At 41.1% G+C, this 65217-nt stretch overlaps 1 protein-coding gene across 1 annotated transcript; it reads left to right on the forward strand.

The window, feature by feature from the left end:
- The first annotated feature begins 29804 nt into the window (after positions 1 to 29804).
- Positions 29805 to 57809, forward strand: LOC141620378 (uncharacterized). Its single transcript, XM_074437265.1, has 4 exons — positions 29805 to 29843; positions 33556 to 33786; positions 33874 to 34073; positions 57701 to 57809. Exons 1-4 carry the CDS (start codon positions 29805 to 29807, stop codon positions 57807 to 57809), a joined length of 579 nt encoding a protein of 192 aa, XP_074293366.1.
- The last annotated feature ends 7408 nt before the right edge of the window (positions 57810 to 65217 follow it).

A 65217-nucleotide genomic window follows, 5' to 3' on the forward strand; every position in this document is an offset into this window, starting at 1 on the left:
AGGTAACAAATCACCTTGTGACCTTCTAGACATGCAAAATATCAAACAACTTGAAAACAATTAGAACAAACCTTGAGGAGTTTTACTTCCCCAAGGCAAAGAAAGACACAACTAATAACAATGTAAGAAAATCTAAATCAAGTAAACACCGTCCCCGTCAACGGCGCCATTTTTGATCGGTCCGTTTCGTATTCACAATTAAATAAATGTGGTCGTTGGGTCACGTCCGAATCAAAACACAATTTATAGCTTCACAAACAACTCTACAATTAGTAAAGAGGCAAGTAAAGGTCGGATCCCAAGGGACGGGAATTGAGATGAGATTTCTATTGAAACTAGTGGTATCTTAGGGGTGTCAGAATTTGGGTTGATGTAGAAGGTCACTAAACTAAAATAGCAATGGTAATAAAAAAGCAAGATGGATTAAAAGGGTTGTAAACAATTGATAAAAAGCACTAGGGTGTCATGGGGTCATAGGAGAATCATGGGAATTGATCATACAAACATGTTCTCAAATTATAAGCAAGCAATTATTGTTGTGATGGATTGAGTTGGGTTATATCTTACAATCCTAGGAAAGTTTGGGTCCCGGAGCCGAATCGATTAGATTGTACAACACCTACAAGTCGACTTAATCTTCCCTACTCAACAACATGCATGGTCTAATGAGACTCGAGTTGGTTTATGTCTTACAAGTCTCATTGAAAAGATAGGTGATGGGTAAAAATGCAAGGATTCATAGGCTCGCATTTCATCAAACATAACATGTGCATGAGTTGAGATCAAAACAAGCAAGCAAATAAATCATGAAAGCATATTAATTTAAGCATGAATCATTCCCCATGTTGGTTTCCCCTAATCACCCATTAACCCTAGCTAAGAGACTACTCACTCATTATCATGTTGATCATGCTAGCAAGGTTGTCAATCATACCAACAAAATGAAACATGATGAACAAATGAAAGTAATTAACAATAATTAAAAAGGGATTAAGAGGATTATACCTACTAATGATTCCAATAATAAAGCAAAGATAAAAGAAGTACTTGATGCTTGATTGAGAGGTTGTCAATCTCCCAATAATAACCCAAATAATCTTCAATTACCCAAAATAAAGGATGAACAAAAGAGAGATTAAGGAAATAAAACTTGTATTAAAACTTGATTAATTGTTGATTACAAAACTAAAGAGAGATTTGATTGGTATTAACTACTCTAATAATTGATAAGAAGAACATGCTCTTCTAATTAGACTAATGCGGTATTTATAGTGGAAATTAGGGGGATGCATTAGGGTTAACTAAGGGCTAAACTAGTAATTACACTTTTTAGATTGAGCAGGGAGGAGCCGGTATTTTTCGAAGGAAGGGCTTCTTTCTTTGTAGCTTGGAGAAGACGAAATTGTGCTGTACAGGAATCCGTGCGTTTTGGAGTCGGGACGGGCGGATTCAGGCGGTGGAAAACGGGCGGCTTCAGTTGAATCCGGGCGGATTCTAGTGGTGGCAAACCCGAGCGTCTTGGGATGAAACCGCACGGATTGTGCATGTGGAGGACGGCCGGATTGTAGACAATCCGCACGGATTGTGCCTCAGCAACATTTCTTCTTCTTTTCTTCCCTTTTCTTCATAGAATCCTTGGGGATTTTCTTCGGGACTCAAGGATCCTTTCTCAACATTGCTCATCTACTATAATATGTACAAAGGCCTTCTAATCTTGTTTCTCCTTGATGCTTGGTCATTGAATTCGATCAATTTAGTCTCGTTTTGCCATGAAAATGCAAGATTCTTACTCCTTTCCTACCAAGGGATCAAAATCTCAAAGAATATGCAAAACAAAGAACTAAAGATAATAAATGACCCAAATATGCACTAAAAAGCATGGGAACAAGGCTAATTCAAGGGCTAAATATGCGCTAATTATGGTCACATCAAAGAGTGAAGACGAACCCGGACTGAGATTTTGAATCATCTCGATCCGTTTGGAAGCTAGCATCTGCGTAACCGATTGCGCATAGCTTAGTATCTCCTCCATAAGTCAATACCCTATCCTTAGTCCTCCGTAGGTACTTAAGGATATTTTTATGACTATCCGATGTGTTTCACCTGGATTCTTTTGGTACCGACTCGTCATACTCAATGCATATGCCACGTCTGGACGTGTGTATATCATGGCATACATGATTGATCCTATTGCAGATGCATAAGGAACACGACTCATGCGCTCAATCCCTTCAGGCGTCGTGGGTGACTGAGACTTGCTCAACTGCATCCCAGACGTCATTGGAAGGTTCCCCTTCTTGGAGTTGGTCATCTTTGAACCTTTCAAGAATCTTATCCAAATAAGACTCCTGACTCAGTGATAACGTCCGTCGTGATCTATCTCGGTAGATACGGATTCCCAATATGCGTTGTGCCTCACCCAGATCTTTCATCTGGAAATGGTTCTTCAACCATCCTTTAACCGAAGATAAGAGAGGAATGTCACTCCCAATCAAGAGTATGTCATCGACATACAATATCAAGAAAACAATCTTGCTCCCACTCGACTTGATATACAAGCATGGTTCCTCGACCGATCGAGTGAAACCATACTCTTTTATCACCTGGTCGAAACGATGATTCCAACTCCGAGAAGCTTGCTTAAGTCCATAAATGGAACGCTTAAACGTGCACACTTTCTTAGGATTCTCAGGATCTATGAAACCTTCGGGTTGCACCATGTACAACTCCTCCTCCAAATAACCGTTTAAGAAGGTGGTTTTCACATCCATTTGCCAAATCTCATAGTCATGAAAAGCGGCAATCGCTAAGATTATCCGAATGGAACGTAGCATGACTACAGGTGCAAAAATTTCATCATAATGCAATCCGTGCACTTGGGTGAAACCTTTTGTCACTAGTCGTGCCTTATAGGTATCTGGTTGCGCGTCTACAGAATGCTTTATTTTGTAAAGCCATTTGCACTGTAGAGGTTTTACCTTATTAGGTAAATCAACAAGATCCCATACGTCATTCTCATACATGGAGTCCATCTCGGATTGCATGGCTTCAAGCCAAAGCTTTGAGTCGGAACAGGCCATAGCACCTTTATAGGTAGCGGGTTCATTACTCTCTAGGAGTTAAACGTCATTCTCTTCGACCATACCAATGTATCTGTCTGGAGGATTAGAGACTCTACCCGACCTCCTAGGTTCCTCAGGAATATTAACCATATCATTAGTTGGAGGAACAACTTCCTCCATCTGTTCCTCGGTTGTTGGTTCTGGAATCTCCGACAGCTCGAAGGTTCTATTACTTGTCTTGTTCTCGAGAAATTCTTTCTCTAAGAACGTCGCACTAGCCGCAACATAAACTCGATGTTCGGTAGGCGAATAGAAGTAATGACCAAACATTCCTTTTGGATAACCAATAAAGTATGTCTTGACCGATCGCGGGCCGAGCTTATCCTCGTGTCTCCACTTGACATAACCCTCGCAGCCCCAAACCCGAATAAAGGACAAGTTAGGGACCGTTCCCTTCCACATTTCATATGGAGTCTTGGCGACAGCTTTAGTCGGACTTCGGTTAAGTATAAGAGCAGCTTACAAAAGAGCAAAACCCCATAATGAATCAAGTACTACCGTGTGACTCATCATGGATCGGACCATATCAAGTAATGTTCGATTTCTCCGTTCGGACACACCATTCAATTGAGGTGTTCCAGGTGGAGTTAACTGCAAAACGATTCAATAAAGGCATGGAGACTGCACCTGGAGAAGACGTTTATATCGTTGAAGACGATCTTTAGAAGTATTTGCTTAAAAAGGTAACTAGGTGTTTTCCTTTAATTGTGTTTATGCCAATTGATGCAATTAATGTGATTTAATGATTGATTTGTATGATTAGTACATGTTTTGATTGTTTATTATCATGTTAATTATGTTTTCGCATGTTCGTATATGATTTAATGTTTTAATTATGTCACGTATATTGTTTACACGTTTAATATGGGTGTCATTAGCGCAATTAGGGTTTGCGAATCGAACCCTAGTGGCGGCATGATAGGCGGCCAAGAGTTCTTTAGTTATAGCTAAAGCTAGTATAACCTTGATGATGATTCAAGTGTTATAGCTAAAGTTAATACAACTTTGGGTTGTTACTCAAGTTATGGCTGTTTGAGGTATAACCTTGGAAATATGAATTCAAGGTTATAACTGAACCTACTATAACATTGAAGTGCGAGTCAAGGTTATAGCTGTAACTAATGTAACCCTGGGATTATGGCTCAAGGTTATGGTTAATGCTAGTATAACTTTGAGTTTTGTGTTAAGGTTATGGTTGAGGTAGTATAACTTCAAGTTATATATACTGAAGTTATAGTAGAGGTTACTATAACCTTGCATCCAGAGTTCATATTATGGTTAAGGTTACTATAACATTGATAGTTAATACTTGTCTCATATGTTGTATTGTGTTCAACGTATGTGTCCTTATGGGTATGAGTCATTGATTACTTTTGTTCATATGATAAGTAGGGTAGTCAGTTATATAATCCTATGAGATGAGTCATGACGTTGTTCATGCATGTTGGTGCAGTCAGTTATACTATGCATTTGTTGGTTGGCTGGTGTATAGATGACGATAGTATCAGTTATATACTATCACTACTACAGATACAGATACAGGCTATAACAACGGGTAAAAACCGTTATAAAAACAAAAATCGGACGTTGTTAAAGCGGCCGTTGTAAAAGGTATTTACAACGGTTAGGTTATTTACTTAAACCGTTGTCGAAAGTATTCACCACGATTAAAAGCCGTTGTTGTTGCGTGTAAGCCGTTGTGGAAAGTGTTTCAAAAATTTGGTGGGAATAATATAACAACGGTTGTCATATGTATAACCGTTGTTGTAACTTTTCCTCCAAAATTGTAAAGACTTTTAACAACGGGTATATGCTACATACCCGTTGTTGAAATTTGTATTAACAACGGTTCTTTGTTTAAAACCCGTTGTTGTAACTTTCCCTCCAAAATTGTGAAGACTTTTAACAACGGTTCTTCGTTTAAAACCTGTTGTTGAATATTATGCTCGGTATTTGTGAAAGGTATTCACAACGGTTTTTTTAGTAACAGTTGTGAAAGGTATTCACAACGGTTTTTTTTAGTAACCGTTTTTATTACGAACTCCTAATGTTTTTAAAAATTAAATTTGTTTCATGCCATTCAAAAACCTCGCATATATCAAAGACACCATATACCAAACACCAAAGCATAAATCACACTTTTGGGTTCATCGAACTCAATAGATTCAATTCAACCACAATGACATCATATATATATATATATATATATATATATATATATATATATATATATATATATATATATATATATATATATATATATATATATATATATATATATATATATATACACACACACTTACAAGGAGTTAAATTTACATGAACTAATCATTCCCTAACTTCAACAAAAAATTTACTAATAAGTGATCTAAACTCGAGTATCATGCATTTCTATGTTCTAAGACGTATTTGCCCAACATGTCCCTTACCTCGTCTATATCTAAACTTTTGTCTTCTTTGAATCTCTTGTGACGGGTTGATTACATCTGCGGAAAAAACAAAGACAAGACATTATTGTAACAACATCAAATACTGCATAGCAACATCATGGTATAGCAGCAAGCAAGACAACATCAGCTCTAATTTAAAAAAAGTAATAAACACATTATTAAATACTAACCTTTTCTGGAATAAGGATATTGTAATACTACGGTTTTATGAGTCTCTGGGTACTGTATCGAGTGGGCCTTACTCTGTCGAGTAAGGGTGTTTACGATTTAAAATAGTTTCGACTGTTGGGTACTCGATCGAGTAGCCTTGGTACTCGATCGAGTAGCGGCACTCGATCGAGTACGTCGATTACTCGTCGAGTAGCCCGATTTACGGGTAATGTTTTGTCGGGTTTTGTTAATAATGCGAATTAATATATAAACACTTCCGTCACTTTCATAATACGCTTTTACAAACCTAATCACTTTCAAAAGAAATTTCAATCTACGTACTTCGCATTCATCGCATTATTGACAAATCCCGGAGCTTGGAAGGTCGAAATTCATCTTTCTTTGCATCTTTGTGATCCTTGCGTCGAGGGTAAGATCTACGTACCGAATTTGTTATATTTTATTAAGTTTCGTTAAACCCTAATTTTTGGAATTGGGGAGTTGTGTTAGTTTTATGTGGTTAGTGATTTATGTGATGTTATGTTAGGAGGAGGATTCGTAGAGGAGGCTTTTTGATAACAGCTGTTGAGATCGTCTGAATGTGTTGCTATCCAGGTAGGGCTTCCCTACTCAGTATTTGTCCCATAATGTGTTGGTGGTGATTTGTGTTTGTTGATTGTTATCATACGAGTATTGTGACGGTTGTTGGTTTTGATTGCTGTTTAGTAGTTGTGATTGTTTGTATCTGTCTGTGTTCCTCGGGGCGCATCCCTGGCTGAGTGGAGTCACTTGCGGGAGTGGCTTCACGTCCATTATTCGCCTTCTGTGGAACCCGCCACAGAAGGGATGTGCACATTAATGGATTTGGGTTTATCGCTCGACGGAGATGAGCGGGGATTAGGTGGGAACGGCTGCGGTCCCCCACTGGCAGCGTGGATTGACTGTTGCGATGGGCACTGGGGGGGCTACACACTTTAGTGTGTAGTCGATTGTGGAGTTGGTGATGGAGTTCGGAGTATATCCGTGACGATTGAGTTGTGTTGTTTGTTGTGTTGTTGGATTATATAAATTGTGATTGATTAATCGACCCGTTTATTGTTTTAAAAGCGTGGTGATCCATTCGGGGTGGTGAGCGGTTATTGAGCGGTATGAGATTGCGCGTATGGGATAGTAGGATGAGTCATCACGTGGCGATTAGAAGTCTTCATTTGTGTCGACGATGTCTTATAGCTTTGATAGTTTTATCAGTAGATCGTCTGAGAACCTTGTATTTCAGTTTGACAGTTTTGGTTTGAGACATGTAATCACTTAAATTATATTTACTTTTAAAGTACGTTTCTTTATTGTCTTATGATTATTATTGCCTCGGGTAACCGAGATGGTAGCACTTCCATGCCTTGAGTGGTCCTGGTAAGGCACTTGGAGTATGGGGGTGTTACAAAATGATATCAGAGCGACGATCCTGAAACCTGTAACCAATGAATCCAATGAACATAGGGAGTCAAATAAAATGAACCCGGGGTAGAAATTGTAGGAGCTAATGCAAAGACTTGGGAGACGTCCTAAAGTTGCGAACTCGCCCTACAATTTTGAACCGGTCACCATGGGATATGTGTCGGGATCGTTATGTGCTTATTGTGTGCTTTGTGTATCTATGTAGTAGTATGTTGTATGAATTTATGGATGCATGCATGTGGAGGATGGGGGATCTGAATTGAAAGATGATGATGACGTGAATTGTATGTTGGTTGATTGTAAAGCATGAAAGTATAATGATTGATACATGTAATTTGGCATGTTATAATTATGTAAGGAAAAGTGTTTTGTTTATATATATATATAAAGCGATGCGTAAGTATTTATGTGGTTGTTGTCGTTTTGAGTAAGAGTACAGAAAGTTGGGACTGTGAATTGAACATGTGTTGGGTGAATAGGTTGAACGAATATGGTGAATAAATATGTGGCATGATGGATGAATTAGTGGAAAAAGATGAATAATTATTGTATGATAATATGATTTATGATTAAGCATGTTACATAATGGAAGTTATTTTATAATGTTGTTATGCTAGTAACATGTGAATAGGGGACTTGATGTCATGTATTTGTGATTTTGTTTACGAAAAGTGATAGAATAAAAGCATGTGGGTAAGTCATGATTGGCAAGTTAAATAAATTATGTGCATGATGAATGTTGTTGCTTTGCTTTCGAAAATAGTAACATGTGATTGGGACTACTGGTTTTATGAGTATTGGGTTGTTTTTGTTTACCTTGTTGTCGTTTAAGTTGTTTGGAAGTAAAATCAAGTAGTTGTGTTTTTCGATTATAAAGAGGTTGTCTTTAAACTGTTATAACTTAAGATATATAAATGATTTTGATGTGATTCTAATTGGAGGTGATAGCTTGTTCTTTTACGATTCTAACTATAGGTCACACGCCCAAAACGACCAAGAAATGAGTGAGTTATGACGTTTCTAAAACCGGACGATCTTAAGAAATGCATAGACTCGATCGAGTGGCCCTTACTCGATCGAGTGCACCTTGGTACTCGATCGAGTACCCCTTACTCGATCGAGTAGCCCTGGTAATTTTTATATACGTGTCCCTGACTTTCACCTACTTGATCGAGTAAGTCACTTACTCGATCGAGTGGCCTATACTCGATCTAGTGACCCCTGTTTTGGGTCATATGCTTGTCTTTCGACTTCGTTGCATATTATGTTTAATTCAAAGGTGTTATTTTGCTTCTTTATGCATTGTTTTATATGTATGTTGATCCTGATGCGTAAGTTACCCAATCTTATGATGTAAGGAGTGGCTTTGTGGTGAGTATGAGTTCGGTGGGAGGACATGAGTTATATGTGGTTGTGATAGATAGTGGAAAAAGAAAAGGAAGATCGTTATGGCTTAATTGAGACATAGAGCATGTTTTCTGAGATGAGATCAGTGATATGATTGTGTGTTGAGTAACGTAAAAGCAAGTGAATATGGGAAAGGGATGATGTGAGTCTAAGGAACGTGAGAATAAAAAGATTAAAAGTAAGGATGTGGATAGTGGCAGCTTGAGATGTGTAAAGAATTATGGAAGGAGATGGTTAGGAGTCGTGTGGGTTAAGGATATATGTAGTGAAAGTTCATTTTAAAGGGGTTGAGAAGAGTGGTATACAATGAACTTTATGGAGACATGTCGCGAGGTAGATTTGTACACAGTGAGTGAGTTTGGGAGATTTGGTTTATTAAGAGATGAAACTACTGTGTGATTTCCTTGGGCAATTAACGGTATGAAATGAATTCTGATTTCTAGAGAGGTACAAAGGAGATGAAATTGTTTGAACAATGAACGTTGATTTTATGGATAGATTAGTGGCAAGTGTGAGTGATAGCATAATAAGAGAAGATCCATGGTAAGAAAGAGTGAGATGATATCGATATAAAATAATGGGATTTGAGTTTTGGAGCGATGAGAAGGTAATTGAAGCACTAAAGAGTTAGGTAGAAGTAATAAGGAGTTGAGCTATTAAATGGTATTGTTGAGTATAAAGAGAAAAGAAGGATAAAAGTAAGTTGAGAAAAATGTTCACCGGAATTATGTGACATAAAAGTAAGGAATCGTCGAGATGTATGATACTATCAAGAGTAAGTAAGTTAATGGTTATACAGAAGTTTCAGGACAACATGATTAATCATGAGTTTCGAGGAATTAAGGGAGTATGAAGTTGGTGGAGTATTTGCACGATACGAGATTTTTTTGGTGGAGAGTTAAATGATGATACAATTAAGGATAGTATTGGGAAGAATGTTGAGGTAATTTTGTTGATGGATTCGATGTTCGTTGTTTGGGATGTTAACCAAAGATAGGAAAGAAATCGTGATGTTTAGAGATGAGTGTAAGAGGTTTGATGTCCGGATAGTGATAATGTTATGGTTTGTGACTAGTGGTTAAGGGTGATGGTATATTAGAAAGGTAGCAATTCTAAAGGGGTTGATTTTGTAGAGACCAGATTGATATGTATGGTTGTGAGAGAGTATAAGATGTGGTTATATGAGGCGGTTGTTAGTAGTTGAGTATTAATGGTACGGTTACAATTGGCAGGGGGCACTACTACAAATACAGGCAACTACAACGGCCCTTTAACAACGCTTATTCACGAAAATCATCAAAACACGTTGTAGAATTGATGCCGCGAATTTTACCAAACTTAATTACAATGTTTCCGTGTTGTTTACCGTTGTTATTGGTTTAACAACGGGTCATACTTGAAAAACCGGTGTTAATATAAAAACTAATAACAACGGTTGAATCTGTAATACATTTTAACCGTTGTTAATAATTTGGCGCAAAATTAGTGAAAAGTAATCACAACGGTTATATTAGAACCCGTTTTTAATACTTTTTAACAACGGTTGAAGACTCAATAACCGTTGTTATTAATGTTATGAAAATCTTAAGAACAACAGATTGCTTTATTCTGCTATACGCTACAAAACACAAACACAAGCTAATACTGCTACTATATCATCCTCCATTCCTCCCTGATCGTCTCTCTGTCTTCATCTCCGTCCTTTCGTTGTCACCGTCTTCTCTCCCTCATCGTGTTTATCAATCAGGTATATATATGTTTCTTAGCAACGCTTATAGATATAGGATTTTTTGGGTTATTATCTAATTTGTTGATAATTTAGCTTAATTGCTTTCCTGAATTTCGTTTATTTGTTTGCCTATTATTGTATTTTCTGAATTAGTTGCCTATTATTACGAATGTAGAATAATGACTCGAACTTGGATGATTGATGCAAATATGAGTGACCGCAACTACAAGGATGGTTTAGCTGAATTTTATGAATTCGTTTCGAACAATTTGAAAGGTTCTTCTAGTATTGCATGTCCTTGTGAAAGATGTGGTAACATTAGCTATATGGCTTTTCCGGACGTTAAAATACACCTAGAAAAGTGGAGATTTAGTCGATCCTATACACGTTGGATTTTTCATGGGGAATCATTAAAGGAAGAGAATAACTCTGAAGAAGATGATATTGAGGTACATGAAAGGTTAACTGATGATCCTGAGTTTCTCGAGTTTTTTGAGTTGGAAGAGTTGGAAGTAGAGAAGTTGAATGTTGGGTCTATAGATAATGAAGAGAATGATGATGAGTCGATTGCTTTTGAAGATGTAGGTGATGACACTAGTAATTGGGATGACCTTAACAACATGTATGAGAAGTTGTGTGAGTCTGAAGCACCTCTGTATCCCGGTTATAAGTTCACAAAAATGTCTATTTGTGGTGAAGTTGTATAATATCAAGGGGGCAAATGGGGTGAGTGACACGTGTTTCACTAGTTTTTTAGCCTTGATAAAGGAGTTGCTTCCTGATGGTAATGTTCTACCTGTTAAGACATATGAGGCGAAAAAACTAATAAGAGGAGTGGGTATGAAATATGAGAAAATACATGCATGTCCAAATGATTGCATATTGTATCGGAAATTATATCAAAACTTAACCAATTGCCCTAAATGTTTGGAGTGGCGTTATAAGGATAAGGAAGGGATCCCGGCTAAGGTGTTGTGGTATTTTCCATTGATATACCAAGAGTCATAAGGATTTATGCGAATCCCGATGATTCAAAAATGTTAACTTGGCATGAAACAGGAAGAATAAATGATGGAAAGCTAAGACACCCGGCAGATGGTATGCAATGGAAATCGTTCGACGCTAAGTATTCCGAGTTCGACAATGAACCTAGAAACTTACGTCTAGCGCTGTCCACTGATGGAATGAACCCACACGGAAACATGAGTAGCCAACATAGTACTTGGCCAGTAGTGTTGGCTATTTATAACTTACCTCCATATGTGTGCATGAAAAGAAAGTATTTGATGTTGTCGTTGTTAATTTCCGGCCCTAAACAACCTGGAAATGATATAGATGTATATTTGGAACCTCTTCTAGATGATTTACGATTGTTGTGGGATAGTGGGATAGAAGTATTTGATGCATATAAGAACGAAACTTTCAATTTGAGGGCGATGTTATTGTGTACAATATCTGACTATCCGGCTTATGGCGACCTTTCTGGGCACACAGTTCATGGGAAAGAGGCTTGTCCATTGTGTGGGGAGGATATCAAGTCTGAATACTTGAAGTCTTCTCGTAAGTATGTGTATATGGGAAATAGGAGGTTCTTGTATCATGACCATTGTTATCGCAAGATGCAGAAAGCATTCAATGGAAGACAAGAACTTCGTCAACCTCCTAGAATTTTGAGTGGGCATGAAGTTTATCAGAAAGTAAAGCATATTGAGATAGATTATGGGAAGAAGAGCGGCTCTAAATTGTCTATTCGTGGGTATAAGAAAAGATCCATATTTTTTGATAAACTTCCATATTGGCACGACCTATAGGTCGTGCATTGCCTCGATTTCATGCACATTGAGAAAAATGTCGTGATAATATTATCAATACCCTTCTGAATGTTCCTGGTAAAACAAAGGATAACGCCGCAGCTAGGGAAGATATGAAAATGATGGGTATTAGGCTAGAGTTGGCACCACGGAAGAGAGGTAATCGTACATTTTCACCGCCCAGACTTATACCCTTTCACGGAATGAGAAAAAGAGTTCTGTGCATGCTTGAATGGAATTAAAGTGCCACATGGTTATTCGTCGAACATCAAAAGCCTAGTGTCGATGCAAGACCTAAAACTCACCGGGTTAAAGTCACATGATTGTCACACTTTGATGCAATAATTACTACCTGTGGCTATTCGTTCCATTTTACCTGAAAAGGTAAGATATTCTATAACTAGATTCTGTCTCTTCTTCCAGTCCATATGCGAGAAAGTCATCGATCCCGATGACGCGGATTCATTGCAAGACCTCGTTGTAACCTCTCTTTGTCAGTTGGAAATGTATTTTCCACCCTCTTTCTTCACTATCATGATTCATCTGACCATTCACTTGGTTAGGGAGATTTTGTACCCTGAGCCCGTGTACTTGAGATACCAGTATCCTTTCGAAAGATTGATGAAAGTCTACAAGGACTATACATCTAATCGGTATCGTCCGAAAGGTTGTATTGCTGAACGCGCTATTTTAGACGAAGCTCTTTCATATTGTTACGCTCATCTCTCCCCTGAGGAGTTGATTGGTGTTCCTAAGAATCGTCATAGTGACTGGATGACCGGAAAAGGTATTAGGGGCCGGGTTGAAAAAATTGTGACACGTTAAAAGTTGCATTTAGCACACACGTATGTGCTAAACAATGAAGATGAGGTGCAACCTTATATTCAACAACACAAAGATGAGCTCAAATACGATCACCTAAACAAGACCGAGAAGTGGATTGCGAACGAGCATACGAAGACGTTTGCAGAGTGGTTTAGGAATATTGTCTTAGAGTGTACGGATCAAACTGGTGATGACATCTCTCCTAGGTTACTACGTCTTGGTTTAGGTCCAAATGCCAGGGTCACCTTTTACAGCAGTTTTGCCATTAATGGATATACTTTTTACACCCGCGAGTAAGATGAGTTGAGCACAATGCAAAATAGTGGTGTGAGTTCTGAATTTGAGGCAATGCACTTTGCTACTTCAAAAGATAAAAAGCCTATTTGGGGAAAATGCCTTTATTATGGTGTTATTCAAGAAATATTGGTACTAGATTACATTGATTTCACAATGCCTTTGTTTCGATGTAACTGGGTTGATAACAACCTCCATTGTGTCAGAAAGGATAAGATGGGATTTACGTTGGTCAATCTGGGTAAGGTTGGCAATAATAAGGATGATCCTTTCATAATGGCATCCCAAGCTAAACAAGTGTTCTATGTCACCGATCCTATGGATAAGAAGTGGTCTCGTTGTCTTGTCTATAAGGAGTAGAAGGAGTAGTCCATCCGATAATGGTGATGATCAGGATGTCGTTTTTGAGGGAATGGATCACTCTACCACTTTATCTTATTTCGACGATGTTGACACTGATCATGAGGACACTGAAAGCATCTATATGCGTGATGACCATGGTGAAGGTATTTGGGTTAACGAAGAAACTATGACATCCAAGAAATGTCCCCGATCCTGAGATAGTTCATCAGGACACAGTGATATGGACGACCAACATTTTGAGGCATTTTCAGACAAATAATTTGATGGTTTAATTTATTGGTAAATCAATAATGGTCATTGTTAAATAAAAATTCCCAAATTTGCATGGCATGGTAAATCCTGTAGCTTAGATATGCAAAAGTATGCATGCATCTTTGGTGTTGTATTATTTTCTTGATCTTATTATTAGATGTGGATCTTTGGTGTTGAAATTGAATAATGTTGAAGTATATGGTGCTTTCATTTGTTAAGTATGTATTGTTACAGTTTGACTGTAATGGAATTACGATAATTTTTAAAAAAAAAAAGGTTCAACAATAACAACGGTTATATTTAAATTACCCGTTGTTAATACTTTCAACAACGGTTATAGTTACATTACCCGTTGTTATTACAATCAACAACGGTTATAGTTACATTACCCGTTGTTATTACTTTCAACAACGGTTGTAGTACCCCTACCCGTTGTCATTGATTTTTTTGACATATTTCATTTTGGCGCAAATTTGGCGAAATATATTACAACGGGTATATTTTAACCGTTGTAATAAAGTTTTGACAACGGTTGACTTTTATTGACCCGTTGTTATTAACATATAACAACGGTTTTGCTTTGAGCACCCGTTGTCAATAGTTTGTCTTAATAAAAAACCAATTTACAAACACATACAGCATACCACACAAACACACACAACACCAATTCAACCGTTGGTATCCTGAGTTTATTCTTCTCTCTTCCTCGCTTTCTACATTCTCGTTGCCGGCCGTCGCCGATTTTCCGACGCCCAGATTCCGTTGACTTCCCTTAGCATCCTGCTCGTTCTCTTTATCATCATCATCATCAGGTATGTTCACTTTAATTTTGTGTTTCGTCATTAGGGTTTTAAGACGATCATCTTTTTTCTTTTTCATGCATCTGTTTGTTTTTCGTCTTCTTTGTTATCTTTATCATCCCGCATCATCTACTTCACTCCTCTTATTAGGGTTTAGGATTTTAGAAGCTCAATCTGTTGTTTTAAATTTTCATTCCTATTAGGGTTTAGGGTTTTAAATAATACTCTGCATGTACGTTGTTAAGTTGTTCATTTCCTATATCATTCATATTTGGGTTTTAGGATTATCATGGGTGAAAAACGGAAAAGAAGTCAAAAGAATAATAAGCCTGGGGATAATAAGCCTGGTGAGAGGGGTGCTACGAAGTGCCCGAAAGCCCTTGCAACTATAGCCGCTAAAGACCCGGAAATAACATGGAGCTCGAAGGGTTTCCCTACTAGTCCAAATGCGGGTTATTTATCCAGTTGGATTGGATGTTGCACAAGACAGTTTGTGCCTATCTATTTAGATGATGCTAGAAATTTGAATCCAAAATTGGCGGAGTTATACTTGGCTCGTGTAAAGGAAGCCTTTATTATACCCGATGAATGCCATGATAAGTATTTAATGCATAAGGCAGGGGATGTCCTAAGGCAGTGAAAGTGTGACGTTGCTAGGGATTGGTTGTATGTGGACAAGGCAACGGGGGAGATGCGTAAGAGCCCACCGGCAAACAAGTGTCCCACCATCAGTCAGGAACAATGGGATCTTTTCAAAGAGATGAGAACTACTGAGAAGTTTCAGGTTAAATATCCTCGCCTTTTAACGATTTACCTATCATTTTTTTAATTAATGAGTCCTTTATATAATCTTTTTATTATCTCATCTACTTGCGCTTTTATATAATTATTTGAAGGCCGTTAGCGGAAGAAATCGTGCTAACATTTCATGCAAGAAGGGGAAATGGTATGGTTCTCGAGGCGATTCTGAGAAAGATAGAAGAGAACCTCGTAAGTAGCATGCATTATTCCCCTGTAAGACTTTATTTTTTTAATCACACTTGGACTTGCATTGATACACATTTACATGTATAAATGTTACCATGTTAATGTGTAGGTGGCAAAGGGAGTGACCAAGTTGGATCGGCATGTAACTTATAAAGAAGGGCACACGCCTAAAGGATCCCGGTCGCGTGACAAATATGATGAGGAAGTGTTGGCCAACATAGTAAGCATTATTTTATTAAGACAAGTGCATTACTAACTTTATTATTTTAGTCACAAATATAATTTGAAGTTTATTTAATATATTATAGGACAACGTATTGAAAGAGGTAGAAGAAGGGAAATTCACTCCCAGTAGTCGTAATGACGTTCTTGGTAGAGCGATCGGCCGACCCGAACATCCAGGTCGTTTGAGGGGCGTCCCGTTACAGGTTGGAGTAACGAAATATTATGGGACAACTGCCCCGATAAAGAAGAAAAGGAAGACTAAGTCTGAGAAGGCTGACATGGTACCATTTATTCTATTATTTTCATTTAAGTTCAATTCACATGTTATTGTTGGGATAAAAATTGCCGACACATTATATTCTTGGCACGCACTTCGATTAATGGCATCCGTACTACTAAAGTTGAATGCTGGAGGCAAGCTTTCCGAAGAAGAAGTGGAGATGATGGAGGATGTCATTTATAAAGGGGGTAATAAGGTACAACAGATTGGTCAAGAGGCCGCTACTACCTTGGCAATACATGAGAAGGATGTATCGGTCAACGAGATTCAGAAAGATCAGGTACCTAATGCTTCTGAAGTTGTAACAACTAAAGCCGATCAGGTACCTAATACTTCCTTTCTTTTCTTTTCTTTTTTTTTTGGGTAAGATCAGAGGGTGTGTTCCCTGCCAGCTCTAATGCTATAACTTCTGACATCGTGCAATTGGTTAATTTTATTAGGTAAATAATGGGTCTGAAAAGGAGATGCAACTTAAGAAGACTACTGATAGAAAACAAAGATACATCCCCTTTAAGTCGTTCCTGTTTTGTAAGGTATGCATGAAGTGTTTAATTAGTTAAATTTATATGAATTCTATTAAATTTTGGGATATAATAATGTATGTGTATATTCTTCAGGCCGTAAACAAGAGGCCAGTTATTCTTGCTGACCCTAAATTCGAAAATCCATATGTGCGTGTTGGCCGGGGTCTCGTAGAAATGCACACCAAATCAGCAGCGTAAACTGTAGTAGTTCATGGCGAAAAACTTTTGCCGAATCATAGAAAAGTAGAGATAACTACAGTATTTCCAGGCCATGAAAACTTTCAACTGCCTGTCCCAGTTCGTGACGACATTACCATTCTGGGAGATGCGGTTGGAAGTTTCATCCAATGGCCTGAAACTCACATCTACTTGGCTCGGTCGTCTCCGCCTCGAGTCAAAGCGATTGGGGTTAGAAGAAATACCTTTATATATATGTTACATTTTTAATTGTTGAATATTTTTATATGTTAAATTTATATGTTATTTTTTTTGTAGGGAACAAAAAAGCCGGCTTTGGCGGATAATCCTAAGTCCACAGACATGCCAACTACCTGGTCGAGATAACAACTTGATGAGGTAATTAATTAACTTCTCCATTTTTATGAAAACCTCCCTTTAATTTTTTTTTGTTTCTGTATTTCTAAAAAGCATGGAAATTTTTTGTATGTAGGGGAATGAAAAGCGGCTAAGGCGGATAAGCCTAAGTCCCCGGACATGCCAACTACCTCGTCCAGACAACAACTTGATGAGGTATTTAATTAACTTCTCCATTTTTTTTAAAAACCTCGCTCCCTTATATTTTGTCTGTATTTCTAAAAAGCATGCATGGTAATTTTGTGTATGGGACAAAAAAGACTGATAAGCCTAAGTCCCCAAATCATACTGCTACTACTACCTCATCATTGAAAGAGCGGGTTGATGAGGTATTTAGTTAAGTACGCTTTTATTTTTATTACTCCAACTAGGATATGTTACCTTTGGATTTTTTATTATTTTAATTATCTACATGTGTAGGCTGGTGGTAGTAGCACACAATCAAAGAATCATTATTTCCCCGACCTGAAAGAAGTTAGGAGTTTAAACTCCTCACAATATTCTGGGAAGGATTACATGCAAAAATTAAGAACAGTGACGATGAGGAAACTGCATGAGGAGGCTGGCCGTCGCATAGCCAACGAGCAATTGATAGTTATTCCGCTCGAGGAGGATATTCTAGGGGTTGAGCGCGAAGCACTTATGTCATGGGATATGCTAGCCATTTGGGTTAGCCTGGTCCAGATTGATGTCCAACACCTATTTGTTTGGATGAAGTAAGTTTCTTAATAAATAATTTCATATTCTAATATTCTGACTACTAGATAGTGTTTTAAATACCGGAATTAATACCATAATAATGTAGGATATTGAAATTGAGAGTGATCCCCAAGAAGAAGATTCCATCTGATCAATACGAATTCCTGTGCCCCTATGTTTTATCTTTATTTATTCCGGAATTCTCGTTCGAAGATCGGGTAGATTATATTCTCAGCAATTGGCGACAACCAAGAAACTGATTTTTGCCCCTTATAATGAAAAAGGGTAATAAACAAATTAATATTACGTTTCCCCCTACAATTGCATTTTCATAACTAATATATGTACTTGTTAATAATGATGATGTCTCTTGATGTAGGACTCATTGGGTGCTTGCAGCCATCATGCCGACAAAGAAGAAAGTTTTTTGGTTGGACTCTTTACATAATCAACCAAGCGAGACTTTTAAGCGCTTGATTAATAAGTAAGTTTATAATACTGATTTATTTATAATAACATTAAGTTTCAATTTTTATTTATAGCAAAAAGCTCATTTTTGCCCCTAAAAAATGAGTTTCTGCCTCCTTTTTTTTTTTTTTAAAAAAAAGGGGCCTTTGAGAAGAGAAGAGCTAACGATCAGGATCAACCCACGAAAGATTCTGATGATGGCCCTGATTTTATTACGATAATAGGGGTACGTGCTCAAATACATTACACTAAGTGCAAAAATCTGTGTTTAATACTAATACAATACCTAAAGTTCAAGATTCTGATGTGAGCCTTCTCTCCTCTGTTTGTTTTTATGTAATAATAGGCCCCTCGCCAGCCAGATAGCATACAATGTGGATACTACGTTTGTCGGTTCATGTTGGAGATTATTGGCGAAGATATATCCTTATTCCAGAAAAGGTTAGTAATTTAATAATGTGTTTATTACTTTTTTTAAATTAGAGTTGATGTTGTCTTGCTTGTTTGCTATACCTGACGATCTTTGCTATGCAAAAGATTTGATGTTGTTACAATAATGTCTTGTCTTTGTTTTTTCCGCAGTATGTAATCAACCCGTCACAAGAGATTCAGCAGTATTCAAGTGTAGATATAGACGAGGTAAGGGACATGTTGGGCAAATACGTCTTAGAAAATAGAAATGCATGATACTCAGAGTTTAGATCAGCTTATTAGTAAATTTTTTGTTGAAGTTAGGGAATGATTAGTTCATGTAAATTTAACTCCTTGTAAGTATATATATATATATATATATGTATATATATATATATATATATATATATATATATATATGTATATATATATATATATGTATATATATATATATGTATATATATATATATATGTATATATATATATATATGTATATATATATATATATATATATATATATATATATATATATGTATATATATATATATGATCTTTCTTTGTTGTGGTTGAATTGAATCTATTGAGTTCGATGAACCAAGTGTGATTTATCTTTGGTCTTTGGTATATGGTGTCTTTGATATATGCGGTTTTTGAATGGCATGAAACAAATTTAATTTTTAAAAACATTAGGAGTTCGTAATAAAAACGGTTACTAAAAAAAAAACCGTTGTGAAGACCTTTCACAACGGTTACTAAAAAAAACCGTTGTGAATACCTTTCACAAATACCGCGCATAATATTCAACAACATGTTTTAAACGAAGAACCGTTGTTAAAAGTCTTCACAATTTTGGAGGGAAAGTTACAACAACGGGTTTTAATCTAAGAACCGTTGTTACTACAAATTTCAACAACGGGTATGTAGCATATACCCGTTGTTAAAAGTCTTCACAATTTTGGAGGGAATGTTACAACAACGGTTATACATATGACAACCGTTGTTATATTATTCCCACCAAATTTTTGAAACACTTTCCACAACGGCTTACACGCAACAACAACGGCTTTTAACCGTGGTGAATACTTTCGACAACAGTTTAAGTAAATAACCTAACCGTTGTAAATACCTTTTACAACGGCCGCTTTAACAACGTCCGATTTTTGTTTTTATAACGGTTTTTACCCGTTGTTATAGCCTGTATCTGTAGTAGTGGGGTGATGGATATGCGAATGGGAGAATATGTTATGAGGGGTATACGAGTTAAGCTCGGGCGAGAGGTAACTTTTATCAGGTGGTAACTTACGTGATCAGGATTGAGTAGGTGGACGTGATTACGGGTCTATGATATGTGTAAATGTTTGTGTGTGGTTCTGACCTCACAAGAAGTGGTATGGTGTGATAATTATAAAGTTGTTATATGATTGTTTTGTAATTTATGTTGGGTATGGTATACTAATGGAATGAGGTTCAAAAGGTAATAATTTAATTGATCTGACATGGATAGTTAAAATTGTATGTGTATTGATGATACATGTTTATTCCGTGAAATGGTAAGGACGATGTTCATGAGATTCTTGTCAGTTTATTCCGTATAATATGTTGTGTTATAATCTAGTAAAACGGTTTTGAGCGAGTTTTCTTGTTCAAAATGTCATACTGAGTCAGTGTTTATGGGAATTATATGTGATTGTGATGTTTATCGATGTGGTTGTTGTGCCTCGAGTGGTGATCCGGGCATGGTACTTCATGTTGTGATGCGGGTATTTTCGCACTACGGTGCGACTGTTGGCGGCGGTGTTACGATGCCGTCACCGGTTGTGGTGGAGTAGGCGGGATGATTATGATTCGAGTTTCGAAAGTACATACCAGTTATACATAGATTGTTGTTTTGTTTGATGTTGCTCCCTGCGAGTTTCAGTTTGTGCAGATAGACAGTTGTCTTGTTTATTGATGTTTTCTTTACCAGGTTAAGTTTGGGAATGAGGGTAGAGTATGATATGAAATAGAGTTGTATATGTTTTCGTTGTTGTCATGGTATAGTGATATTCTGTTGATGGGATACGGTTGTGAGAGGTTGTTACAACAATTTTAATCTTGTTCTAGATAAGGCTTTAGTGGACATGGTAATGGCAAGTGATTCGTAAAACATGTGTGGTAATGACCTGAAAGATGCAGGTGGTTCATAATCCTTTGTTGAGACAGTGAGTGTAGGGTGTTGGGGGAATTAGTGTCATGTTAAGTTATGTATGAGTTTTGCGGTAATGAAGGAAAGAACTTGAGGATCTAGTGTGAGTGTACGTAACGAGTGTGGATCGTGAGTTATGCTTTTGGGAGATAGGTGCTTTACATAGAGAGGTATGTTGTTTTGCAGTAATAATGGAGAGTTAGTATGGTGTTTTTGCTACGAGTTTTATGGTGTAGGTTAGGTGGTGTGCCGAATGAGTTGAGGTATGAGAAATATTTAAGTAAGAGAGCCTTGGATATATGCATGGCGAGTGTTTAGATTATAGGTGGTTGTCTTTGACATGCGGTGGTGATGAGGATAATGAGACAATATAGCTAGGATTTAGTATTAGTGAGTTACGAGGACCTAACATTTATCTTAAGAGGAGTAGGATGCGATAAAAGAGATTTTGATGGTTGTACATATGGTAGTATATTTGGAAGTAGAGTGTTGGTGTAGCATAAAGGACGGATATTTGTTTTGATTGATTTTATTAAAGGTTGTGAGTAAACTTCGAGGACGAAGTTCCTTTTAAGGGTGGTAGAATGTAACATTCCGTTTGATGCTATGAGTATCTTGATATTGGATTATCTAGTGGATGATATGTTACGGAGCTAGCAGCGTTTGTGTTGGTTGCGTATGGAGTTAGTGTTGAGAGAGATATAATGTAGTTGATACGATATCGTGAGACATGTTGTGGAGGTAGGCGTGGTTGGTGGAGTTGGTGTTAAGAGTTCATGTTTCATAGGATGAGGTTTTGTTTTGAGTTCTTAGTTGCGTTGTTGTGGCTTGGTCGAGTTGGTAGGTTTGTTTTTATGTATGGGTTGAACTTCGGGGACGAAGTTCTTTATAAGGAGGGAAGACTGTAATACTACGGTTTTATGAGTCTCTAGGTACTCTATCGAGTGGGCCTTACTCTGTCGAGTAAGGGTGTTTTACGATTTAAAATAGTTTCTGACCTGTTGGGTACTCGATCGAGTAGCCTTGGTACTCGATCGAGTAGGCGGCACTCGATCGAGTACGTCAGTTACTCGATCGAGTAGCCCGGTTTACGGGTAATGTTTTGTAGGGTTTTGTTAATAATGCGAATTAATATATAAACACTTCCGTCACTTTCATAATACGCTTTTACAAACCTAATCACTTTCAAAAGAAATTTCAATCTACGTACTTCGCATTCATCGCATTATTGACAAATCCCGGAGCTTGGAAGGTCGGAATTCATCTTTCTTTACATCTTTGTGATCCTTGCGTCGAGGGTAAGATCTACGTACCGAATTTGTTATATTTTATTAAGTTTCGTTAAACCCTAATTTTGGGAATTGGGGACTTGTGTTAGTTTTATGTGGTTAGTGATTTATGTGATGTTATGTTTGGAGGAGGATTCGTAGAGGAGGCTTTTTGATAACAAATTGTTGAGATCGTCGATCGTGTTGCTTTCGGTAGGGTTTCCTACTCGCATTAGTCCCATAATGTGTTGGTGGTGATTTGTGTTTGTTGATTGTTATCATACGAGTATTGTGACGGTTGTTGGTTTTGATTGCTGTTTAGTAGTTGTGATTGTTTGTATCTGTCTGTGTTCTTCGGGGCGCGTCCCTGGCTGAGTGGAGTCACTTGCGGGAGTGGCTTCACGCCCATAAGTCGCCTCTCGTGGAACCCGCCACGAAGGGATGTGCACATTAATGGATTTGTGTTTATCGCTCGACGGAGATGAGCGGGGATTAGGTGGGAACGGCCGCGGTCCCCCACTGGCGGCGTGGAGTGACCTGTTGCGATGGGCACTCGCGAGGGCTACACACTTTAGTGTGTAGTCAGTATTGTGGAGTTGGTGATGGAGTTCGGAGTATATCTGTGACAATTGAGCTGTGTTGTTTGTTGTGTTGTTGGATTATATAAATTGTGTGATTAGTACTGACCCCGTTTATTGTTTTAAAAACTGTGGTGATCCATTCGGGGGTGGTGAGCAGTTATTGAGCATGTATGAGATTACGCGTATGGGATAGCTGGGATGAGTCATCACGTGGCAGTTAGAAGTCTTCCGCTGTGTCAGACGATGTGTTATAGCTTTGATAGTTTTATCAGTAGATCGTCTGAGAACCTTGTATTTCAGTTTGACAGTTTTGGTTTGAGACATGTAATCACTTAAATTATATTGACTTTTAAAGTACGTTTCTTTATTGTCTTATGATTATCATTGCCTCGGGTAACCGAGATGGTAGCACTTCCATGCCTTGAGTAGTCCTGGTATGGCACTTGGAGTATGGGGGTGTTACAGATATATCTTCGCGTAATAATCTCCAACATGAACCGACAAACGTAGTATCCACATTGTATGTTATCCGGCTGGCGAGGGACCTATTATTACATAAAAACAAATAGACGAGAGAAGGCTCACATCAGAATCTTGAACTTTAGGTATTGTATTAGTATTAAACACAGATTTTTGCACTTAAGGTATTGTATTTGAGCACGTACCCCTGTTATCGTAATAAAAGTAGGGCCATCATCAGAATCTTGTGTGGGTTGATCCTGCTCGTTAGCTCTTTTCTTCTCAAAGGCCCGTTTTTTTTTTTAAAAAAAAAGAGGCAGAAAATCATTTTTTTAGGGGCAAAAATGAGGTTTTTGCTATAAATAAAAATTGAAAATGTTATTATAAATAAATCAGTATTATAAACTTACTTAGTAATCAAGCGCTTAAAAGTCTCGCTTGGTGGATTATGTATAGAGTCCAACCAAAATACTTTCTTCTTCGTCGGCATGATGGCTGCTAGCACCCAATGAGTCCTACATCAAGAGACACATCATCATTATTAACAAGTACATATATTAGTTATGAAAATGCAATTGTAGGGGGAAACGTAATATTAATTTGTTTATTACCCTTTTTCATTATAAGGGGCAAAAAAGCGACTTCTTAGTTGTCGCCAATTCTTTGAGCAATATAATCTACCCGATCTTCGAACGAATAAATCGAGATAAACATAGATAAAATATAGGGGCACAGAACTGTATTGATCGGATGGAATCTTCTTCTCGGGGATCACTCTCAATTTCAATATCCTACATTATTACGGTTAAAATTTTCGTTATTTAAAACACTATCTAGTAGTCAGAATATTAGAATATGAAATTATTTATTAAGAAACTTACTTCATCCAAACAAATAAGTGTTGGACATCAATCTCGTCTAGGCCAGCCCAAATGGCTAGCATATCCCATGACATAAGTGCTTCGCGCTCAACCCCTAGAATATGCTCCTCGAGCGGAATAATTATCAATTGCTCATATTCTATGCGACCGCAAGCCTCCTCATGCAGTTTCCTCATCGTCACCGTTCTTACTTTTTGCATGTAATCCTTCCCATAATATTTTGTGGAGTTTAAACTCCTAACATCTTTCAGTTCGGGGAAATAATGATTCTTTGATTTTGTGCTACTACCACCAGCCTACACATGTAGATAATTAAAATAATAAAAAATCCAAAGGTAACATATCCTAGCTTGCTAGTTGGAGTAATAAAAATAAAAGCGTACTTAACTAAATACCTCATCAACCTGCTCTTTCAATGATGAGGTAGTAGTAGCAGGTATGACTGGGGACTTAGGCTTATCAGTCTTTTTTGTCCCCTACATAAAATTTCCATGCTTTTTAGAAATACAGACAAAATATAAATAAAGGGAGCGAGGTTTTAAAAAAAATGGAGAAGTTAATTAAATATCTCATCAAGTTGTTGTCTGGACGAGGTCGTTGGCATGTCCGGGGACTTAGGCTTATCCGCCTTAGTCGGCTTTTTTGTTCCCTACATACAAAACATTTCCATGCTTTTTAGAAATACAGAAATAAAAAAAATTAAAGGGAGGTTTTCATAAAAATGGAGAAGTTAATTAAATACCTCATCAAGTTGTTGTCTCGACGAGGTAGTTGGCATGTCTGTGGACTTAGGCTTATCCGCCAAAGCCGGCATTTTTGTTCCCCACAAAAAAAAAATCATATAAATTTAACATATAAAAACATTTAACAATTAAAAATTTAACATATATATAAACGTATTTCTTCTAATCCCAACTGCTTTCGGCTGAGGCGGAGACGACCGAGCCAAGAAGATATGAGAATCAGGCCATTGGATGAAACTTCCAACCGCATCTCCCAGAATGGTAATGTCGTCACGAATCGGGACAGCGGTTGAAAGTTTTCATGGCCTGGAAAGACTATAGTTATCTCTACTTTTCTATGATTCGGCAAAAGTTTTTCGCCATGAACAACCACTACAGTTTCCGCTGCTGATTTGGTGTGCATTTCTACGAGACCCCGACCAACACGCACATATGGACTTTCGAATTTAGGGTCACCAAGAATAACTGGCCTCTTGTTTACGGCCTGAAGAATACACATACATTATTATATCCCAAAATTTAATAGAATTCATATAAATTTAACTAATTAAACACTTCATGCATACCTTATCGAAAAACAAGTGAACTGACTTGAAGGGGATGTATGCTGTTTTCCATCAGCCGTCTTCTCAAGTTGCATCTCCTTTTTAGACCCATTATTTACCTAATAAAATTAACCAATGGCACAATGTCAGAAGTTATAGCATTAGAGCTGGCAGGGAACACACCTCCTGATCTTACTCCCCAAAAAAAAGAAAAGAAAAATAAGGAAGTATTAGGTACCTGATCGGCTTTAGTTGTTATAACTTCAGAAGCATTAGGTACCTCATCTTTCTGAATCTCGTTGACCGATACTTCCTTCTCATGTATTGCCAAGGTAGTAGCGGCCTCTTGACCAATCTGTTGTACCTTATTACCCCCTTTATAAATGACATCCTCCATCATCTTTACTACTTCTTCGGAAAGCTTGCCTCCAGCATTCAACTTTAGTAGTACGGATGCCATTAACTGAAGCTGCGTGCCAAGAATGTAATGTTTCAGCAATTTTTATCCCAACAATAACATGTGAATTGAACTTAAATGAAAATAATAGAATAAATGGTACCATGTCACCTTCTCGGACTTAGTCTTCCTTTTCTTCTTTATCGGGGCAGTTGTCCCATAATATTTCGTTACTCCAACCTGTAACGGGACGCCCCTCAATCGACCTGGATGTTCGGGTCGGCCAATCGCTCTAGCAAGAACGTCATTACGACCATTGGGAGTGAATTTCCCTTCTTCTACCTCCTTCAATACGTTGTCCTATAATATATTAAATAAACTTCAAATTATATTTGTGACTAAAATAATAAAGTTAGTAATGAACTCGTCTTAATCTAATAATGCTTACTATGTTGGCCAACACTTCCTCATCATATTTGTCACCCGACCGGGATCCTTTAGGCGTGTGTCCTTCTTTATAAGTTACATGCCGATCAAAGTTGGTCACTCCCTTTGCCACCTACACATTAACATGGTAACAGTTATACATGTAAATGTGTATCAATGCAAGTCCAAGTGTGATTAAAAAAATAAAGTCTCACAGGGAAATGCATGCTACTTACGAGGTTCTCTTCTATCTTTCTGTAACCGCCTCGAGAACCATACCATTTTCCCTTCTTGCATGAAATGTTAGCACGATTTCTTCTGCTAACGGCCTTCATATAATTATATAAAAGCGCAAGTAGATGAGATAATAAAAAGATTATATAAAGAACTCATTAATTAAAAAAATGATAGGTAAATCGTTAAAAGGCGAGGATATTTAACCTGAAACTTCTCAGTAGTTCTCATCTCTTTGAAAAGATCCTATTGTTCCCGATGATGGTGGGACACTTATTGTCTCCGGTGGGTTCTTACGCATCTCCCCGTTGCCTTGTCCACATACAACCAATCCCTAGCAACGTCACACTTCCACTGCCTTAGGGCATCCCCTGCCTTATGCATTAAATACTTATCATGGCATTCATCGGCAATATCAAAGGCTTCCTTTACACGAGCCAAGTATAACTCCGCCAATTTTGGATTCAAAGTTCTAATATCATCTAAATGGATAGGCACAAACTGTCTTGTGCAACATCCAATCTAACTGGATAAATAACCCGCATTTGGACCAGTAGGGAAACCCTTCGAGCTCCATGTTATTTTCATCGGCTCTTTAGCGGCTATAGCTGCAAGGGCTTTCTGGCACTTCGTAGCACCCCTTTCACCAGGCTTATTATCCCCAGGCTTATTATTCTTTTGACTTCTTTTCCGTTTTTCACCCATGATAATCCTAAAACCCAAATATGAATGAAATAGGAAATGAACAACTTAACAACGTACATGCAGAGTATTATCTAAAACCCTAAACCCTAATAGGAATGAAAGTTTAAAACAACAGATTGGGCTTCTAAAATCCTAAACCCTAATAAGAGGAGTTAAGTAGATGATGCGGGATGATAAATATAACAAAGAAGACGAAAAACAAATAGATGCATGAAAAAGAAAAAAGATGATCGTCTTAAAACCCTAATGACGAAACACAAAATTAAAGTGAACATACCTGATGATGATGATAAAGAGAACGAGCAGGATGATAAGGGAAGGCAACGAAATCAAGGCGTTAAAGCGGGCGGGCCGGCAACGAGAATGTAGAAAGCGAGGAAGAGAGAATAATAAACTCAGGATACCAACGGTTGAACTGGTGTTGTGTGTGTTTGTGTGGTATGCTGCATGTGTTTGTAAATTAGTTTTTTATTAAGACAAACTATTGACAACGGGTCCTCAAAACAAAACCGTTGTTATATGTTAATAACAACGGGTCAATAAAAGTCAACCGTTGTCAAAACTTTATTACAACGGTTAAAATATACCCGTTGTAATATATTTTCACCAAATTTGCGCCAAAATGAAATATGTCTAAAAAAATAAATGACAACGGGTAGGGGTACTACAACCGTTGTTGAAAGTAATAACAACGGGTAATGTAACTATAACCGTTGTTGATAGTAATAACAACGGGTAATGTAACTATAACCGTTGTTGAAAGTATTAGCAACGGGTAATTTAAATATAACCGTTGTTATTGTTCAACCTTTTTTTTTTAAATTACTGTAGTTCCATTACAGTCCAAACCTGTAACAATACATACTGTAGCAGGAGAAGCACCATATACTGCAACATTATTCAGCAATTTCAACACCAGCATCCACATCTAATAATAAGATCAAGAAAATAAGACAACACCAGCATGCATACTGTATATCTAAGCTACATGATTTACCATGCCATGCAAATTTGGGAATCTTTATTTAACAATGACCATTATTGGTTCTATTGGCTTTTTAAAGCTACCAAAAGCTAAAGACATACAACACATCTCAAACTTGCTATAAATTCAGGCATCCCATTAGCTCCCCACAACTCACAAATAAATTAAACCATCAAATTACTGGTCTGAAAATGACTCAAAATGTTGGTCGTCCATATCACTGTGTCCTGATGAACCATCTCAGGATCGGGGACGTTTCTTGGATGTCATAGTTTCTTCGTTAACCCAAATACCTTCACCATGGTCATCACGCATATAGATGCTTTCAGTGTCCTCATGATCAGTGTCAACATCGTCGAAATAAGATACAGTGGTAGAGTGATCCATTTCCTTAAAAACGACATCCTGATCATCATCACCATTGTCGGATGGACTACTCCTTCTACTCCTTATAGACAGTACAATAGACCACTTCTTATCCATAGGATCGGTGACATAGAACACTTGTTTAGCTTGGGATGCCATTATGAAAGGATCATCCTTATTATTGCCAACCTTACCCAGATTGACCAACGTAAATCCCATCTTATCCTTTCGGACACAATGGAGGTTGTTATCAACCCAGTTACATCGAAACAAAGGCATTGTGAAATCAATGTAATCTAGTACCAATATTTCTTGAATAACACCATAATAAAGGCATTTTCCCCAAATAGGCTTTTTATCTTTTGAAGTAGCAAAGTGCATTGCCTCAAATTCAGAACTCACACCACTATTTTGCATTGTGCTCAACTCATCTTGCTCGCGGGTGTAAAAAGTATATCCATTAATGGCAAAACTGCTGTAAAAGGTGACCCTGGCATTTGGACCTAAACCAAGACGTAGTAACCTAGGAGAAATGCCATCACCAGTTTGATTCGTACACTCTAAGACAATATTCTTAAACCACTCTGCAAATGTCTTCGTATGCTCGTTTGCAATCCACTTCTCGGTCTTGTTTGGGTGATCGTATTTGAGCTCATCTTTGTGTTGTTGAATATAAGGTCGCACCTCATCTTCGTTGTTTAGCACATACGTATGTGCTAAATGCAACATTTCACGTGTCACAATTTGTTCAACCCGGCCCCTAATACCTTTTCCGGTCATCCAGTCACTATGACGATTCTTAGGAACACCAATCAACTCCTCAGGGGAGAGATGAGCGTAACAATATGAAAGAACTTCGTCTAAAATAGCGCGTTCAACAATACAACCTTCCGGACGATACCGATTAGATGTATAGTCCTTGTAGACTTTCATCAATCTTTCGAAAGGATACTGCAATCTCAAGTACACGGGCCCAAGGTACAAAATCTCCCTAACCAAGTGAATGGTCAGATGAATCATGATAGTGAAGAAAGAGGGTGGAAAATACATTTCCAACTGACAAAGAGAGGTTACAACGAGGTCCTGCAATGAATCCGCGTCATCGGGATCGATGACTTTCTTGCATATGGACTGGAAGAAGAGACATAATCTAGTTATAGAATATCTTACCTTTTCAGGTAAAATGGAACGAACAGCCACAGATAGTAATTGTTGCATCAAAGTGTGACAATCATGTGACTTTAACCCGGTGAGTTTTAGGTCTTGTATCGACACTAGGCCTTTGATGTTCGACGAATAACGATGTGGCACTTTAATTCCATTCAAGCATGCACATAACTCTTTTTTCTCATTCCGTGAAAGGGTATAAGCTGCTGGCGGTAAAAATGTACGATTACCTCTCTTCTGTGGTGCCAACTCTAGCCTAATACCCATCATTTTCATATCTTCCCTAGCTGCGGCGTTATCCTTTGTTTTACCTGGAACATTCAGAAGGGTATTGATAATATTATCACAGACATTTTTCTCAATGTGCATGAAATCGAGGCAATGCCTGACCTATAGGTCAGGCCAATATGGATGTTTATAAAAAAATATGGATCTTTTCTTATACCCACGAGTAGACAATTTAGAGCCGCTCTTCTTCCCATAATCTATCTCAATATGCTTTACTTTCTGATAAACTTCATGCCCACTCAAAATTCTAGGAGGTTGACGAAGTTCTTGTCTTCCATTGAATGCTTTCTGCATCTTGCGATAACAATGGTCATGATACAAGAACCTCCTATTTCCCATATACACATACTTACGAGAAGACTTCAAGTATTCAGACTCGATATCCTCCCCACACAATGGACAAGCTTCTTTCCCATGAACTGTGTGCCCAGAAAGGTCGCCATAAGCCGGATAGTCAGATATTGTACACAATAACATCACTCTCAAATTGAAAGTTTCGTTCTTATATGCATCAAATACTTCTATCCCTCTATCCCACAACATTCGCAAATCATCTAGAAGAGGTTCCAAATAGACATCTATATCATTTCCAGGTTGTTTAGGGCCGGAAATTAACAACGACAACATCAAATACTTTCTTTTCATGCACACATATGGAGGTAAGTTATAAATAGCCAACACTACTGGCCAAGTACTATGTTGGCTACTCATGTTTTCGTGTGGGTTCATTCCATCAGTGGACATCGATAGACATAAGTTTCTAGGTTCATTGCCGAACGGATACTTAGCGTCGAACGATTTCCATTGCATACCATATGCCGGGTGTCTTAGCTTTCCATCATTTATTCTTCCTGTTTCATGCCAAGTTAACATTTTTGAATCATCGGGATTCGCATAAATCCTTATGACTCTTGGTATCAATGGAAAATACCACAACACCTTAGCCGGGATCCCTTCCTTATCCTTATAACGCCACTCCAAACATTTAGGGCCATTGGTTAAGTTTTGATATAATTTCCGATACAATATGCAATCATTTGGACATGCATGTATTTTCTCATATTTCATACCCACTCCTCTTATCAGTTTTTTCGCCTCATATGTCTTAACAGGTAGAACATTACCATCAGGAAGCAACTCCTTTATCAAGGCTAAAAAACTAGTGAAACACGTGTCACTCACCCCATTTGCCCCCTTGATATTATACAACTTCACCACAGCCGACATTTTTGTGAACTTACAACCAGGATACTGAGAGGTGCTTGGACTCACACAACTTCTCATACATGTTGTTAAGGTCATCCCAATCACTAGTGTCATCACCTACATCTTCAAAAGCAATCGACTCATCATCATTCTCTTCATTATTTATAGACCCAACATTCAACTTCTCTACTTCCAACTCTTCCAACTCAAAAAACTCGGCAAACTCAGGATCATCAGTTAGCCTTTTGTGTACCTCAACATCATCTTCTTCAGAGCTATTCTCTTCCTCTAATGGTTCCCCATGAAAAATCCAACGTGTATAGGATCGACTAAATCTCCACTTTTCTAGGTGTATTTTAACGTCCGGAAAAGCCATATAGCTAATATTACCACATCTTTCACAAGGACATGCAATACTAGAAGAACCTTTCAAATTGTTCGAAACGACTTCATAAAATTCAGCTAAACCATCCTTATAGTTGCGGTCACTCATATTTGCATCAATCATCCAAGTTCGAGTCATTATTCTACATTCGTAATAATATGCAAACAAATAAACGAAATTCGGAAAGCAATTAAGCTAAATTATCAACAAATTAGATAATAACCCAAAAAATCCTATATCTATAAGCGTTGCTAAGAAACATATATACCTGATTGATAAACACGATGAGGGAGAGAAGACGGTGACAACAGTGACGGAGATGAATACGGAGAGACGATCGGGGAGGAATGGAGGATGATATAGTAGCAGTATTAGCTTGTGTTTGTGTTTTGTAGCGTATAGCAGAATAAAGCAATCTGTTGTTCTTAAGATTTGCATTACATTAATAACAACGGTTACTCAGTATACAACCGTTATTACAACCTAATAACAACGGGTTCTAAACAAACCGTTGTAATTACTTTTCACTAATTTTGCGCTAAATTATTAACAACGGTTAAAATGTAACCGTTGTTATTAGTTTTTATATTAACAACGGTTAACAACGGTTAACAACGGTTTTGAAAGTCTGACCCGTTCGGTGTACAGTTATTGCATCGAGAGGTCTGGCCAGGTCTTAGGCATATAGGCAGTGGTTATACGCAATACATAGTGTGGATGCAGTTCGTTAATCGGTCCACTGTGGGTGCAGTTCGTTAATCGGCCCATACCATTGAATGGAGGCAGTTCGTTAATCGCTCCATTAGTTAGATGCAGTTCGTTAATCGCTCTAACGGCGTTCATTCTATACATTGTGCTTTGTTGTTTGGTATGTTCTTGTATATCGTGGTTATGATGGATCTATGTTTCGCATGATGTCGTAATATGGTTTATGTCTTTATGCGTCGTCACATGTCGTTTGACTTGGAGTTATCATTTCATATGTTTGTCCTTGTCATTTTTCAATGGTAAGTTGGTGTCGAGTTTTCATAAGTATATATAGTCTCACATGTTTACTTGTTTTGCATTTCAATTGTTAATGATTGTTGATTATATTCAATTGTTGTAAACATGACTGTGATAGCATCTAGTTACTCCCGACTGATTGTCGACCCCCATTATCAGGTTGTTCAGATGTTTGCTGTTTGGATGATGCTTGCTTGGGGAATGTGCGAAGCGAGCTTAATAATAAATAAGGAGTTTGCCTTATGTTTTAAGAACCTTCGAATAATGTATTAGTTGTTTGGATTTAGTAGCGAACCGGATTGGTCAGGTGTTTCTGCCACCTTGACCCTTTTATCAGTATCGTACTCTGATATTTATTTTATATAAGTTTTTCCCTTGTTTTATAATCCGGGTTGTTACAGTTGGTATCAGAGCGAACACGCTCCCAACTCTCGCTTAATCGATAACTAAAATAAATGACTTAGTTAAACGAGTGAGAGTAAATGGGGTAGAGTGAATGAGTAGTTGTTTGGAGTGGTACTTAGGTTCTACCACTTATAACGACATTTCGTTCTTGCAGATGGTGCGCAACGGAAATGGTGAGTCTGATGCAGATCGCATCAGGAGACTTGAGGCCGCTTTGGCATCCATGGCCGAAGGTTTCACTAATCACCTCAACAAGAACAACAACAACAAAAACAACAACAACAACAACAACAATAACAACAACAACTATCCGCAGCAGACTGTGTTTGATCGCTTTGCTCGTCACCGTCCTCCTACCTATGATGGTGCGAATGATCCTACTGCCTTGGAGGCTTGGATTCGAGAGATCGAGAAGTTGTTCCTCGCTACTGGATGTCCTGAGGATTAGAAGGTGGATATTGCCACCTATTATCTGAAGGACGAGGCCGACAACTGGTGGGCTCTTACTAGAGCTGGCCTTGAAGTTCAACCAGGATATGGTTGGGCTGTTTTCTCTGAAGCGCTGAAGAAGAGGTTTTATCCTGAGGAGATGCGTTGGCAGAAGGAGCAGGAGTTCCTTCGTCTACAACAAGGTTCCATGACCGTTGAGGTGTATACTAACAAGTTCGTGAAGCTGTCACGTTTTGTTACTTCTGTGGCTATGGACGAGGTTTCGAGGACTCGTCGCTACGAGAAGAATCTAGCTCCTAAAGTCCGGACTGCTATGTCTGGTATTCCTTCAACTTCTTTTCAGCAGGCTTACGATCGTGCTCTTAGCATTTATGATTCAGTTCTTGCTACCGAGGCTGAGGAGGGTGCGAAGAGTAAGTTCGTGAAGAGGCCTTATGTTGCTCCCAGTTCTTCCCAGAAGAAACAGAAGTATGAGGCTCGTCTGTACACTCCGCGTGATCAAGGCCAAGCTAAGAAGGATTGGACTTGCTTCAAGTGTGGGAAGGGGTACCATCCGGGTACGAACTGCTTATCTGGTACTTCGCTTACATGTTATACCTGCAAGGCTCCGGGATACAAATCGATCGATTGTCCCCAGAAACCAAAGACGGAAGCACCAAAGGTTTATGCTCCAAAGACTGACCGAGTGTTCGTTATGAGTCGTGATGAAGCAGATGCTAATCCAGATGTGGTTACGGGTACCTTTCTCGTTCACTCTTTATCTGCTTTTGTGCTCTTTGATACGGGTGCATCGAGATGTCTTTTGTATCCGAATCCTTTTCTGTCCGTGTCGGACTCTCTTCTTCATCATCCGTTCATACCTCTATATCCCTTCCTACTGGTGAGATTGTTTCTTTCTCCGTTCTTTTCAAGTACGTACCTGTCAGTATCGCAGGGGCGATCGTTCCTGCCGATCTCGTCCAATTTAAACTTGGAGAGTTTAATGTGATTTTGGGTATGGATTGGTTATTTCGCTATGACGCTAGGTTCCTGTGTCATGATCAGAAGATCGTGCTTAAGAGTCCCACAGGTTTGAGGGTTTCTTATCAGGGTGTTAGGGTTACACCTACGGTCATGTGGGTTTCTGCTATGAAGATGGTTAGCATGGGTAGAAAGGGTCATCAGATCTATCTGTGCAGTGTTCATGGTGTTTCAGTTGAGCCTAAGTTAGAGGATATCCCTGTGGTTTGGGAGTTTCCCGATGTCTTTCCTAAGGATCTACCTGGTATTCCTCCTGAACGAGAAGTAGAGTTCTCGATTGAGTTGCTACCTGGAACTGGTCCCATTTCGAAAGCTCCTTATCGTATGGCACCAGCTGAGTTACAGAAACTCAAGAAGCAACTTGAGGAGATGATCGATAAGGGTTTTATCCGACCGAGTGCTTCGCCGTGAGGTGCTCCAGTTTTGTTCGTCAAGAAGAAGGATGGTAGTATGTGGTTATGCATCGATTATCGTGAGCTAAACAAGGTTACTATCAAGAATAAGTATCCTTTGCCGAGGATCGAGGATTTGTTTGATCAGCTCCGTGGTGCAAGTGTGTTCTCGAAAATCGATCTGAGGTTAGGTTACCATCAAATTCCAGTCAAGAATGAGGATATTCCTAAGCCTGCTTTTCGTTCAAGGTATGGCCACTATGAGTTCGTGGTGATGCCGTTTGGATTAACGAATACACCTGCTGTTTTTATGGATCAGATGAACCGCACTTTCAGCGAGTATTTGGATAAGTGTGTCGTGGTGTTCATAGACGACATACTGATTTACTCGAGAAACAAGGCTGAGCACGAGCGTCATCTTCATGTTATATTGGAGACTCTGCGTAAGTAGAAATGGTATGCTAAGTTCTCAAAGTGCGAGTTTTGGTTAAAGGAAGTTACCTTCTTGGGTCATGTGATTTCTGGCGATGGAGTTATGGTTGATCCGTCGAAGACCCGAGCTGTGGTTGAGTGGGAAAGTCCGAGGAAGGTGAACGAGGTTCGGAGTTTCCTTGGTCTTGCTGGGTACTATCGTCGGTTTGTTCATGACTTCTCTAAGATCGCGAGACTGATGACTCAGTTAATGAAGAAGGAATCGAAGTTCATTTGGACCGAGGCTTGCGAAGCTGCATTCCAAGAGTTGAAGAAAAGGCTGACTACCGCTCCTGTGTTGACTCTACCAGAAGAGGGCGTTGAGTTCGATGTTTTCTGTGATGCGTCGAAGTTTGGGTTGGGTTGTGTCTTGATGCAGAAGGGTAAAGTTGTGGCATATGCTTCCCGTCAGTTGAAAGTTCACGAGACGAACTATCCGACTCACGATCTTGATTTAGCAGCAGTGGTGTTTGCACTTAAGCTTTGGCGACACTACTTGTATGGAGTCTCTTGCAACATTTATACGGATCACAAGAGCTTGAATTATATCTTCACTCAGAGAGATCTTAACATGAGGCAGAGACGTTGGTTGGAGCTGCTTAACGACTACAAGGTTGAGCTGCAGTATCATGAGGCTAAGACAAACGTGGTTGCCGATGCTTTGAGTCTCAAGGTGTGTCACACCATGAGATCTGTGATGGTGTTACCTAATGACTTGAGTCGAGAGTTACAGAAGATGAGCCTTGAGGTAGTTCTTCCTGGTACTTTGGATTTGAGTGCGACCGTTGCTGAACCCGAGATTCTTCATGAGATCCGAGTTAAGCAAAGAGAGGATGAATACTTAGAAGGAGTTCGAGTTTCTATAAGCGAAGGGCGCGCCAGAGACTTCGACGTTGGACCTGATGATGGTCTACGATTCCAAGGTCGTTGGTGTGTGCCTAACTGTGAGGTCTTAAAATGTAAGATTCTCAAAGAGGCTCATAGTACTCCCTATTCGGTTCATCCTGGCGGTGATAAGATGTACAAGGATCTGAAGCTAAGGTTTTGGTTGCCGGGTATGAAGAAAGAGATCGCCGAGTTTGTGAGTCGTTGCCTGATCTGTCAGAAGGTCAAGTTTGAACATCAGAGACCTGGTGGTCTACTGCAACCCTTGGAGATTCCCACTTGGAAATGGGATTCGATTTCGATGGATTTCGTTATGGGTTTACCGAGGTTGTCGAGAGGAATGAACGCGATTTGGGTCGTGGTTGATCGTTTGACTAAGGTCGCGCATTTCATTCCGATGAAGGAGACTTGGAGTCTCGAGGAACTAGCGAGTGCTTATCAGCGTGAGATCATTCGTCTTCATGGGGTTCCTAAGGATATCATCTCCGACCGTGGTCCGAGGTTCTGTTCGCAGTATTGGAAGAAGTTGCAGTTGGCTTTGGGCAGTGAGCTTAGGATGAGTACAGCTTCTCACGCTGCAACTGATGGTCAGACCGAGCGTACGATTCAGACGCTTGAGGATATGTTACAAGCTTGTGCTTTGGAGTTCCAAGTTAGTTGGGAGAAGAGTTTACCGCTTGTGGAGTTCTCCTACAACAACAGTTACCAAGCTAGTATTCCGATGGCTCCGTTTGAGACACTTTATGGAAGAAAATGTCGTAGTCCTTTGTGTTGGGACGATTCTAGTGAGGCTATCGTTCTTGGTCCAGAGTTGGTTCAGGAATCGATTGAGCAAGTGAGGTTGATCCGTGAGAAGCTTAAGGCAGCCCAGGATCGACAGAAGACTTATGCAGACTTGCGGCGTAGGCCGATTGAGTTTGAGGTTGGCGATAAGGTTTTTCTTAAGGTTTCGCCGATGAAAGGTTTTAAGAGATTTGGGCTTAAGGGCAAGCTTAGTCCTAAGTACATTGGACCGTATGAGGTGCTCGAGAGAGTTGGCGAGGTAGCCTATAGGTTAGCTTTACCTCCGAACTTGTCGAAGGTTCACGATGTGTTCCATGTGTCGCAGTTGTGTCGTTATCGCAATGATCCTTCTCATGTTCTTCAGGCTGATGTTATCGAGGTTGAGCCTAACCTGACATATGAGGAACGTCCTGTTCGCATTTTGGAACGTCAGGAGAAGAGGCTAAGGAATAAGGTTGTGCCTTTGGTTCGGGTTCTGTGGAGAAGTCAGAAGTTTGAGCAAGAGACTTGGAAAACCGAAGCGTCTATGCGAGAGAAGCATCCACATCTTTTCGAGTGAGGTAGCTCTCTTATCAACTTTCGAGGACGAAACTTCTTTTTAAGGGGTTGGATTGTAACACCCCTAATTTCCGTAATATAATTCTATAATTTTATTTTCCCATATTTCATATTTTATTTTTCCGGGAAAATATTTGTCCCTTGTCTTTTGGGCTCGTTGGGCTCGAAAACGGTGAAGACCCGCTCCTTCCTTGGGTTTCACGTGTTTCTTGGAGTCCGGGTCAAAAACCGTCTCCATTTTCTGATAGCTGTTAAATCCCGAGTCAGAATGTTCTGGAATGTTCCGGATATTTCTATTCCATATTTCTCAAATTTTATCTTTTGGCAAATAATATCCCGTAAGATATTAAAGATAAGTCGAATTATTTCCGTCCTACCATAACTTAAACACGGAAATCTTTCTTAAGCAGGAGAAAACCTCCTGGGAATAGACGCAAGCCCAGTCTTTGCGCCTCTTCCAAGAGACGCATGTGGCTGCGCGCCTCTTCCCAGGCCCTTCTTTGCATGATTTACGTATCTTTTTTATATCTTTCCGAGATTCACTTCCAAAGAGTCTCCGAAACCCTATTCCTTCACGTGATTAGTATAAATAGGAGCTTTCGTTCCTCATATTTCTCACGCGAGTGTCCGCCCTTCTCTTCTCCCTTTGCATTCTAGACTTCGTTCTTACTAACTGGCGCCTACGTGCTTGGACTTCCGACCACGTAAGCTCGGATCTTTCCGGGTACCAGCCTCTCCGTTGCATGACCGACCAATTTGACCACAACACTCAATCAATCTAATTAATCAATCTTGTTAAATCGTTTTCCTCTTACGAGGGCACTCTTTCCTTGCATTCGCGTCGAGCATCACTAATCGATCTTCTTAGTTCTTCTCGTTCCGTCAACATGTAAGTCTGAGGGTGTAATAACCTTCCTTTTATTTATTGTATTTTATTATTGTATAAACAATTGTAAGGTTTATGTCGAAAGTACCTCATTAAAACCGATTTCTAAAACCGTCTTTAAAACCTTTTTGCGGATTTTCGGTGGATGACGTCGAGAAAGAGACGCAGCAACCGCTGCGCCTCTTCGAAGGAGCGCAGCACTGCCTGCGCCTCTTCGTGAGGGCGCTGATTCCTCGCTTCTTTTCTTCTTCCTCCGTCCTCTGTAATTCGTCTCAAATTTATTTCTTTTGTTTTGTTCGTCCGTTAATTCGTTCACATGATAGTTTAATAATTCATATGTATATTAACCATCATCATTAACATGTTTAAATAGTCATAAATCCGACTTAAATCCCTAATAATCAATATTTGCGGGTTTTCGTCATTAAATTCAATTCGAGTTTTAGAGATTCAATTCGTTCGTGTTGGGTTTCTGGGATTCATTGTTGATATATTTTCACCTGTTTAATCATTAATTCATCGTCAATTCATATGTTTAGTTAATAATTCGTTTAGTTAGTTAGTTTAGTTAATCATTCATTAACATCGACCCTTCACATAATTAATCCGTCTTATTTCCGTCTCATTCATGTTTTACTGTTTTATGACCCCAATCATATGTAAATAATCTGCTAATCACTTTCATCCGAGTCTAAAAATCGTAATCAACCCTTAAAATTAACAAATAACATTAACGGTTTGCGATTCCGCCACGCCTGAGAACTCACCCTTGGGAACAGACGCGGCAATCGCCTGCGCCTCTTCCAAAGGGCGCGATGCTCGCCGCGCCTGTTCAGTGGTGAATTTGTCCCCGAACTCTGTTCGCCTTGACCTAGTTTAATTAGCTACGTATTAATCAACTAATATCTGTATTATCACCTTCTGATCTGTCGTGTTTTATTCTTTTTTCTCAAATCATCCGTTTTAAAGGTTTTTTTCGACATAAATCGCCTATTCCGTTGTAATCAATGTAATTTTCATTATTGTATTTTTCATTATTGTATTTCTTTCATTGTTTGTATGTTTCTCACATGTAAATCAACCTTAAATCCTACTTCAACACAATTGTATGCTAATTACGTGTCAACCGACTTAGTCTAATCTCACATGCTAGGATTAATCTATTGGATGTTGCATTGCATGCATATAGCCGACGGTATATCAAGTACGAATAACTTCCCTAATCATTAGTAGAGGCCGCTATCGAGGCGGGCGGGATTAGGTGTTCGATCAAAAGAGCTTCCTAATACGTACCCTCACCCCTTACTCCAGATCTCCGTGAGCACCCGTGTTCATTGGCATCCACGAGAGTCATTCTAGACATAGAATGCTAAGGGTAACGATTGCTTAGTGTTCATGTCACTACTTTGTGTCTTGACATGACACGAGGTATTCGAACGGTTCCAATTTCCCATAAAAATTGGTGGCGACTCCATACAAAATGCAAACGCTTGTTTTCGAGCCCCTTCACCAAGCGCCCCCGTGGGCGGCCCGCTGTCCACAGTTTGGCGACTCTGCTGGGGAATATACACTTACGTGTAGCTAAGGGTGAAACTTGAACAAGGTTAGGGAATAAGTTTGTACAAGACAATTGTCGGTTTTCATAACTCGGTCTTCCTAGACCGTTTAACTCGGCCTTCCTAGGCCCAACCCAACCCATTCGACCAATCGTCCCGTCTAAACGGTCCTAATTCTTATTTGGGCCTAAAGATGGATAGCGATTGACGTCATCCATACCATGATGCTTACTCTTGTTTGTATCAAGGGCCTTCACTACTTGAGGAAATGGACTAGGAATCGGCCTTACTCTTGTTTGGCACGAGCCTCTCCACAGACTTCGGGTTTGATGGTTCGGTATGGCAACCCACCCTTTAAACCAAAACCCTTCTAAACGCACTCAGCATCCCGTTATAATGCTTGTATAAATGGGTAAACCTTATGTGATCACCATTTCTAAACAAAACCATGACGAATTTTCAAAAAATCAAAACCCGTTTTCAATCAAGGATTTCGAAATAGGGCCTTTAATTAGCACAAAATCCGGTCAAAACTCTGTCCATTTGTCGTGTCAAAATTCGGGCCACAAGCCCATTTCAAACCTCACTTCGAGTCCACTCCTACAACTACACTACAGTTGACTAGGACACACATTTTCAAAGACCTTGTCTTTCTTCAAAACTCACTCAACACAAGTGGCACACACCCACTTCACGAGTCAAAGCTTTTCCTCTTTTAGCAAGTGTGATAGAATGGTCGATCGTGTTTTGATTCGTCGCCAATCTCTTATCCAGTTTCCAAGATGCCTGGGTCAAGTGATGAAACGAACCTCCAGCAAATTCAAGAGAGTAATGATCGAATCCTAGCCGCGATAGCCCAAATGCAAATCACTCAAGAACAAACCTATGACCGCCTTGAGCTTATCGAAGGCCGTATCTTTGATGTAGAGGGAAAGCTACCTCCCCCTAAAGGTGGAGTGCTACAATTTTCCGATGACGAATCTAAGGATGAAAATCCTGTCCTAGGAGCAACCGCAGCTGAGAAAAGACTCCAATACCTAGAGGAGCAATTGATGTACCTTAAGGGGGATGACATTTACAGGGAGAACAATCGTAAGTATGAAGCCGTCAATTCCAAATTGCCCACTAACTTTAGCATGACGGATATCCCTAAGTTTAAAGGACATGAGAACCCTTTGAACCACATCCGCGCCTTCAAGGATTACATGTCTATCAAAGGCATCAAACCCGAGATGTTCTTAAGGATCTTTCCTTCATCTCTTGACACCATCCCAAAGCAATGGTTCTACACTTTAGATCACAAAAAGGTCGCTACTTGGGAGGACGCCGCAATCGAGTTCTCTAAACAATATGCGGATAATGCTGAGATCCAAGTCAACATGCGCACTCTAGAGGTTCTTACCCAAAATGACAAGGAAGGATTCACCGACTTCCTAAGTAGGTGGAGGAAGACTAGTACTCAACTAGTTGAACGCCCGGATGAGGCCACTCTTGTGGAAAAGTTTGTAGACAATCTCAAGCCCATATATGCCAACCATTTGAGATATCAAAACATCAAGACTTTCAAAGACTTAACCGTGTTAGGGACACGAATTGAAGATGACATCCGCAAAGGACTCTTGTCCAAAACGGTAGGTCGAGGATATCAAGGGTCCACAAGTCGTTCATACGGCTCTACTAGCAAGACCGACGAAGTTAACCTTCTCGAGCCATCCAAGAAAACTAGCCCACCAAGGAAGTTCACAAACCTTGGGGATACATACTCCAATGCTCTAAAAAGGCTAATGAAGCAAGGTAAACTCCAACCCATCGGGCCTACTCCCGAACCCGAAAGGAAGTCCAAATTCTGGGATGAAAACTCCTACTGTGAATACCATAGGGGCAAGGGGCATGACACAGAAAAATGCTACAAGTTGAAACACGTGCTTCAGGATATGATTGAAGATGGTCGACTTCCAATTCCACCAGGAGGTAAGCCCAACAACACTCAGAATCCTCTTGGAGTTCTAGTGATTACAAGTGACGAATCTACCTTAGATTGCTCACATCTCATTTCTCCCACCGAAAATGAAATTCATGCAATTGAGAAAGAAAGACTCTACTCTACCATCTCCCCTACCATTTCCGACTTCATCGCATGGGCAAGGAGTGTAGATAGACAAGTGTGGGAACTAGAAAACATGGTAATGATCTTGCGCAATCCCAATGCAACACCTAAAGAACGCGTACCATTGACCTTCTCTCAAAATGCCACTATGCAAGAAGTAGTCGCCGTGGTCGACAAGCTAGTCAATCAAATCATACAACTAGAAAGTGACATCATGAGAATGAAGGAACTAGCTGCAATTAATGGGGTTTGGGCCGATGACGATGAAGACGAATACCTCGTTGAAAACTCTTTGGTAAAGGAAATAGTCCAAAACGGTGAGGACCAAGATGTGGATCACCTAACTCGTTCGGGTCGCCCATATCAAAACACTACTCAAAACGGTCCAACCAATGTCATCACACCAAATGACAACGAAGATGACCCCACTGATCATTTGCTCAAGCAATTACAGAAAACCAAGGCTGATCTTTCAGTCTGGCAACTAGTGGCAAGCTCCTTTCCACACCGCCAAGCTTTACTGCAAGCTTTGGCCAAATTGAATGTAGCGCATAACTCTACTCCCGAAGATGTAGTCAACTTGGTCTTCCAAGAATCACCCAAGCTAAGTAATCCTATTACTTTCTCAGACGAAGACTTGCCACCTTTCGGCGCCAGTCACAACCTTGCCCTATACATCACTGTCATCTGTCTAAAGAAAAATGTGCCAATGACCTTGGTAGATGATGGCTCCGCGGTCAACGTCATACCCCTCAAAACGGCATACAAACTAGGCATGAAAGAGTCGGACTGGACCCCTACAAATCAAGGTGTACGCGCATATGACGGTACACGACGAAAAGTGGTAGGACTTGCTAACCTAACCATAGCAACGGGACCAATCGAACGAAAGGTTAACTTCCAAATAGTGGACATCGAAGCTTCATTCAACATACTTCTGGGAAGGCCTTGGATTCATGCTTCCAAAGCAGTAACATCCACCCTTCATCAAAAGATCAAGATCCCACTAAATGGCAAAGTCGTGACGATCACTTCGTCGCCCATCAAGGCCATAATCGAGAAGCAATCAAATAATCAAGTCCTTGCGGATCCCATATACGAACTTGGGGGCTTCCAAAGTGTAAATATCATAGAAAGTGAGTTGGCACCCTTATACTATAATCCCTACTCTAACTTGGTGGTCAACCACATACTCAAAAATCAGGGATACTTCCCTGGAATGCCTTTGAACCCGATTCGGAAGAACACCTTCGCGCCATACAAGAAAGGCAACTCATCGAGAATACCACTTGGACTAGGGTACAAACCCACAACAGAAGAAGTTCTCGAAATGCTTGCCCAAGTCCAAAATCGCAAGTATGTAGGAGTCCAAATAAGGCCATATCTCCCTACCTTGAATGGATACTTCGTTCAAGAAGGAAGTTCAGAATTCTTTCACGGATTTCCCGAACCTTGGCATTACCTTGAGAGGAAGTTAGCCGGAATCGAGATCTTTCACGATTGCTACTTCATCCCCCCAGAAACGGTTCCTACTGTCAAAACCCGTCAAGCACCTTGCTTAGACGAACAAGCTGTTAGCCTTTTGTTTGGAGAGGACCGATTTGTTAAGGCCGCGCAGGATGAGATCATTACTACGATACTTCAAGACGATCGCTTCAACCCCACCGCATTGATCACAGAAATCGACACAAAGCAGCAGAAAGGATGGAGAAAATCAATCAAATGGACCAACAATCAGGGAAGACTCTTCAAGCTCACCACTGGAGAAGGAGAGATGTTCAAAGAAGAACCAAAAGACGACGAGTTCGAATCGAATCGAGTCGGAGTCGGAGTCGAGTCAAAGTCTAGAGAAGTCATTAGAGAGTCTACTCCCGTCGTCATCCCCACTCCCTTCGTTTCTCCTAGCTTGTTTTCAAGTAGCCACAGTAGTTCGGGAAATGCCCCATTATCGTCCTTTACCGCCACTGACCATGGATCAGTTGGCTTCTTTGTTTCAACTTTACTCAAATCTTAATATGAATAAATCAGGTTCTGCTTACTCTTTGCGTTATCTTGAGTGCAATTCTGTTTATGATGATACTGAGGATGACCAAGACCCGGACTTGACCGAAATACCTCCCTACGTAGCCAAAGAAATACTACAGGAAGGGGAAGGGGGACCTGTAATTGAGGACACCGAACCCATCAATGTAGGAACCGAACTAGAACCCAAAGAACTTAGGATAGGGACTACCTTGAGCTCTACCGAACGGGCCGATTTCATAGACCTCCTAAATGAATTCAAAGACGTTTTCGCTTGGTCCTACAAAGACATGCCAGGGATCGACAGGGATATCGCCGAACATAGGATTCCGATTAAGCCAGGTTTCAAACCTGTGAAACAGAAGCTTCGACGAATGAGAACAGAGTGGGCTCTAAAGATTAAGGAAGAAGTCGACAAACAATTCAAAGCCGGGTTCATCAAAGTTTCCGAGTATTCTGACTGGGTAGCTAACATAGTACCCGTACCCAAAAAGGATGGGAGAATCCGAGTTTGTGTTGACTTTAGGGACTTGAACAAAGCAAGCCCAAAAGATGACTTCCCTCTACCTCACATCGACATATTAGTGGACAATACTGCAGACCACGCATTACTATCCTTCATGGATGGATATGCGGGTTATAACCAAATCAAAATGGCCATGGAAGACATGCATAAGACCGCGTTCGTCACCCAATGGGGAACCTATTGCTATACAAAGTAATGCCGTTCGGATTGATCAACGCCGGAGCTACATACCAACGCACCGCGACTACACTCCTACATGACATGATGCATAAAGAAGTCGAGGTATATGTAGATGACATGATTGTCAAATCCAAGGAAAGAGAGGGACATATTGCGAACCTTCGCAAGTTCTTCGCAAGGCTACGGAAGTACAACATGAGACTCAACCCTCAAAAATGCACATTTGGGGTGACATCTGGCAAACTCCTAGGATACGTCGTTAGCCAACGAGGCATAGAAATAGATCCTTCCAAAATCAAAGCTCTGATCGAAATGCCACAACCTCAAACAGAAAAGGAAGTCAGGGGATTCCTGGGAAAAGTTCAATACATAAGTCGATTCATATCGAAACTCACGATGATTTGCGAGCCTATCTTCAAGAAACTCAAGAAAACAGACCACACCATGTGGGACGATGATTGTCAAAAGGCGTTCGACAGAATCAAGGAGATATTGGCTAAACCACCAGTGCTCATGCCACCACAACAAGATCAACCTCTTGGTTTATATCTCACGGTAACCGAAACCGCCATGGGTGCCATGCTAGCTCAAACCGTAGGAAGTGAAGAAAGAGCTATTTACTACCTAAGTAAGAAGTTCTTGGAATACGAGTGCAAATACTCACAACTCGAAAAGACATGCCTCGCTCTTGTGTGGGCAACAAAGAAGCTACGTCACTACATGCTTAGCTACTCCGTCAAGATATTCTCCAAAATGGATCCAGTCAAATACCTCTTCGAGAAACCCGTCCTCAACGGACGCCTGGCAAGATGGACCATGATGCTCTCGGAATTTGACCTCAAATATGTGCCACTGAAAGTAATAAAGGGTCGCGCCGTCGCCGAATTCTTCGCAGAAAATCCCATCGACGACGCACAAACCATAGATACTTGGTCATTTCCCGACGAGGATATACTTCAAACAGATGTAGACTCCTGGGACCTATACTTTGATAGAGCATCAAACCTAAGAGGATTTGGGATAGGGGTGTTGCTCATTTCTCCTGAAGGTGAGCATACACCAATCGCTGTCAAACTCGACTTCGAGGTGACAAACAACGCCGCAGAGTATGAGGCTTGTCTAATGGGACTACAAGCGGCAGTAAGCTTAGGCATCAAAAACCTCCGAGTGCATGGAGATTCGTCACTGATCATCAACCAAGTTACAGGATCCTGGAAAATCCGAAGTGAAAGCCTAGCACCCTATCAGGCTAGGATAGACCAAGTCGCTCAATTCTTTGATCGCGTAACCTACTTACACCTACCTCGAGAAGAAAATCAATTTGCAAACGCTCTTGCGAAACTTGCATCTTTGATAAACATGCCAGATTACATGATGGAAATGCCTTTGTGTATCGAACGTCGGTCGGAGCCGGCTTATGTCCATCAAATTACCGATGAAGAAGAAATCGCACAGGAACCCTGGTTCCAAGCAATCCTGAACTTTAAGCTCAATGGCACCTATCCACCAGATATGGACAAAAGGGGACAACGAGCTATACGCCTATTGTCTTCACAATACGTTCTCATGCAAGGAGAATTATACAAAAGAACACCTCTTGGTGTAGTCCTACGTTGCCTTGATCATTCACAGGCACGAAAAGTGATGGAAGAAGTCCACGACGGAGAGTGCGGTCCTCACATGAGTGGACCTATGATGGCAAAGAAAATCACACGTCTAGGGTACTATTGGACCACAATGGAATCCGATTGCATCAAATATGTGAGACATTGCCACAATTGCCAAATCTTCGGGAACGTACAACATGTCCCTCCTTCGTTGCTCTATACGATGACATCTCCTTGGCCATTCTCCGCATGGGGAATTGACATAATCGGGAAAATAACCCCAGCCGGAACAGGAGGTCACTGTTTCATCCTAGTAGCAATTGACTACTTCACCAAGTGGGTAGAAGCGGCTTCCTACACCGCTCTTACGGCCAAAAATGTGGCAAAATTCATACAAAATAACATCATCTGTCGATATGGTTGCCCACATGAGATCATTAGCGATAATGGGTCCCACTTCCAAGCCGAAACCGAACAATTGCTAGCCAAATACAAGATCAAGCATCATCACTCCTCGCCCTATAGACCACAGACTAACGGCGCGGTAGAGGCGGCTAACAAAAACGTCGTCACGATCCTCAAGAAAATGACTGACAATTATAGAGACTGGCCAAACAAAATACCCTTCGCTTTGTGGGGGTATCGAACATCCGTTAGAACGCCCACTGGGGCTACTCCTTTCTATTTGACTTACGGCATGGAAGCCGTACAACCAGTTGAGCTAGAAATACCATCTTTGCGCATCCTCCTAGAGAGTCAAATCCCGGAGGCCGATTGGAAGAAAGATAGATACGAAGAACTCATCCTCCTGGATGAACGTAGGCTTCGTGCCTTACATAATGTCCAAACATATCAAGCACGTATCAAACGAGCTTTCAACAAAAGGGTTAGGCCAAGAAACATCAAAGAAGGAGACTTAGTACTCAAATCGGTTAGAGCTCTTTTACCTGTCGACCCGAGGGGAAAATTCAAACCTAACTGGGCCGGACCATATCTAGTCAAATCAATACTCCCAGGGGGTGCGGTTAGAATCACGGACCTAGATGGGAATGAGTTCTCAAACCCCACAAATCTCGACCAACTGAAACGATACTATGCCTAGAATAGAATAAAAACGCGCCTCGCGTAAACCTAAGTGTCGCTCTTGTGGCACTAAATAAACGGCCCCTGGCCCATTTGAATGTCACTATGCGCTTGCATCTTGGCAAACTTGTCATCCTCATATCATCAAACAAACTAAATTCGCACCTCCAGAGTAAGCAAAAGCTCATGCTTATTTTCCATGTTCATTACAAGCTCTTGCTTCGAACAATTATTCTTTTACATTTACTCGAACTACGCGCAAGGGTTTGATTTCGCTTTCTCTAAGTGAATACGTAGGCAATCCTTCACGGGATTCAACCCACCATTATATTTAAAATGTAAATAGAAGGACATTTGCATTGCATATGAAATTCGACAAGAATAATTAAAGAAAATCACAACGGTTTCATAACCATTTAACCTTTTTATTTCATTCAATTTCTCATAATAATAATACGACAAATAATAAAAATAGATTAGGCTAGGATTCTAAAAATCCCTCCTTTCTTATTACAACAATAATAATAATAATTAAATAATAAATAAGACTTGGGCTATTTCTCCATCTTTCCCTTGCCCTTGTCGTTCTTGTCATATTTCTTGTCACGACCTCGAGCCGGGCGCTCTTGCACCACTTCAGACCTAATAACCAACGGTCTTTCTCGAGGCCTGACTCTTCCATTCTTGCCAACCACCATCTCTGCGACAGGAGTAGTCTTCGATTTCTTCGAAGGATGAATGACTTGGAACCCGGCTTCTTCTTCTCCTTCTGTCAGATGCTTCTCCTTCTCTTTCTCTCCCTCGCGCATCTTGTAGTCAACGGGCTCGCGCTTCCTCAGTCTTTCGCGCTCTTCCGAAGTTGCAGCTTTCCTCCACCTCAGATAAGAGTCCGACACCCACAAGGCATTGGAGGAAAAGTTCAAGAACCACATGTTTCTTTGGGCCCATTTCATAGCCCACTCTCTTCGGCTCTCTGTAGTAAGTGCCATAGCAGTTTGCGGAATGGTGTCAAGCCTAGGAATCATCTGCTTCAACCCAACTTGCCTCATCAATCTCTCAGGGAAGATGCATGTCATAAACTCCAATCCAGGAATGCGCACGGACCTAGTGGGATCCAAAGAAGACACTCCAGTGACAGACTTGAGGTGCCACCACGGAACGACCCACCTAATCAACGGGCCATCATCATTCTTCAGCTTGTTCTTCCAATAGTCGCAGACCCGGGTGAAGTCCACCATGTACAGCCGTGTCCTCATCGAAATCATACGGGCATGATAGGAAAGTGCATGAACTGGGGGCTCGAGCAGTCGGAGCCGTTCCATAAGCCAAACCTACCAAAAAAACAGGCATTAGACATCGAAAAAAAAAAAAAAAAAAAAAAAAAAAAAAAAAAAAAAAAAAAAAAAAAAAAAAAAAAAAAAAAAAAAAAAAAAAAAAAAAAAAAAAAAAAAAAAAAAAAAAAAAAAAAAAAAAAAAAAAAAAAAAGGTGTCTTTTACCTGTAGGATAACGGGACTTCCCAAGAACGGCAGATCACGGTTGGATTTCCTATTATCCAAACCCAAAATGATCTCCCCTAAGCATAGACAAGCTGGGCTCCTGCGCAGCTCCATTTGCTCAATGAGGCCCAGAAGACGAGGATCGCCTCTCAAATCTTCATCAACATGTCCCTGGAAGACATATACATGAAGCAAACAGAAGCCAAATGCCCTCCTCCTAGCAACATAAGAAACAGTAGGGTCGGCCCTGTTGACGAATCGGTCTATAAAGTCCAACATTCTCACGCCTTTCGGGGTAACTAAGCGATCTACCTCAAGTCTAGTAAGTCCAAGCAAATCTCTAAACTTACTCTTATACCCTTGAGCGGTAGAAGGGATGGCAGGTAAATGTTCGGGGTCCCACCCGCCAATAGCAGCAATTTCCTCCGGAAAAGGACAAATATCACCTCCTGGGAACGCAAAAACATGATAATTTGGGTCCCAATAATCAAGGCAAGCATCCAAGAACGGTTTCACAACCTTAATGAGTTTCAAACTCAATAACGACCCAAGGTTATAAGCACCCATATCGTGTTTCTCAATGTTCGAAAACTCATTAGTCCATTCCTTCAAGCGAATCTCCAAAGTATTCATGATGATAATTTTCTCTTGAAAATTTATTGGGAGTTTTTATGTGTGAATCGACGAAGAAGAGACGGAAGAATTATATAATTTAGAGCTTCGTCGACGCTTCTATTTATACTAATTGCTGTTTCCAAAAATCCGTCAGAACCGACCTGCTTGGGAACAGGCGCGGCACTTGCGCCTCTTCAAAGGGACGTGACTCATCTGCGCCTCTTCCCAGCCTCACTTCGTGATTTCCGCGTTTGGATCTTTCCTAATTCTATAAACAAATAATTTCCTATTCCTACGGGATTTTATTTTGGTAAATCCGAGAAATTTACCATGCTTCAGGTTTCCTTAATCCGCGGACGCGCATTTCGAGGCGACATCGACATTTTCCGCCATTTTTCTCACACTTTTATATTTAGTTTTCATTTTAATTCTTTTTTATTTCAACATTTACTTAGTCATTTCATTTTCTTAATTTCTATTTTTTTCCATTTTCTAACTTATAGATTTCTCTTTTTCTTTTTTTTCGGGGGTAACCCTCCCTACCGTCCGGTCATTTCCGGCAAAATTTTTGCATTTTCACGTTCTTTCGAGTCTCGTTTTGCACTAATTAAAGGCCTTATGTGAATATAAAATGTATGTGTTGCGTGATTTTCTATGTAAATTTCGGCAGCATGACGGCATAAACCGTTGTCTACCAAACCCGTTCAAAAGCTAACCTGCAGGTACAAACAACACAACCCAGCAGCAAAAGGCACTCAGGCCGTCGTATATACAACAAAAAAGGCAAATGTACAAGCAAACTGGGGGCTTCGCCCCAAACAGGTCCAAATATCCAAGTAAACTGGGGGCTTCGCCCCAAATAATTCCAAAAATCCAAGCAAACTGGGGGCTTGCGCCCCAAACAAGTCCAAAAATGTTCAAAATCAAGTCTACAAAACCACGCAGACTACTGCTGGGCACCCTCTAGCTCGGCAACCCTCGCCATAAGAGCGGCAATCTCGGCGTCCCGAAACTCGAGCTCCCTCGACAAATGAGCCGTCTCCTCCCGAGACTGGGTCAACTCTCGCTCCAGCTCACGATCGGCCTGTGGACAACAAGAAATTGGCTCATGTCAATCAATTCAAACAAAACTGAAAAAACCAAAGATCAAGGGAAAACAAGTGAGGTTCATACCTGACGACCCCGACCACCGATGAGTGCCTCGATGGCCGTAGCTCGTAGCCGGTTGGCCACCCTCCATAATGCCACGAACCGAGATGGCGCGACCTACATTTCAAAAGTAATTCTCAGCAAAATTGAACAAATTCAATCAAATGTGTTCTTACACGAAAACTATGCAAAATGGGAACTCACCCTCCGAATCAGATGCTGCCAGTCATCTAGGCCAGCATCCGTCACAGCCACGTCAAAGTCACGTAGCTCGGAGATCGTCGTCCTCCCAGTAGCGTCAGTGTACTCAAGGGTCTCGGGGTACTCTGGGGGCTCGATGCCCGCCGCCTCAACCTCCTGCAAAATGGCCCTCGTTAATCGATGATCTTTCGTCGCGATTCTCGAAAATCAAAATCCAACAAAGATACTCACCACTACCGGCCAATACGCCAACCTCCCGTAAAGGAACGCCGAGTAGTCCTCGTCAGGGAGAAGAAGGTCGTCGCCACTAGCACCAGCCAAGTCCGCCTCCCTCTCAGCCTCAGAAGGCTCCCTAAACATCGTCCTAGGAGGATCAAAGGGAACCGTCAACGCGCCCCGAAAGCACTGACGAGCTAACCGCTCGCCCAGATACCACACAGGACCCATCGACGTCCACAACAGCAGTCGACTCGAGCTCCTAGGTCGAAGGACCTCAGCGACAAAAGGAGGCGCTCCAGCGTACTCCGCCCAAGGTCTGGGCACCCACTGCGACAAAATAAAGACAAAGGTCATTCCTATGATCAATTAAAACAAAGTATAAGAAGGTGTGAATGAATACAAATGAGATACTCACGCTGCTCAGCTGAAGAGCGTTCACATCCCGCCGGTAGACATTGTGAGAAGAACGCTTGCTCTTCGTCCGGCACATGACCCAATCCCTCACCACGGGGTAGGCCCTCTCCAACGGCTCCGTCCTCTTGGGCGCGAGGCCCGGAAAGTAAGAGTACACCCACGCCTGCAAAACAGAATAGTCAATGACGATCTTTCGATCTTTGATAAAAGAAAGGAATTTACTTTGGTCTAAAGGAAGGTTCATACCTCCAACAGTAGCCCAGGTCCGACAGCGCCAGGAGAAGTCCCCTTCTCCATCAACTCCGGACGAACCATGGCCCTCATAAAGCGGATGAGGACCGCAAAACCAGTGATGACCGGTCCCAACGCCCTAGGGAACTCAGGTCAGAAAGAAAGGGGAGAAGCTTCGTCGACAGCCTCTCACCCTTGTCTCCGAGGTAAATCGAAGACAAGAACCACCAAAGCCACAGACGAGCCCTCTGCTCGGCTGTACAAGGAGGAGGAGCCGTCTCCCTCCCATCAATCACCACCGATGCCGGGGTCTTCCCCGCAAAGTAGTCTCGAACGTAGGTACTGGGTACCAAACCCGGCACCGCAACAGCCTTCGGCGACAGGTTCCAGCCGATCAACCTCCTCGCCTCGGCCGAATCCGCCCTCATGCCGTCCTCCGGCCACACCATCTCCTCAGTCCCGCACGGCAGACCAGAAATCATGCCGTAGTCCTCCAAGGTGACTCCCACCTCACCAAAAGGCAGGTGAAACGTGGAAGTCGTATCCCAAAATCGATCCAAGAAAGCGCGGACCAGGCTAAGGTTGGCCCGCAACTTCCTCTTCACGATATCCCTCCAGACCTGAACCAGAGGACCGAACGCTCCACGCTCGATCATGGCCCTCTCCTCCTCCGATGCCGCTCGTAATGCTCCATCGTTGTCGTATACCGAGAACGACCGGATGTTCCGGCCTCCTATTATGATTCGAAATAAAGCTATCTTTAGTTTTGAGTAAATTTAAAAGAAATTTGAACAAAAATAGAAAAGGATAGGTAATGAGTTAGGGAATTCCTATTTACCAAGCTCTTCACCGTCCTGTAGGATAAGTGACCCTCTGCAGCCCACACAAGGTGCCTACTCTCCCAGGTCTCAGCCCACGCAGGAGCACCTCTCAGCTGACGACCTCCTCGTCCGAGGTGGGCCCGTCTCGGAATTTCCTCCTCATCAGCGGCCTCCTCCTCGGGAACCTCGTCCGCAGCAGCCATCACCGCAGCGGTGAAGGCCTGCTCCAAAGCCTCCTCAACAACAGCGGCGTCTATGTCCATGGGATCTCTCCCAGAAGTAGAAGCATCGTCACCTGCAAACATTAAAGCGAATTCAGGCCGCGTCCCATGACGACAAGCCTTTGTTAAAGAAGTTTTCGAGCCTTCAAGGCCCCGGAATTCCCCATTTCTGGCCATCCTTGGCCATATTCCCACCAATTCAATCACTCATGTGATGAATTGAGTCAAGTCAAGTCAAAGTCAAAGCCTAGTCTCGGGTTCGAGTCGAAAATTCGGCAGCATTTCGCTATAATGGCGGTTATGCCCTAAAAAGTGTCCCGAAAAAGTTGTCACAAACCAAAATTCCAAGATGGTAGAAAGTTTACCCATCATCCAAGGGTCCCAAATATCAAATTTCATCACAAATGGACAATCCTAAGGCCATTTTCGAAGCAATTTACGATCTAGCTGTGAAACCGTCTCAAAATTCGCTCAAGGGCTCAAAACTCGATGAAAATTCAAAGTAAATACATGGTTATGTTCCTAACATTACCTATTATCCATTTCTAGCATCAATTTGGCAAGACAAATCCATTTGGGGGAAAAGCCCCAAATTTTCGATCAAAAGGGTCGAAAACCCTAATGTTCGCGGCTCAAAATTCAACAAATATGGAAGATTAATGCAAGATTAAAGCACATACCTCGATTAGTCATATTTTAAGCAAGCTTTTGAATCCAACCTCGACGAAAATGGTGAAGATTTGAGAGAGAATGGAGTGATTTATGTTTCGAATATAATGAACATAAACCTTCTGACTTTCGCGTTTTTACGCGGAATTGCCAAATTGGGGAAAAGACGCAGCAGGTGCTGCGCCTCTTCCAAGAGACGCAGCTCTTGCTGCGCCTCTTCCTTTGTTTCCCTCCATATGGATTTTCAAAAATCCGTTATGAGTTCGTTATTCGTGGGCCCATCTTTGGTGCGCCTCTTCCTCGATGACATTTTATCATTTTGGTCCGTTTCGACGATTTCCTTTCGTTCTGGCCGATGTTTTATCCAGCGCGACAGTATTTTGCAGTGTTGTCCGAATTCATTTTATCCCGCGCAGCAGTATTTCGCAGTATTGCTCAATTTTTATGTCCAGCGCAGTAGTATTTTGCAGTACTGCTCACTCAAGACTTTCTTTCGTGATGATTAAGATGTTCCTAGTCGTCTATCCCCAGCACAGTAGTATTTTGCAGTACTGCTCACTCAAGACTTTCTTTCTACGACGATCAAGATGTTCCTAGTCGTCGGCATGTTCCCCAACCAGAGTCCGCTTGAGACCAACGCAAGCAGATTCAACCTCCAAATTTCGCCAGAGTTCGCTTGAGACCAACGCAAGCGGATCCCCAGCAGTTTCTACCGACGTCCTGCTGTTTTCAATATCTCTTGTTCCCCGCGAAGTTCGATTAAATCTCAGGTATGATCTCTTCTTATGGCTGGCGAGCTTCCTTACGTAGTCTAATGGACTTTAAACGACCCTCCCCGATAGTCGACAGACTCTAAAATGTTCCCGACGATAGGTCCTTGGCTCAGACCCCTTGAGCCGCCTCGCGTCGCCATAGTCGTCAGGTTGTAATCTTCGATTGACCTGATGGCTATACTTTGACTTTCGCCTTGTCCAAGCCTCAGTCAAAGTGGGGGCTCAGAGACACCTCGTTTCGCACCCTCGCAAAACCACCCGGTGATGATTGGGCCGCATGTTTGATTCGCGGAACGATTTGTGACAGTTCGTAAGATTATCGTCAAGTGATTGCTCAAATATTAATGTCAACCTCTTAGTCGTCATCTACGCGCCGATACGGTCGTTTTGGCAGTAATTAGAGTACATTCGGAGTCCGGGTCAAAAACCGTCTCCATTTTTCTCGATATTTTGTTAAATCCCGAGTCAGAATGTTCTGGAATGTTCCGGATATTTCTATTCCATATTTCTCAAATTTTATCTTTTGGCAAATAATATCCCGTAAGATATTAAAGATAAGTCGAATTATTTCCGTCCTACCATAACTTAAACACGGAAATCTTTCTTAAGCAGGAGGAAACCTCCTGGGAATAGACGCAGCAGGTGCCGCGCCTCTTCCAAGAGACGATGGGCTGCTGCGCCTCTTCCGTGCCCTTCTTTACATGATTTACGTATCTTTTTTATATCTTTCCGAGATTCACTTCCAAAGAGTCTCCGAAACCCTATTCCTTCACGTGATTAGTATAAATAGGAGCTTTCGTTCCTCATATTTCTCACGCGAGTGTCCGCCCTTCTCTTCTCCCTTTGCATTCTAGACTTCGTTCTTACTAACTGGCGCCTACGTGCTTGGACTTCCGACCACGTAAGCTCGGATCTTTCCGGGTACCAGCCTCTCCGTTGCATGACCGACCAATTTGACCACAACACTCAATCAATCTAATTAATCAATCTTGTTAAATCGTTTTCCTCTTACGAGGGCACTCTTTCCTTGCATTCGCGTCGAGCATCACTAATCGATCTTCTTAGTTCTTCTCGTTCCGTCAACATGTAAGTCTGAGGGTGTAATAACCTTCCTTTTATTTATTGTATTTTATTATTGTATAAACAATTGTAAGGTTTATGTCGAAAGTACCTCATTAAAACCGATTTCTAAAACCGTCTTTAAAACCTTTTTTGCGGATTTTCAGTGGACAGACGTCGAGAAAAGACGCAGCAACCGCTGCGCCTCTTCGAAGGAGCGCAGCACCTGCTGCGCCTCTTCGTGAGGGCGCCAGTTCAGCTTCTTTTTCTTCTTCCTCCGTCCTCTCGTAATTCGTCTCAAATTTATTTCTTGTGTTTTGTTCGTCCGTTAATTCGTTCACATGATAGTTTAATAATTCATATGTATATTAACCATCATCATTAACATGTTTAAATAGTCATAAATCCGACTTAAATCCCTAATAATCAATATTTGCGGGTTTTCGTCATTAAATTCAATTCGAGTTTTAGAGATTCAATTCGTTCGTGTTGGGTTTCTGGGATTCATTGTTGATATATTTTCACCTGTTTAATCATTAATTCATCGTCAATTCATATGTTTAGTTAATAATTCGTTTAGTTAGTTAGTTTAGTTAATCATTCATTAACATCGACCCTTCACATAATTAATCCGTCTTATTTCCGTCTCATTCATGTTTTACTGTTTTATGACCCCAATCATATGTAAATAATCTGCTAATCACTTTCATCCGAGTCTAAAAATCGTAATCAACCCTTAAAATTAACAAATAACATTAACGGTTTGCAGTTCCGGCTTCACAGCCAGAACTCACCCTTGGAACAGACGCGGCAACTGCTGCGCCTCTTCCAAAGGGCGCAGTGCCTGCTGCGCCTGTTCCAGGGTGAATTCTGTCCCTGAACTCCTGTTCTGCCTTGACCTAGTTTAATTAGCTACGATTAATCAACTAATATCTGTATTATCACCTTCTGATCTGTCGTGTTTTATTCTTTTATTCTTTTTTCTCAAATCATCCGTTTTAAAGGTTTTTTTCGACATAAATCGCCTATTCCGTTGTAATCAATGTAATTTTCATTATTGTATTTTTCATTATTGTATTTCTTTCATTGTTTGTATGTTTCTCACATGTAAATCAACCTTAAATCCTACTTCGACCCAATTGTATGCTAATTACGTGTCAACCGACTTAGTCTAATCTCACATGCTAGGATTAATCTATTGGATGTTGCATTGCATGCATATAGCCGACGGTATATCAAGTACGAATAACTTCCCTAATCATTAGTAGAGGCCGCTATCGAGGCGGGCGGGATTAGGTGTTCGATCAAAAGAGCTTCCTAATAAGTACCCTCACCCCTTACTCCAGATCTCCGTGAGCACCCGTGTTCATTGGCATCCACGAGAGTCATTCTAGACATAGAATGCTAAGGGTAACGATTGCTTAGTGTTCATGTCACTACTTTGTGTCTTGACATGACACGAGGTATTCGAACGGTTCCAATTTCCCATAAAAATTGGTGGCGACTCCATACAAAATGCAAACGCTTGTTTTCGAGCCCCTTCACCAAGCGCCCCCGTGGGCGGCCCGCTGTCCACAGATAGTATTAGTTATATACTATCAGAATGAACTAAGGCTACCCTTCAGGGATTTGTTATGGTCTATGTTCGGGATTGGTCAGAGACAGTTCTTTAATCGATCTGGTCCCCGTGTGTCGTTCGGTGTACAGTTATTCCACCGAGAGGTCTGGCCAGGTCTTAGGCATATAGGCAGTGGTTATACGTTATACATAGTGTGGATGCAGTTCGTTAATCGGTTCACTGTGGGTGCAGTTCGTTAATCGGCCCATACCATTGAATGGAGGCAGTTCGTTAATCGCTCCATTAGTTAGAGGCAGTTCGTTAATCGCTCTAACGGCGTTCATTCTATACATTATGCTTTGTTGTTTGGTATGTTCTTGTATGTCGTGGTTATGATGAAATCTATGTTTCGCATGATGTCGTAATATGGTTTATGTCTTTATGCGTCATCACATGTCGTTTGACTTGGAGTTATCATTTCATATATTTGTCCTTGTCATTTTTCAATGGTAAGTTGGTGTCGAGTTTTCATGAGTATAGATGGTCTCACATGTTTACTGGTTTTTCATTTCAATTGTTAATAATTGTTGATTATATTCAATTGTTGTAAATATGACTGGGAGAGCATCTAGTTACTCCCGACTGATCTCTATAGTATGTGCCAATGCAGTCTGAGGAACAGTGTCAAGCTTAGGGATATTCTGCTTAAGGCCAACTTGCCTCATCAATCTCTCCGGGAAGATGTAGATCATGAACTCCAAACCGGGAATGCGAACTGACAGAGTCGGGTCTAAAGATGAAACGTCGGTGACTGACCTGAGATGCCACCATGGCACAATCCATCGGATCAAGGGACCTCCTTCATTCTTCAACTTGTTCTCCCAATATTTGAAAACCCGAGTGAAGTCCACCATGTAGAGCCTGGTTCTCATCGCAATTGACCGAGCATGGTATCCTGGCACATTAACTGGGGGCTCGATCAATCGCAACCGCTCCATAAGCCAAACATACAAAGGATGACGGGAATTAATGCCCATATGGCCAACCGAAAAAAAGAAGATAAAAAAACGAAAAAAAAAGATAAAAAAAACGAAAGAAAAAAAAAAAGGTCGAAAAAAAATAAAGCGGGTTCTTACCTGCAAGATAATAGTACTTCCCAGATAAGGAAGCTCGCAGTTGGCTTTTCTGTTGTCCAGCCCCAGAATGATCTCTCCTAAGCAAAGGCACGCTGGGCTCTTGCGCAGCTCCATTTGTTCCACTAGGCTCAAGAAACGAGGATCCCCTCTCATCTCTTTGTCAACATGCCCTTGAAGGACATAACAGTTAAGTAGACAAAACCCGAACGCCCTGCGTCTCGCAATATATGAAATAGAAGGGTCTTCCTTGTTTATGAATCGATCAATGAAGTCAAGCATACGGACTCCTTTTGAGGTCACAAGACGATCGACCTCAGCCTTAGTCGGTCCCAACAAGTCTCTAAATTTACCCTTGTACCCTTGAGAGCTAAAAGGTATAGCGGGAGAATTTTCTGGATCCCATCCCCCAATAGCAGCTATTTCCTCCGGGAGAGGACAAATATCGCCTCCAGGAAAGGCGAACACGTTGAAATTAGGATCCCAATATTCAAAGCAAGCATCCAAGAAAGGTTTCACTATTTTCACCAATTTCAGACTCAAGATCGATCCCAAATTAAAAGCACCCATGTCGTGTTTCTCAATATTTGTGAACTCGTTCGTCCACTCCTTGAGACGATTTTCAAAGACGTCCATAATTTTGATTTTATGAAGATAAGAGAGTTTTTATGAGATATACGGAAGAAAGATGGAGGAATTATGAGAATAAAAGCTTCCCCGACGTCTCTATTTATACTAAAAGTTGTTTCCTAATTTCCGTCAGGTCTGACCAGCTGGGGAAGTGGCGCAGCATCTGCTGCGCCTCTTCGAAGAGTCGCAGCTCGTGTTGCGCCTCTTCCCCAAGCTGATTTCCGTGATTTTCAGCTTTGGATCTTTCCTAATTTATTTCGGCTATAATTTCCTATTCCTATAGGTTATTATTTTGGTAATTCCGTCTAATTACCAAATTTTATGTTTGCTAATTTTTCGGGCACGCTTTTCGAGACAACATCGACATTCTCGCCAAACGAGCACACTTACCCATTTCATTTTATTTTCTTTTTAGGGGAATCATTTCACTCCTCATTTCACATTTTATCTCAAACTTATACATTTCTTTTTACGTTTTTTTTAGGGGGTAGACCTCCCTACCGTCCGGTCATTTTTTCCCATTTTTGGGCACTTTTTGTCATTTTCGCTCATTTCTGGGCAATTTTTTTTTCATTTTGCGCTAATTAAAGCCACGTGTATATTATGTGTTCTGCGTGTAATTCTGTGTAAATTTCGGCAGCATGACGGTGTAAACCGTCATCTACCAAACCTGTTTTTAAGCTAACCTGCAGGAACAACATACAACCAGCCTTTATATATACAACCAAAATCCAACAAGTACAACCAGCTGGGGGCTCTCGCCCGAAACAAGTTCGAAAAGTACAAAACAAGGTCCAAAATGTACAAGTATATACAAGACAACCAACAGCAAAAAAAAAAGAGAGAAGCAAGCAAAAACAGCTACTCCTGGTCGCCACTCAACTCAGCTACGGTCGCCTCGAGGGCGGCGATCTCAGCGTCCCTAACCTCCAACTCCCTCAACAGGCGATCTGTCTCCTCCTGGGACTGCGGCAGCTCACGCTCCAGGTCTCGCTCCCTCTGCAATTGATAAATAAAGTCTCATTTCAGTCATTTCATTCAACCATTTCAAACAAATGCGAGTAATTACAACGAAATTCAAAATAAAGAGAATGAGAGGTTCATACCTGTCGTCCTCGACCACCTGCAAGTGCCTCGATGGCCGTGGCCCGCAGTCGGTTCGCCACCCTCCACAGCGTCACATGCTGAGATGGCGCCACCAACATTTCAATAAACAAAAAGGTTTTCAAGAAAAAAAGACCATGTATTCTTATACAAGTAAACAAGTGTACTCTTATGCAGTAAAGACAGCGAGAGACAGCCGAAGCTGAGGGCTTACCCTCCTAACCAAGTGCTGCCACTCCTCCAGGCCAGCATCTGTCACCTCCTCACCGAAGTCAGGGCGCTCGGAGATTGTCGTCATCCCCGCCGCGTCAGTGTACTCAAGGGTCTCTGGGTACGCTAAGGGATCGTCGCCCGCCACCTCGATCTCCTGCAATGTTCAAATGAATAATTTTTCGACGATCATTCGTCAGTTTGTCAAATTAATTCAAAAAAAGGAAGGAAAAATACTTACCACAATCGGCCAGTACGCCAGCCTCTGGCGAACAAACAGAGAGTACCCCTCACTAGGAAGGAGAAGAGCGTCACCACCAACGTCCGCCAAGTTAGCCTCTCTCTCAACGTCCGAAGGCTCCCTAAACATCGTCCGGGGAGGGTCGATAGGAACCGTGAAAGCGTCTCGAGAGCACTGGCGAGTCAAACGCTCGCCCAGGTACCACACTAGTCCCATGGACGTCCTCAGCAGCAACCAACTCGAGCTCGTAGGTCGAAGGACCTCAGCCACAAAGGTCGGAGCGCCAGGGTAGTCCACCCAAGGTCTGGGCACCCACTAAAGACAAGAAAACGAAAGGTCATTCCTATGATTGGTTCTAAGCGGGAAATGGGTCATCCTTATGATCACTTCTAAAAGCAATAAAATAAATAAATAAAAAGTGATTGAAGATACTTACGTCACTCAACTTCAGGGCATTCACGCCCCGTCGACAAACATCGTAAGAAGAGCGCTGGCTCTTTTTACGGCACACCACCCAGTCCCTCACAACTGGGTACGCCCTCGGCTCTAGGTCCGACCTCTTGGGCGCGAAGCTCGAAAAGTAGGAGTACACCCACGCCAGTGAGGACATGAAGAAGTAACGGTCTTTCATAATACAATCGATAATGATCTTTCATGATTCGATAAAAGTAAAAGAAATACATGAAGAAGTAACGGTCTTTCATAATGCAAAACGGAGGTTCATACCTCCAGCAGCAGCTCAGGACCGACAGTAGCAGGAGAAGTCCCCTTCTCCATCAGCTTGGGACGAACCATAGCCCTCATGTAGCGAGTGAGGACCGCAAAACCAGGAGTAACCCAGTCAGTCCCAACGACCTAGGTCACTCAGGTCGGAAAGGAACGGAAGAAGCTTCGTCAACAGCCTCTCCCCCTTGTCTCCAAGGTAAAGCGAAGACAAGAACCACCAGAGCCACAGACGAGCCCTCTGCTCCGCAGTACAAGCAGGAGGAGCCACCTTCCTCCCATCCATCGTCACCAACGCCGGGGTCCTACCTGCAAAGTAGTCCCTGACGTAAGTGCTCGGCACTAAACCAGGAACGGTGGCAACACGCTCTGCCAGGTTCCAGCCGATCAGCCTCCTGGCCTCGGCCGAGTCCACTCTCATGGCCGTCGACGGCCACACTACAGCCTCTTCACCACACGGCAGACCATAAATCATGCCATAGTCCTCCAGAGTGACCCCGACCTCCCCGAAAGGCATGTGAAAGGTCGAGGTCATGTCCCAGTACCGATCGAGGAAAGCTTGAATCAGGCAAAGGTTAGCCCAAAGCTTCCTTTCCTTGATCGCCCTCCATGCTCCCACCAAGGCTCCGAAGGCTCCCAACTCGATGATGGCCTTCTCCTCCTCCGTCAGTTTCCCGTAGGCCTCCATCATCGTCGTGTAACCAGAAAAGGACCGCAAGTTCCCGGCCTCCTATATCGATTCGAGAAAATGTTATCTTTAGCGCAAAGCAAATGAGAAATAAAACGACAAGTGGATAAGGAAAGGTCATAGGAAATGGCAAGTTCAAAATTTACCAAACTCCTCGCCGTCCTGTAAGACAGGTGGCTCTCCGCTGCCCAAATGAGATGTCGACCATCCCATTTCTCAGCCCACTCAGGTGCCCCCACTAGCTGGCGACCACCTCGTCCGACGTTGGCCCGCCTCGGGACCTCCTCGACAACCTCCTCGAAAACCTCCTCGAATACCTCCTCAAGAGTACGAGAGGGGTCAAAATCAAAGTCTAAGTCCATGGGAGCCCTCCCCGATGTAGAAGGAACGTCACCTGCAAAGTCAAAAGTAAATTAGGCTGCGTCAAGTGACGACAAGCCTTGATAAGGTGGTTTCAAGCCTTTTTGAGCCCTGAAAAGGGCGTTATATCGCCATCTCTGGCCATTTATTTCGAAACCCAATCACTCATGTGGTAAATTGGGTCAAGTCAAGTCTAAGTCCAAGCCTAGTCATGGGTTTGAGTCGGAATTTCGGCAGCATTTCACTATAATGGCGATTATGCCCTAGAAAAGTGTCCTGAGAAAGTCATCACAAATCAAAAATCCGGCATGATAGGAAGTTTAACAGTTACAGAAGGATTCCAAAAATCAAATTTCATAAAAAATGGGCAATCCTAAGGCCATTTTCGAAGCGATTTTCGAAACAGCTGAGAAACCGTCTCAATTTCACTCAAATGCTCAATGCTTGACGAAAATTCAAAAAGAATACATGGTTATGTTCCTAACATTGCCAATTATCCATTTCTAATATCCATTTTACAAGGCAAATCCATTTGGGGGAAAAGCCCCAAATTTTCGAAATAATTGGGTTGAAAACCCTAATTTTTTGATCAAAAATCAAGCCAATACACGAATTAAATCAAGAATGAGGCACATACCTCGATTAGTCATGATTAATGGAAAGATTTTGGTTGGAATTTGAGAGAGTTTTAATAAAATTTGAGAGAGTTTGAGAGAGTTTTAATAAAATTTGTGAATGAAACACGGCTTTCTGTCGAGTTTTACTCAGACAAGGACGAACTCGGGAAAGGACGCAGCATCTGCTGTGCCTCTTCCAAGAGTCGCAGCTCTTGCTGCGCCTCTTCCCCAGTTTCCCTCCGGTTCAATTTTCAAAAGTTCGTTATAAGTTCGTTACTTGTAGGCCCATCTTTGGTGCGCCTCTTCTCGAACACCATATAACATATATTTGGTCCATTTGACATTTATTCTTTGTCCGGACCCATATTTCGAGCAGATCAATGTCGCATATTTTATCTTGACGGTCGTGAATCGTCGCGATATTTCATCAAGACTTCGCTTGCAACAGCGAGCGGATTTCGCCTTTTCATCCACCGAGTGTCCATGACAACCGATTGTACTTCTCGAGAGACGGAGTTTGTTTGGAAGCAGACACCAGCAGACACTGGAAATAATCCAATCAAAGATAAGAATCATCAACATATTCCCCGACAAGAGTTCCATGGAAGCCGACGCAAGCGGATTCCCCCAGCAGTTTCTACCGAAGCCCTGCAGTTCTCAATATTATTCATTTCAAATGATACTTTCAGACAACTTTCAAGTAACCTTCAGAATTCCTGTGGCCCCTAATGCCTTCAGACATCAAGTTATCTTCAGACCAAAGAGTTTTCCAGAAGCGTCTTCAGTCTCGTTTCACCCAGGGGTGTCTCAGGTATGGCTTCTTCTTATGGCTGGCAAGCTTCCTCACGTAGTCTAATGGACTTTAAACGACCCTCTCCGATAGTCGACAGACTGTAAAATGTTTCCGGCGATAGGTCCTTTGCTCAGGCCCCGTGAGCTGCCTAACGTCGCAATAGTCGTCAGGTTGTAATCTTTGATTGACCTGATGGCTATACTTTGACTTTCGCCTTGTCCAAGCCTCAGTCAAAGTGGGAGCTCTGTAGATACCTCATTTTTGCACCTCCCGCCAAACATTCGGTAATGATTGGACCAATGTTTGGTACGCAGAACAATTTATGACAGTTCATAAGTTTATCGTCAAGTGATAGCTCAAATACTTGTGTCTACCCCTTGGTTGTCATCTACGCGCCGATACGGTGGTTTTGACAGTAATTAGAGTTCATTTGGAGTCCGGGTCAAAAACCGCTTCATTTTCTAATAAACCATTTTAAAATGCTGAGTCGGAATGTTCTAGAATATTCTTGATTTTCTTATTCCATAATTTAATTTTACATCTTTTGGCAAAATATATCCCGAAAATCATATTTAAAGAATAAGGAAGTTGAGATCTACCGCAATTCCATAAAAGAAACGCGGAATTCTTTCTTCTGCAGAAGGAAACCTCTGGGGAAAGGACGCAGCACCTGCTGAGCCTCTTCGAAGAATCACAGCATCTGCTGCGCCTCTTCCCCAGCTCTTTTCTGCGTATTTTCAGATCTTTTCGAGATTTGTTTCCAAAGTTTTAGTCATTCCATAATTACTCCGTATGATTAGTATAAATATGGACCTTCGTTCCTCATATTTCTCACGCGAGTGTCCGCCTTTACCTTCTCCCTTTGCATTCTAAAACCGTGCTCTAAGCTTATTGACGTCTACATGCTTGATCAATCGACCACGTAAGCTCGGATCCTTCTGAGTACCAGTCACGTTGCATGACCGACCAATATTACCAACTACACCTCAATTAATCAATCAATTTAATCTAAATCCTCTTACGAGGGCACTTTCTTCATACATTCGAGTCGAGCAATCACTAAACGTAATCTTAGTTAATCTCGTTTTGTCAAACATGTAATTCTGAGGGTGTAAATCCCATCTTTTATTATTGTATTTTATTTTAGTACCAACTAATGTAAGGTTTACGTCAAAAATATACTTAAAACCGATTTCTAGAACCCCTTTATTAAACCGTTTTTACGAATTAACAGAAGACAGACGTCGAGAAGAAACGCAACAACTGCTGCGCCTCTTCGAAGTGTCGCAGCATCTGATGCGCCTCTTTCTGAGGCTGCCGTAGTTCCTACTTTTCTTCTTCTTTCTTTGTTCTCTGTTAATCCGTCCTTTTTTCCTTTGTTTTCTAATTTTCTTCTCTTCGTTCCTCCATATTTGATATATCCCGTCCCGTTTTTGAAACTTACGTCCCCGAACGGGGTTTTTGCATGGGGAAGCGTTATTTTTTCTCATTAAGCCTCCTTTAATTTTCTTCATTTTCACCTATAAATCACAAAACAAAACACCGTCAAGTCTAGTAATTTATTTCTAATCTACGAAAAACAGTAAATTGCGGAAAATTAAAAACAAAAATAAATAAAAGCAAATAAAAAGCTTGGGTTGCCTCCGAAGAAGCGCTGGTTTAACGTCCCACACGACGTAAGAAGCTAT

The sequence above is a fragment of the Silene latifolia genome, chromosome X, assembly GCF_048544455.1.
Source record: "Silene latifolia isolate original U9 population chromosome X, ASM4854445v1, whole genome shotgun sequence".
Taxonomy (NCBI): Eukaryota; Viridiplantae; Streptophyta; class Magnoliopsida; order Caryophyllales; family Caryophyllaceae; genus Silene; species Silene latifolia.

Bases quoted from the DNA above. Each gene is read 5' to 3' on its own strand.
- LOC141620378 (XM_074437265.1), top strand. From the start codon at position 29,805: ATGGAACGAACAGCCACAGATAGTAATTGTTGCATCAAA. The intron at 29,844-33,555 runs GTGTGACAATCA...TATTATCTGAAG, and splicing joins ATAGTAATTGTTGCATCAAA to GACGAGGCCGACAACTGGTG. The intron at 33,787-33,873 runs GTTTCGAGGACT...TCTTTTCAGCAG, and splicing joins CTTCTGTGGCTATGGACGAG to GCTTACGATCGTGCTCTTAG.